At 40.2% G+C, this 72,089-nt stretch overlaps 3 protein-coding genes across 3 annotated transcripts; all 3 read left to right on the top strand.

The window, feature by feature from the left end:
• Positions 1-15,148: 15,148 nt before the first annotated feature.
• snx4 (sorting nexin 4) lies at positions 15,149-23,508 on the top strand. Its single transcript, XM_085764547.1, has 14 exons — positions 15,149-15,313; positions 16,067-16,191; positions 16,725-16,866; positions 17,770-17,919; positions 18,686-18,733; positions 19,001-19,056; positions 19,143-19,215; positions 19,514-19,575; positions 19,810-19,875; positions 20,859-20,948; positions 21,356-21,455; positions 22,124-22,269; positions 23,058-23,172; positions 23,306-23,508. Exons 1-14 carry the CDS (start codon positions 15,221-15,223, stop codon positions 23,351-23,353), a joined length of 1,314 nt encoding a protein of 437 aa, XP_085620673.1. The 5' UTR covers positions 15,149-15,220; the 3' UTR covers positions 23,354-23,508.
• Positions 23,509-26,527: 3,019 nt separating this feature from the next.
• LOC146964898 (uncharacterized) lies at positions 26,528-46,689 on the top strand. Its single transcript, XM_085764260.1, has 11 exons — positions 26,528-26,817; positions 33,990-34,116; positions 34,764-35,199; positions 36,159-36,315; positions 37,378-37,413; positions 39,205-39,291; positions 41,358-41,384; positions 41,761-41,781; positions 43,988-44,104; positions 45,179-45,238; positions 45,332-46,689. The coding sequence occupies exons 1-11, from the start codon at positions 26,754-26,756 to the stop codon at positions 45,358-45,360; spliced, it is 1,161 nt and encodes a 386-aa protein (XP_085620386.1). The 5' UTR covers positions 26,528-26,753; the 3' UTR covers positions 45,361-46,689.
• Positions 46,690-54,832: 8,143 nt separating this feature from the next.
• arsh (arylsulfatase H) lies at positions 54,833-64,131 on the top strand. Its single transcript, XM_085764181.1, has 11 exons — positions 54,833-54,992; positions 55,762-55,917; positions 56,122-56,243; positions 56,371-56,493; positions 57,952-58,154; positions 59,731-59,951; positions 61,025-61,161; positions 61,548-61,685; positions 61,802-61,961; positions 62,619-62,740; positions 63,389-64,131. Exons 1-11 carry the CDS (start codon positions 54,988-54,990, stop codon positions 63,781-63,783), a joined length of 1,782 nt encoding a protein of 593 aa, XP_085620307.1. The 5' UTR covers positions 54,833-54,987; the 3' UTR covers positions 63,784-64,131.
• The last annotated feature ends 7,958 nt before the right edge of the window (positions 64,132-72,089 follow it).

A 72,089-nucleotide genomic window follows, 5' to 3' on the forward strand; every position in this document is an offset into this window, starting at 1 on the left:
TTTTTATTCTTTATTAATTTATATCTCGTAATTGTTCTTAATTTTTCCATAATTGTTTACATTATTATTAATAATTATTTGCACTCAGCACTGTTCTTGTTTGGGCACTTTGGGTTGGCCTGCTGCTGAAAAATGCTTTAGAGCTGCCTGGCCTATAAGTTACCATTGACACATTCTTTCTTATATTTATATTTTATATATCAATTGGTAACATACCCACTAACCCTAAGAGCAGTATATTTGATTATTCTGGTTGCAGAACACATTTGCTGTGGTTTCTTTTGTAGTTGCATTACATTTTGTTCTGCATTCTTCATTGACTGGCCTGTCTGCAACTTTCTGTCAGTCACTTGAAAAAGAAATTGTAAAGCTCAATGGGATCTACTTAGCTAAATACAGATTGATGTATAAATAGAATAGTCCAAACTAAATCTATGAGATTCAAATTGAGCCTATTTAAAGCGTTATATTTAGAACTATGGTTCTTTTGCAAAAATTGTAATAGAACTAAAATCTTCCACTAGGGTTGTTGCACAAACAATATTAATAGAAATCTACATTATAGTCGTTTTCCCATGAGGCTTATAGTAACCAGAGTGGAATAGCTACAACTGAGGAAGGAAATTGAGACATTGGAACAATTTCATTGAACAAACAGCAGGGTTAATTGAGATTGTTATCAAAAGGAAGTGATACTGGCTACTCCCAATAAAACTAAGACCACAATAGCCACAGTGTCTGCTGTGTGAGTAGGTTTTGATAGGTTTTTATACCTCTGTCTCTTTTCAGCATTTAAAAAATACATCCAAGTCTATACAGAAGTAAAACATTGCTGTTGTGTCATTTTGCATGTGCTAGAGATGTGGATCAAAACCGGTTAATCTGCAATGTTGATTCAAATCAGGTACAGTAGTCAAATATAGTGTTACTCATTGTTTTTTTGTTGTTGATAAGCATAATTGTCAAAAACAACATAAATGAAGCAAATTCAGGAACTGTCATTTCTGGTAACAATCCGCCACATGGACTGTCTTGGTTCAATGGCTTCTCCATTTGCAGAAAAAATGTCAAAACAAGTTTGGGAGAGACTGTGGGAAAAATCTGCCAGACACAAATTTTTCTCATTTTGCACATTTCTACACAAAAATGTCCTCATTCATAAATCCTCAGAACACAAATTGTGCAACTATGAATTACAGATATTTTCAGCATGTGAAAGTTAAGTGAAAAAAGAAAAAGAAGAATGAAGTAAATCAAAAGAAATAGAGGGGGATTTAAAAAAGACAAAGAAAGAAGTAGAGTTTATGCCAGTGAAAAAGAGAGCAAAAAAGAAAGAATAGAGATAAAGAAAGTTGGAGAGTGAAAAAAGAAAGAGGTTGAGAAAGAGCAAAAAGAGGGAGATTGATGGCTATGAAGACTGGTACTGATCAGTAGCTCTTTCTGTGATGCGGCTTCCAGCTTCCAGCCCACCGACTGGTCAGCTGCCTAACTCGGAACATGCGTTCCCACAATCCCTCAGCACCACTTCAATCCCACCACACTGGTTCACCACTCTGCGGCTCAAAACAGTGCCTGCTGGCACAGGCAACATATCAATAAATTCATTACACATTTATACTTAAATATTTATACTGCAGCAGTGTGTTTTGAACAGGGATGGTATTTATAGTGTGTGTGTATCTGTTTGTGTGTGTGTCTATGTGTGCTCATATTTATAGCACAGTGTCACATCGTAGCTCTGTGCTGCGGTGAGACAGCTGTCTGGGGTGGGGGTGGGGGGTGTTGGCTTCAGGGCCGGGTGGAGGTGGGGTGGGGGTGAGGGTGTGTATGTGTGTGTGAAATGGGGAGGGGGGGCATAACAGAGAACAAGTGGAAAGACTGAGGGGCAGACATTTAACAGAGATATATAGTAGATGAAGAAAGAGGAAATCCAGAGGAAACACACATAGTGGAGAACAGAAAAGGGTGTCACACAGTAAGAAAATGGGAAAGAAAGAATTAGTGAGAGATTTCAATGAAAAAAAAAAGTATATATCTGATAACAATCCTGCCACTACTACAAAACATTCCCGGAAAGAAAACTCAAATGAAAAAATACAAAAGGGAAAATAAACTTAGAAATTAAATATTCTTTTATTGGCACCACCAGTCCCGCCCATTGACTCACTTGTGCAAAGACAGAGAAATATTTATTCTGTGGAAAACAGAAACTAGGGAAATTACATGGTGTCTTATTGTTCAGCTGTTTATTGAATGAAGACATTCCCATTCACAGGCCCTTTTAGATACTTCAGCATTGTTCGCATGGTTACAATGGTTTTTATAAAGTCCATTCAAAACAGTGGCCAGAGACTACGTGCCACCTAGAACATGGCAAGGAGGGTGAAAAGGACACAGAGACATTGGCAAGGCCTCTTAACATGGAGCTGAGAAATAAGTCAATTAAACCACACTGAGCTATTGTTAGCTTGGGACATTTAGGAACTGTACCGCACCTGTGCTTTTACAACAGAGCCAATCAAAACTCATGTAAGACCCAACATATGGAAGTTGTAACATTAACTTTTTCTTCCTTATGTTAACCAAGGGTACTTTCTTATAGGATGTCTCTGCTAGGGTTTACTTTAAGTACTTTAAACAAACTCTTCATCCGAGTTACATGGAGCAACATGCAACTGACTGATGAATGAATTTACTGATGGGAGATTGTTGCTGGATGTGTTGACTTCTTCACTATACATGCTGCTTGTTTACTCTGTGAGCCAGCTGTAAAGGAGTGGAACATACATGACCTGTATGTGTGTGTGTGTGTGTGTGTGTGTGTGTGTGTGTGTGTGTGTGTGTGTGTGTGTGTGTGTGTGTGTGTGTGTGTGTCCCTCTTACATACAGACGCTATAGTGTTATCCTCTGATTTCCCTAATCCCATGAGCTGAGGCAAGTCAAGGTCATTGATGACCCACAGACCCAAACAGTTATATTTAAGCCGTGTTTCTGGAATGAATATGAAAGGTATGCGTTTGTGTGTGTTCATGTCAGTATAGTACTCGTACATGTACCACTCCCCCTGCCTCTGTTCAAAAACATGTCTGCGGTGCACACATAGAGGCCTCACTGAAAATAACACCCCAGTCAACAACGTCTTCATTTGACTTAATTCACCATCAACAGCCTCATTTTACCTTACCATAATTATACCTCAACCAACCTCCATTCCACAGCAACAACATCTGCATTCCATTTCCATCAAGCATCTCAGCATCAAGATTACATTGTCAATGAACAAAATATCCATCATGGAATTACCACATCTACTTTATTGTAAATTAGATTTTTATCATGCTGACACCTGGAAGTGATGGATGTCTTTGTGTTTTAATGCCACTTTAAATAGCAAGTTTATTGCAGCACAAATATAGCGTGGTTCTAAGAGACGTTGGGAGCCCTGTTTCTCCATGTTTTGTCTGATCAGACAAAGTACAGTCACAGCATTATAATGTGTGGAGCCAAATACAGCAATGGCCAAAAAAGGGAGAAAGAAATTAGCATAGTTGTTGCAGTGAACCTTGAAGCCTCCTGGTTCATGGTCAGTAATGTGAACTTTTAACATTCCCCAGCTTCAATTAAAAAAGAAACATCCAAAACATAGAGCCCAATGCTCTCATCCACTCAGGCCTTATCAACCATAGCTTTCTCTTTCTCTATATCCACTCGTTAAAGGATGTTCTTTTTTTTCCTACTGCTATTAAAGGGAAAATATATTTTTTCCAACTTGCTGAGGGGATATATTTCTCATTCATACCTAATTGAAACCACTTTTGTGGTTTGGAAGTGTATCAACTTTGTTATGCTGCTGTGCTGCCTGTTTTGTTGTAGCTGTTTTGCTGTTTCACCCTGTGTCGACTATCATTCTTTATGCTCTGATGACACAGTCATATGTTCTTTTTTTTAAAGTATATTTTTTGGGGCTTTTTTGCCTTTAATGATAGGAGAGTTGAGAGAGAGACAGGAAATGGGAGGCAGAGAGGGGGGGGATGACACGCAGGATAGGGCCGCTCGGCGCGGGATTCGAACCGGGTTCGCCTGCAGTGAGGACTATAGCCTCAACACATGTACTCTACCAACTGAGCTAAACACCGCCCCAACACAATCATATGTTCTTATAACATCCAATAAACTAAGCTTTGTGTTTTGTTTTTGTTTTATTTTGTTTTTTTAAAAAGGAAATTACCTCCTGCTGTAGCCTAAAATCATAGTATATTTGAATTAGTATTTGAAGTTCGTGTTGTATGTTTATGTCTGTATAACTTAATCAAAATGTCAATAAACATATGTTTAAAAAAAAAAAAAGATTTCGACTTGACAACTCCCTCAAAGGAAATAAGACTTATACCCCGTGATTTTCATGCCTTGTCTTGTGAGTCAATGATGAAGTGCCCTGATCTGTTACAAGATCTGTCTTACAAGAGATGAAAGAAAGTGAAAGGACAGAATAATGCCTCTTGCAGCAGAGCACAAATCATGCCGTAATATACATATAATGCATATAATTAAGTGCACACTTTAATGCACATTTTAGATTTGTGAATGCATTCACTTTTGGCTTAGGTCAGCACACTGACCTGGATGAGAGGGCAGCAGTTTTTAGATGTGTGAGAGAGCAGAGTGAGATGATGTGAGAGTAAGAGAGGTTAAAAGAGAGACAGAAACAAGGAGACAGCAATGGACAGACCGAGAAATTAGGGGCTCTACTGACCAGAAACTGCTCTGACTCAGACAAAGTCAACATCTTTGCTGACATCACTGACCATCAGCTCCATCATTTCAACTTTAAATGCTTTGATGGCCCAAACAACCTTCATTTGTCTAAACCCACAAGGGTTTTACTACTGCCAGTGAGACAGGGGTAGCCCTGTACAGTAGCACTGCAAAAAAAAAAAATCACAGCAGGTTTATGCTACATCAAAACACACAAGGCTTTCAAGTCAAATTATTTCACTGCTCTGAAGAATTCTGGCTACAGAATGTAAATACTGCCCAACTTAAATAATGAGTTTGGTATCTCTGAAGTATGAAAAAATATTTGCCAAATGTGTTTGTTTGTTTTTTCTTGGAGTTACTGCCTACTGGGAAAGTGGTGTCTGAATAGGAAGACTGAAGTGTGAGATGAGAGAGGTAGACAACTGACCACAGGCGTCCTGCAGGCACCAGTCAAATATACACTATGTTAATTAACACTTGTAAAAAGCTGTAGCAAGGCTAACAGTGTGATTCATGGTAGGGTTTCATATTGTGACACCACCTGGGGTCAAATAACAATGAAATAATACATAACTCTGGATGATATCAGGCAGTTCTTTAACAGTTGGTCAGAATAACTTTGAGGATAGTGTTAAATCAGCTAGTATGAGAAAAAGTATTGCAATGATAAAACAAAGTAGTAAATTCAATTGAAATATTCTGAGAATATGGTTATAATGAGCCACAAAAACATTAAAGTGTCTCTGCAGTGGCCACTCTCTGAGTATGGTAGACTGAAGCTGAAGAGAAATAATAAGATATGTGGATAAGAAACAGCTCAGTTTATGGAAAATGACATCTCAATAATGTCTCTACTCGGTAGTGGGCTGTCTGTCCTGTAGAATTAAATCCTAGTAGACTTTAATAATATTCCCTTTTTTAATACAAACACATGTAATACAAGCAGAATGAAGTGGGGTACACGGAGTTTAAGGTTTAAGGTTGTGGTTGTCTGCATGGGGGGAGAGGGGAAAAAGGGGGTGTCGGGGTTTCAAACCAGCAGCCTCTAATCCTGACACGCTGCCTCTGGCAATTATAAGGCCTTCAAACATGGCCGGTGGGAGGAAAAAACATGACCAGGGAGACCAGACTAGCGCCGGGGCGTATTTAGCAACATACAGGCAGACTGTAATTACATGCATGGCCAACAGAGAGATTTAATGACTTTTTCCTCCTTCTACTGATTGACAAGGCAGAAGGGTTGAAGGGTGCGGGGGGGGGGCACGCGTTTCATAATTTTGTTCCAGCAGAAAAAGAACATTTCTGGATTTTCGTTAAAAAGGGTCAATGCAGATGCATTTCCTGTAATATGAGAATGAGTGAGCTGCCAATGAGGACTCAAAGGAGTTTGTCATGAACTGATTAGTGTATAGCTAATTTAACAGCCACAATGTATTTAGTATTATCTCTGTGTTCTATTTGATCTTGGGAGCAACGAGTGAAATTAAGAGGCCGACTCATCTCACAGTCTTTATCTTGCGCCAGCTCCATCCGCAGGTTCAGGTGTCATCATGTGACCTACTTTACATTGGGATGTAGTCGAAACTGATGAATCAACCTTTAACTGACATTACGTAATTACTTTTTTTTGGCGGCTCATTGTCCTGATTGTAGTTGGTATACAGTCACAACTTCTAACCAACTTGCTAACTCTCAGCTCCAGTCGCTAGCATCACATCTTGCTCTCTCTCACTCTCTCCCGGCCGCTGTGCACACAACTTACCTATGTACTAAGTCAATTGTAGCTGCTGTACTCATGCAACAATGTTACAGTATGTCTCAAGCTCCTCAAACTGACCACAGACCTGGCAAAGAGAAAATCATTTAGTGTAATTTGCTTGTTGGCCTGCTACTTTTGCCACTTCACAATAAGCAAGTTTAGTTTACTTGCACATAATGCATTTCATCACTAATGTCAGAGTGATAGAAGCTGAACTTGGAAAGCACAGTTTGAATGAAGCCAATCACAGTTCAGACATCCCAGGATTATCCTCAGAGCCTGTATGCATAGACTTCTGCATTAAGCTGCTGTACTCTGTCCAAACCCAGCCTTATAACCAGATATGCTCACATCCACAAATGACAAAAAAAATAGGTTCAACAACTGCAGGTCAAGCTAACTTGCAGGGACAATAAATTATATGATGAAGGCGGCATCAGGTCTTTTATGAAACACAATGTTGTTCTGAGATCAAATGTGAAAGATGCTGCTTCCACTTAGGCTATCACTTAGTAAATTCTGAATTGATTTTCGGTTTTAACTGGGAAATTACTGCTTGCCTTGGTTGCCATGTCACTGCTGTCAAACATATTTGTGAAATTTCCACAAACTGGAAATTACAGGTTACATACCTGCTTGTTCTTCTTTCTTTTTTTTCTCAAAAACTCAAATATAATGAGAGGGTACCTAATGGAGCTGGTTTTAGGTGTTGCTATTAGTTAGAGTTAGCATTCACTGTTTACTTATAGGGGGTCAAACTTCATTCCTGTATTCCTTCAACGGCTACTGAAGTTAGCATGCCAACCAGCTAGCCCCAACCCACCTCATCACTTTCTGCCGATGGCTTCCTGTCGTCTCGACGTAAGACTGTTATGGTTATGATACTCCTCCTTTTTTTGTAAACACAGTGATGAGCAAAGCTAATGTCAGTCACCATTCAACATCTCCTGCTGTAAGTAAGACACTTGGCATCAGAGAGAACTTTCAAGTAGCCTTTTGACAGTTTTTTTCCCCCCATTTCCCTTGTAATTAGTTCCAAATTGGATAGGCCTTTCTTGGAAATCTACTTGTAATTTACAGCTAAATAAATACCATCTAATCTTTAGAAAATTATGAGGAAAGGTTCCAGGACATTAGCCAGAAAAATAAAGGGTTACCATAGATGTTTGTTTACAAGAAAAAGTTCACAGGGTACATTGAATAAGAAATATAAAAATTGCCTGCATAGAGTGTGTATTTGTATTAGTGCTGTGTTTGTCATTGAACAGTAGAATGGATTGTACTACAATACTGTGTATCATGTTGACGTCAAATAAAGACTTATTTCTAACTGGACAGTGTTTAAGACAAGAATTAAGACTCATAGGTTCCTAATTAAACTGATAAATTAACTACATAAATCATTGATTCTACTGCAATAAAAGGGGCCTAATCTACATATTGTATAACATTTCATATTGGACCATCTCAACCACGTAAGATCTTCAGAAACATGATGTTTTCATATGTTGTTTGTAGATAGCGTGCTGCTGTTGTTTACTCCATTGCGAGTGTCTTACATCATTACAACCACAGCAACATAATAATAGCGTGCACTGCAGACACACACACTAACAGACATGGACACACACACCTCATCCCATCCTTTCATCGCACACCACATTCACACTTCCCGTAAAACCCTGGCTTCTTAAACGATGGGTCGCAACCCATGATGGGTCACAGCCCTACTTCCGGGGGTTGCCACATGATAAAGAGTCCTTATATTGTTTAATGAGCCTGCATCCCAGGCTATATTTCTTCTTTTGGTTTTAAAGGCAGAGGATGTGAGAGAAACTGCTTTGAACATCCCTTTTATTGGTGATAGATCTATCCAACCCCCCATCATTCCTCTATCCATCAAAAAGTTGTAGTCTCCGGCTTTAATTCCTCCCTTCAAACCTCTTTAATCTTCTTCTTCAGAGATATATGACCACAACCCGTTTCCATGGAAACAGCTGCATCATTGTTCATTACACAGTGCCATTACTATACAGGGTACTCCGCAATTTCACAGTTGTTGAAAATGTTTTTTACTTTACTTTTAGTTGAGTTTGTCATGAAACATTTTTTTGGTGAACCAACCACCAGGAATAATATTTCAGTCAGTTCAGTCAAACAGATCGAGAATGAAATGCAACAAACATGTGGCTTTGTGTTGTAGCCTATAGTCTGTCAAACAAGTCATCCTAATACAGCCTACAGGCTGTAAGGAAAAACAATGTAATCCTTATAAAAACTTGACAAATATCATTGCTGTAAGATGAGGATTTTGAAGCTTTTCAACTAAAATATAATATTGTGCTGAATTAAATTGAAATCATATTCTATCTTCTTTTTTTTTCTTCTTTGTTTAAAAAGGCTAATATCTAAGTGGTCCAGTCAATTGGTAATCTTTTATCGGCTTTCCCAGATTAATCAGCATCATCATTTCACTTTCTAAGTATTTAATGCTGCCCAACCTCTGTGTATAATGCTTATCGTTCCTTGGCCAGAGGAACAACCCACCATGTACTGTGAACTAATTAGAATTAGAATGTTTCATTATTCATACATCATAAACATCTGGCAATACTCCTAATCATACATTATTACTTTGCCAACTGTGTATCTATGAATCATTAAGTTGTATGCCATACAAGCATCAATAGAGCATAACAGAGTAGTAATGATGTACACAAAAACATGGCAGACAGAAGTCCCTTATCAGTGAAGCCCACTTTACAAGTACCCTACATTTGTATATTCAGTTTTCAGTGGATATTGTAAAAGAGTCATAAAAATCGCATTAAAAAACTGTAAAACAATGCTTACATTGAATATTTTTTGCACTATCTCCTACTATTTTGCTATCACTAAAACAAATTTGTAACTTGAACAGGATGCCAGGGCTGTGTCCCGGCATGCACATACTCACACACACACATACTTACAGACATCTTGCTCCCAGCAGATGTTTCGTCCACCGCTGCCTTCCCAGAAACCCACAAGTGAGCGTATTTTCCCACCGCAGGGTCGGGGAGCAAAACCACTGAAGAAGACCGCTGCACCCCAACATAAAACAAAACACCAGAGGGAAAAAAATCTACAGAAAAACCTTTCAAAAAGGAAAGGAAGGGAAAAAAGCAAAGAATTTTCTAATCCATCCTTTATTGAGGTGGCTGGTTTTCGGCAGCGCAACCTTTTTTATGTGTGAGAAGCCTGGCCTGTAATTTGGGTAGCCACGGCGACCAGAGGGACTTGTAATAAAACGAGACTCTATTCTGGGATGCTCTGTAATAATGGACGCCACCATCCACTCCTCTTGTTAGAGATGGAAGGATGGATGGAGGGAGAGCAATGGATGGATGGACAGATGGATAGATGGCAGTATCACATATGGACAGGCTGAAAGACAAATGGACAGTGGCTGGTGTGTGAGGACTGAAACTGGACCAACAGAGGAACAGGTCAAATACAGAGCAAAAAACCTGAATCAACAGCCTGATATATTCTTGTTGGACAAATAAAACAACAGAATGAATGGACAGATGAATTGACAAATGATGGTAGATGGCACAATAAGTATCCTATACCTAATTACACCACTTACTCAAGCTCTCATTAACTAATTTATGCCCCATCCCAAACACACTGACCTACTAACACTGATCAATACCTGGCAGGACTTCAGAGTGCCTATTATGTCCCTCAACACTGTTACAAGTCCCTGTGGTTGATTTTCTGCATTCAGACACCTCTCTATAATCTCCGCGCCATGTTAACAGTCAGCCATTATGCCAAGGCCATAATTAGGAAATCACATTGGCATATACATCCTGTCATTAGAAGTGTCTATTGCTATTGCATTGTAATTACATTTTAGTAGGTTGTTATTACACCATTTAGAAGCTGTCCATCTTACCTCAATCTCCTCCTTAATTGGTTATGTTGGTCTGTCCCGCCCCCTGGGTCCGCCCACCTCTTTGACGGAACATTCCAGTGGTCGAAGCATTTTAAGCTGGAGAGTATTACAACTGAGTCTAATATGCCACAGAATGAAAGAAATGAAGGGAAAAATGGGCAGAGTGAGAGAAAGAAATCGGTGAAAGACAGAGCTTTGGAAGGGGAGTAAAAGAAAGGGGGGGGACTCGAGAAGAAATGAAAGAAGGAAAAAAAAGGGTGAAAAACACAGTTTTCTTGTTGCATGACAGATTCCCTCCCAGCCAACCAAGGCTTGTCCTTTAATACCCAGAATCCTTGATGTGGCTTCTCAACGATTGCACATGGGGCAAAGCTGACCACATTGCTGCCACGCTGCTTATTATACTACATTGCTCACACTCTGCGTGTGTGTGTGTGTGTGTGTGCGCGCGTGTGTGTGTGTGAGACTAAGTGCCCATATGCAGCAAATGCGTACACATGCAAGTGTGCACGTGCTTGTTAGAGAGCAGCAGCATCAGTCATGCAGAGAAGTGCTCAGTGAGACTTGCACGTCTTCATTTGTCAACACCCTGGTGATGGATGGTAGAAAGAAAATCGGACACAAATGTAAAAATGTGTAGGAGAAATGGGAAAGAAGAGTCACAGGTGCAAAAAATCAGTCCCAAAGTCCCAGTAGTTACTGTATATGACCTGTTCTGCCCTGTTGATCTCTTACATCTCAGCATGACATATGGAACAATGGGAATTGTGTTGTCTTATAGTTGAATTTATACATACCACAATTTTACAGTCACACTACAAAAGTTGAAGTAGGGTGGTAAGAATGAGGTCAGTACATATAAGGCAAAACTCTTACAATAAATAAAGTGACTTCTGTAACATGTATGTAAAACATTATGACAGTCGCTATAAAAGTTATTTGAACAAATTCATATGAAAAAGATATGAATTGTAAGTAGTCTCACGGCCATGTCAAGCAAGACCATACTATATTTACCATCAATGGGAAAATGGGTGATGACCATTTTCATAATGTGCCAGCTTCATTACAGCATGTTATGCACATACATATTATAGAGGCTCACCCACACAAATACAGGCCCACTGGATGCACTGCCTAAGTTTTCCACCACTGTCAAAAACAAGAATAGATGGATGAAGGAGAGGAAAATGAAGGACGGAGACTGTGACATGGAGCAAAACATGTGTTCCTTTCTACTGACCGCAAGGACTTCCTCTTTATGACCTTCGTGACCAGCCTTATATACAGCATGCACATACACACACAGACAGAAAACACACACACACACACACACACACAGTACAACTTCCAACGAACCAGAAGCCTTGTAAAAAATCACATTTTTGAATGCATCAAAAGCAATTATAAAAATATTACGAATTATATGTTACAAAACATTCATATAGAAAAATTTGACACCAAACAAACACAAGTGACTTCATATGTCGGGATGATTGAGCATAAAGACAATGCATGAATAAAGTTGTTTATTTCTGGCCACTTAGGCATAAAGGCATCAATCAATGACAGTCAAACCTTAAACCAATTAAAATTACAACTGTTTTGTGCATTTTCTTCTTTTTCAACCATTACATTTCAAAATATATCGGGAAGATGATGTACAGCAGCTGTGGAAATACTATATAGTATATTCCACTGAACAGATTCATGTAATGTTTCTAACATAATGTCAAGGGTTGCAGGATATTTTTTTTGTGGACATCATTTTCATTTGATTCAGGAAAAAGGATTATGTATGTATACACTAACAATAGCTGAATTCCATTTAGCTGCTTCACTGTCACACTGTCATAGCTTAGTGGGACACCTGAGGAGGGTTATGGTGTCATTTCTAACACATATGGTATGATGTCAATTAGAACGATCTGTCTCTTTAATCAGGTAGAGTGGTGCATACTGATCCTGATTACAGTAACAGACTGATGCACTACAGGTTAAACTTTCTTTGGTTTTTGCTGCCCTCTGCTGTTCAACAGTCAAACTTCAGACAGATGCATAATTTTTCTCAGACCAATGGACATGGTATAAAGGAAATGAGTGAATCATTTAAACAACACCCTAATAACCAAAAAAATGTGTGAACTAATTGTTTTTCCTAGACAGCAGACCTGAAAAAGATACATTTAAAAGAACGCTCACATATTTTATGATAATTTGCAGTTGTAATGTATTTGCTATATTTGAAATGGACTTTTGACATGCAGTTAATGAGTAACAACAGTTATTTTTCTTGTCCTTTGGGGGCATTTTGGCACAAAAATCATGATTCAGTTTATAATACACTCATACCCATCTGAATTATAGTCACTCTGTAGCTTTAGGTTGGAACTTCCAAATATAGACAAGACAGGAAAAACATGCACACGCGCACACACTGTGCAGAGCTTATTGTAGCGTAGGGTTCAAGAACGTTGGTCAGAGGGCTCTAAAAAGTTGTCAAATGGCTGATTATAGTCAGCCAAGTAGTGCTGGAGGTGTGCACGCATTTGTGTGTGTCTGCGTGCCCCTGTGTGCGGACAGGAAATGGTGGTGGCTGGTTTGAGGTCAGTGGCAGGAAAGAATGGGAGCTATGCTGTTTCTGTGACTACGGCTGGTCACAGTGCAGGCCTTGGGTTTCCTGACACGCTGCAGCCTAAAACCACATCTCACCATCACTCCATCCATCCGTCCATCCCTCCTGCTTCAGTGCCATTAGTCACTTTACTAATAATCCTTATATGAATTCATGAATTCATCTCAACTACATGCTTTTTCTCCTTTTGTACACATTTATTTTGTCTTTCTCTTTTTCATTTATCCCACAACACCCCGGCACCCAATGCATGCCCAGTGGCATCTATATAAAATGCTTCCTTACTAAATGCTGCTCCACCCTTCTCTTTAAACATTAAACGCTGTACAAAAGCGTGACCACAGGAACTAAAAGGCCGTGTTTCTGTGCTGTTTACTAGCCTGAGGCACACCGCATCCCTCTCATTCACATATGGGCCCACAACCATCTACAACCAATGAGAGATGGGCCAAATGATATCACCACATTGAGGGGATATTCATCAGTTATGGCACGCTTTTCAGATTTTTGTTTTCCTGCTCTATGAAGAAAATGCGTGAGACCCTAGATTTATTAGCGTTATTTATTCTTATTTATAGCCCAACACTTTTTCAATAAATCAAAAACCTGCATAATCTCCTTTTTAAGGTGTATCTCAGCATGCTTAAGCATCTATCATGTTCACAATATACAGGCTGGGTAATTTGCTACTTATCCATGGGGAAACCATTTAAACATAACATCCTGCAGCCTTGATCAAATGGTCATGGGCATTTAAGAGTTCTCATTAATTTCCAAAATTGACAAAAACTTAAACACAAGCACTGACTCTAATTAAACAGACACATCCCTTAACCAAACCCTGGAAGCAGTGTTGTTTTTGCTGCAGTAAGGTGTTGTGAAGCTGCACATGATGCCAGAGTAAGGTAATAATAAGGTCTATCACACCAATGATGAGCCCAGCTGGATGGAAAATTTGCTGAGTAAACATCCATTGAAATGCCTCAGGTGTGAACCAGGTTGCAGCACCATTATGTGGGCTAATCATTTGTATTTCTAATATGTGCACATTAACACAAAGGAATTACAGTTCTATTGCCCTTAAATGAGATTAATTAAAACGTTGCTCCATTGCATTCATGATTTTGTCTCCTCTAGCTGCACTGTTGCATTCACATGGTGCTATGTTTTAAATAATTATGGGTCATTATCAATGATACCTAGCTGTTGTGTTGGATGCCTACTATGCGAGTATTTTTATATAATTTGGTTTTATTCATACAGTCTATGTTTCTACCTGCATTAGAAGAAACAGTGACTGTGAACACTAGGTTTAAAAAAACAAAACAAAAAAAAACTTCTTTCTTTCTTTCTTTCTTTCTTTCTTTCTTTCTTTCTTTCTCTCTTATTCTCTTCTCTTCTGTCCGAATATCTCACGCAGGGCCGTAGCCAGGATTTTTGAAATACCGAGGTCATAGTCGTGGTGCGCGGGGGGTGGCGTCAGATTTGGGGCAATTTTATATTAAAAGGCTTCAATCTGGTGCACTTTGACAGATAAAAACTACACACATCATATTATATTAATGCCATTTTTTATGATATTATCATCACTAGTGATCATCCAGAGAAGACCCAACTTCACTGAATTCTGATGAGAACACACCACCTATTACAAACAGTAGACTAGCTCCTCACATTCGTAGCAGCCACAGAGTAGCAAAAATATTATATTATAAAGTTTAATTCCAGCTCGAAAAAAAAAAGTCTGAAATGCAATCTCACGCAAGAAATCAATCACACGCACACACACAGAGACAAAAAATCTAAGCCCACCTTTTTTTGTTTTGTTTTGTTTCTTCTTTTCTCTCTGTCTGCCAATATAATGTCTTGTTTATGCTGTGCTGTTATTTGTTGATCACTTATGTTGCGCCCTTCCTTGCATTAGTATTTGATTATATTCTCACCCTCTATAAAAAAAAGAAGAGTGACCACTGCCAAAGATGCTCCAGAAACCATAGGATCTAAACCAGCAGTCTTTTGCCACTGCGCTGCCCCTTTGCCCTGCTCCGTGACGCGCAGGCGCAGAGCAGGCGAGCCGCTCCGCCAGCTCAGCTGACACCAGCAGCAGCTCAGCAACAGCCACAAGATGATGGCAGACTCTGGAAGTAACGAAGAAGTAGCTGTGATCGGTAACACCGACCTCACTTCGGCTGAATCGGAGAACAACATCATAAACACGGTGACTACTTTTTGTCATTCTCTTTAATTGTTTTGGGGTTTAAAACGCTGTTTGTTTGTTTTTTTTTACTGGTGAAAACTTTTCCAAACAGGCCTGAAGTAATGTTAGCTAGGTGGAGTAGTTAGTCACTTATCCAACAACAGAGTCTTTTCCACTCAGGTTTTCAGTTTGTTGACCACTAACCAGCTCTAAAACTAGATTTATATCTAGCTTTACAATGTGTCGTTAAAGTTACAAACAGGGCTGAAGTTGTTTTTGCTAACGCTGGTCTGAAGCTACTTTGTAAACTTTACCCGTGACGTTAGCTTGCTAGCTAGCAAGTCTGAACGCTAAAGTTTTGTTTACTTTGATTTAGCCTCCTTTCCGCTGGTGTCCTCCGTGTCTGCTCTTGATAACCGTGGTTTCTAATGGGAGGAGGTGTTATCCGATTAGAAAAGCGTTGATTTTTCACCTCTCAGCTGATGGTTTTTATGACTTGTCTAACTTAATCTTGTGACCTGCACACGCCTATCACATCGCTGTGCCATAACGTTACAGAACAACTTCCTGCCCCTCTGTCTGTTTCCATCTCTTTAAAAGCTTCTCGGTCTGTATTGAATAAAATCCTCTGCACACCTGTCTGCTCACCTGCCTCATCTTTTTTTCTGGTGTCCCTTTGTAACATTTGTCACAAGCCTTCATGTTCAAATTTCCCTTTTCTGGTCGCCTCATTTCCTCATCCGTACTCATCATCACTCTTCTTGTACCATGCAGATGGTGGAGAAAGGGACAGCTCTGTTGAGGAAAATGGAGATAAATGTGGCAGAGGCAGAGAAGAGAACGGGGAAGAACACGGTCAATATGCAGGAAACCTACACTGTCTACCTCATAGAAACAAGGTAGGTCTCTGCTCCCGTGCTGCCATTTGATTCTTCATCCTGTTTATGACATGAGAGTTACAGGATATGCAAAATGCCTGAATGGTGGCACAGCAGAGAATCAAGGAGATGGGACCGCTCACACATACAGGTCATCAATATAAGAAGCACACAATGCAGTTGCTTATTTTCTACTATTTTAAATGCAATAAAGCTAAATACTAACTATGCAGTTTGTGGTGCTGCAGCGAATGAGCCCTTTGACTGGACAATATTGTTAACTATGATCAATATAAGCAAGTCAAATGCACAAATAAGTGCAACTTTCATGTTTATGTTCTTATTGCATTTCTGCCATGCATGGCTTGTTTGCGTAAATCTAAATGAATCAAGGTCAAGCAAAATCACTTGCACCATGCTAATGGAATTACTTTTCAGCATTCGAAAATTTCAAACCTTGATGAAAAGTGTTGCTCTTTTGTTGTCTAAATGTTCTTTGAGGAAGAGCAGCAGCTGAAAAAGCCTAACAACACTGTCAAATGCTGTGTCTGCAGGCCAGCTGAAACTGTCCCAGAGGGAGGTACTCCTGCCGCACCTGACACTCTGTGGAGACGCTACAGTGAATTTGAGTTGCTCAGAACTTACCTGCTGGTCACTTACCCCTACATCATCATCCCTCCACTACCAGAGAAAAGGGTGAGTGATACTGTATGCTGATGGATGGAGATGGCGACATGTAATCAGTGAAAAAAGGAGATGAATGACATGTAATATACAGTGTGGAAAATAAGTCTTGAACACGTCAACATTTTTCTCAGTAAATATATTTCCAATTGGACTATTGACATCAAATGTAACCAGATTTCAGTAACAACCCAAATAATGCACACATACAAAGAAATCAAAACATATCCCTATAAATGAAGTCATGTGTAATAAAGTGAAATGACACAGGGAATATGTGTTGAATATTTGAAGAAAAGGAGGTGTAAAAGGGCATGGAAACCAAAGAAAGCAGCTTCTGTCAGTATTTAGAAAGTCATCCTGTCCCCTATTAGTGCAAATTAATATTAGCTGGTTTCGTCCTAATTGATGCCTATTAAAAGGTTTCTCATCACCAAAGTGTCACACAAGAAGCATCTCATTGTGGGTAAAAGCAAAGAGCTCTCTCAAGACCTTAAGTTGAAAAACATACTGACGATGTTGCTTACAGACGTGTTTCTAAACTTCTGAATACACCACTATCTGGACGTGAAAAAAAACCAAACATCATGTCACCATAAACCGGCCATGACCAGGTTCTCCTCACAAGATTTCTGACAGTCAAAAGAATACTCAGAAGAGTTGTCCAAGATCCAAGGACCACTCACTCAGCTTTAGAGAGACCTGAAATTAGTACAATTGTTCAAAAAAAACAATGAGTAATGCACTCAACCACCATAAGCACGCCCCCCATGCAAGACTGTTGATGTGTTCAATACCCCCCTGTATGTAAAGTTGTGATTTACCTTTAGATTTGGAAGCATCTCTCTAGTGGGATATGTTATATGTCCTGATTTTTGATGTATTCTCTGTGCTCTCTCCTTGTGTCTTTTGTAGGCAGAGTTTGTGTGGCATAAGCTGTCTGCAGACAACCTCGACCCAGACTTTGTTGAGCGGCGGAGAGTTGGCCTGGAAAACTTCCTGTTGCGTGTTGCATCACATTCTGTCCTTTCGAATGACGAAATATTCTTCCGGTTTCTTACAGAGGTTAGCGTCCGAGCCCAAATCAGATAACATCTTATAGAAGGCTGCTGCTGTCATACCACAAAGTCTAAGAAGGATAATCTAATAAAAGCGATAGCACCATTGCAAAGCGATGTCAGATATTACATCAGAGAAGTATTTCTGATTGAAAAAGGATTCAAAGCCTTTTTAGCATTTTCAATTATGAATCATGTCACAGTGCCATGGGAAAACAGAGGTTGAATATATTTATGATATATATTTCAAGATTGAGAAGCGTGTCATTTTTGCCACAGAGCAACTGCAGGCACCAATACCAGATCTACTTACTCCCACTTAATGATAATATCCTGTTTATCTGTTCACATTCATCCGTCTGTCTTCTGTCAGGATGACAGACAGCTGAATATTGGTTAGTTTTCCCAAACTAAAAAATCCTCACTTAGACTTGATACATCATGACACTGGATTCATGGATTTTTATTTCACCCTCTGCCTATAATCTGTAGCAACATGTAGTTTTGCTCTTAGCTGGTGCTTTCTTTTTGCAGAATGTAACAGATGATTACTGTCATGTGTCCATCATTTGCGTTGCATTTACTATTGCAAATTGGTAAAATTGTGTGTGTGGGTTTACTGGCCAATATAATCAACCCTCACTAAGCTGAGAGTTGTTATTTATCTGACACAACATGAAGAAATGGAGCCTTGTGCAGTGTTCAGCTATTTATTGTTCAGTTCCCACCACAAATAGAGTCAAGAAATTCATCTGTCAATCATCTGTCCTCAGGAGAAGGGCTGGAGGGAGACGGTTTTGGAGACGGGTTTTCAAGACAAGGTAAGGAGGGTGTATAATTTCAATGCTGTCGTTCTTTTAATGGATATTGTAATTCTTCTCGCTGAACACTTGACTGAGAACACTGTTGGCAACTGAACAAACGCTTACAGTGTCGTACTTGCATATCTGTTTTGAGAGGCAAATCATAGCATCATAGATCCTATCAGAAGCCCCCCATCATAAATTCTTTTGTGTGCTGTATGCAAAATAACTGAAATAATGAATAAACACATTGTAACTTGAATGTGACTTTCTGTTCTCTGCCAGGCTGACTCCAGGCTAAAGTCTTTGAGCGCCATGTTCAGAGTCAAGAACCCTGACAAGTAGGTGTAAACAGACAAAAGCTGGTGAAATACTTCAATTCAGCTTGACGCAGTTTGAGTTATGATCATTCTTCTGTGTTCTTCAGGCGATTCACAGCATTGAAACAGTACAGTGATGAACTGAACACTGTGATCTCTCAGTTACTCAGAGTGCGGGCGGTGAGTTTTGGCACACACACCTACCTATATTTAACTGTCTGCTTAGGTTGGGACAGTGGTTTACTCTTTTTTTTTTTTTTTTTGCATATTGGGTTATATAACCTGTGCTGTCTGCAAATTAGTTTATGACTGCATCAGGCTGCTTTGTGAGTTCATTATCGACTTCAGTGTAAAAACCTAAGAGTAGTTTAAGTCAGTGTTGATGGAAAATGAATCAACTAAGGAGTTTTAATTAGGGAGTCATTATAAGTAGGAAACTGTGTTCACAATGATTGATTTGATTCTCTGTCTTTTTTAGAGAGTAGCAGACAGGCTGTATGGAGTTTACAAGGTCCACGGTAACTACGGCAGAGTCTTCAGGTGAGAATAACATCTGTTGTTACTGCATTCTTTCTACCTAAATACATTTGTACTCTGGTCCCGAAGGGGGTTCTGTATTTAAACAGAATTAAGCATTATAAAGCCACAAGGTAAAATTAGAACACATTCCGTGCACATTCTGTGTCCACATAACTTTTCTTTTAAGAAAAGCTCCTGAGGCTGAACAGACTGAATGAAGAAAATTCACAATGCCCTTAATTGTTGTGTCTCCAGTGAGTGGAGTGCTATAGAAAAGGAGATGGGAGACGGACTACAGAGTGCTGGCCACCACATGGACACGTAAGTTGTGGTCTATAGATACTGTCCAACTGTTGCACCCTCTTTTTTTTAAAGTATATTTTTTGGCTTTTTTGCCTTTTTATTTGATAGTACATAGTGAGATAGACAGGAAAGGGGGAGGCAGAGAGAGGGGGAATGACATGCAGGAAAGGTCTGCCCGACGTGGGATTCGAACCGGGGACGCCTGCGTTGAGGACTGTAGCCTCTACATGGGGCGGCCGCTTTAACCACTGCGCCACGCACTGCCCCAACTGTTGCACCCTCTTCACATACATTTAAATTAGCTCCTAAATGTATTCACCGTAAATTCTCAAAAGAAAAGTAATGTCTCAAATAGACGCTGGTCTCCTATACTAGCCAGGTCTGGCTACAGGTTTGTGCAAATTAATGCTGGTCTCAATTAGAAGTTGGGTCTAGTTCTATTTTTCTGCAAGTTCTTGTAAATGTAAAACCTTTCAAACCTCATGATTGCCCGTTTGAGCAGTTTCTAAGCTGCTTAATTCGTGCTAGAGTTCTCAATCGGCTGGAAATTAAAACGCGACCCAGTCCAACCCGCAGGTGTTAAAGCCCGGATCCGACGTGGCCAAAGAAAGAGCCAGAGCCGGAGCATGCATTTATTTAGAAGAAGTTTGATCAGTGCCGATTGAACTTCTAAATGAATGCTACTCTGGATCCGACTATTTCCTTCTATTCTTACTCTTTTAAACAGTAAGAATAGAACAAGCTGATCGTAGTTTCCCATCTTTGCATTGGATTTGTTCAAAATTAAATAAAAGCCTGTCTTATAGACGTCAGTTCACAGTTGAAGCAAGTAAAAGCCCGGGTTTCTATTGTATGTATTGTACCGGTATGTACATAGTAAGAGAGTAAGAGACAATACATACGTTCTTAATCAAATTTATTTACATTATCGAGACATTCTCACACACACTCTTTTGCACTGGTTCACTTATAAATGTGGTCTTGTGTGTGTGTGTGCACAGGTATGCTGCATCAATAGATGACATACTAGAGGAAGAGGAGCACTATGCAGACCAACTGAAAGAATACCTCTTCTACACTGATGCTGTCAGGTAACTGCTGTGGACAAGAGACACACATACTGTAGCTTTGTTACTGTCATGCCTTCCTGTCTGGATTATCCAACTAATCTGAATGTATTGAGATTTATTTTTGGTTAGAAGAGTTCTTATCATATGTGTATTATACATAAGAATACATCCTGCAAGAGTGTTATTTATTGTTTGTTATGTAGTCAGTTATGTATTCAGTTTGATGGTTGGAAATGTTTTCCATCGATTCTATTGTATTTTCTTTTTTCTATGATCAGATCAGGATGAGCTATGTCTCAAAATATTATTATCATTATTGGTGGTAGTAGTAGTAGTAGTAGTAGTAGTAGTAGTAGTAGTAGTAGTAGTAGAGGGATGTTTTCCATTTAACGGTGTGTTTAAATGTCTACTGTTCTGTGTGTTTTAAGGTCAGTCTGTAGGAAACATGAGTTGATCCAGTATGAGCTGGAGATGGCAGCTCAGGACCTCGCCCATAAGAAACAACAAAAAGAAGAGTTGGTCACTGGGGTAACACATGAATAAAACACACTTGTTAAAGGTGTACAGAAAAGAAAATTGAATTTAAGCCCACTCTGGGTCATAAAATTAATGTAATAACTCATATTTCAGATGATGTAGGCCAAACTTTGTGCAAAATTCTATTTTTGAGTAAATCCGGGATGAAAGTGTGTATTTTTTTTTCCACATTGGATAATGCAGGCACACGGATTATACGTCAGCCTGTACACGATTCATCAGCCACTGATATTGGATCCTTAATCCGTCATTCAAACGTCTGAGACACGCACACACACACGGAGCTCGGTCTCGCCCCAAGCTTTGAATGTCCCGCCCGCTCGATAACGACCAATCAAATTCGTTTTCCTTACTCGGGTAAACTCGTGTTGCAGCTTGTGATAACTCGGCGCGACAAACAGGACAAACGGCCATTTCTGTACACCTTTAATCTCTCACTTTCCTTAACACACCCTGCACTAATACACAGGTGGTCTAAGCACATAATGTCCATGTCAAATCAAGTGTATACATTGTGCAGTATTACACATGCAACATACTTCAATCCAGAGAAAAAGACATTTTTGTGATCCAGTTTGATGAAAACGCCAGTGGACATGTGATACGCACAAATCTGTACTGTGCTGGATTTAAATGTGTGTGTCTGTGTGTGTCTCTAGACGGTTCGAGTCTTTTCCCTGAAGGGGATGACCAGTAAACTATTTGGCCAGGAGAGCCAGGAGCAAAGGGAGAGCAGGTTGGCAGCACTGGAGCAGAGTATACAGGAGGGAGAGGAGGCAGTCAAGGAGAAGAACGTAGAGTGCAAGTAAGTCCAAAACCAATTAATCAATTCTCTCTTTAAAGTCCCACTCCCGCGACCCTTTTTGGTCATTTTAAAACCAGCTCATTAGCTATGCACATTAGCAATGCACCTCTGGAGGGTGGGCGGAGACTGCGCTGCTCTGCACCCGCCCAGCCACCTCCTCGCACCCCACCCCCCGCTCGCTGACAGCTGGACATTGTACAAGCGCGTTTAGCGTAAAACTCCACACTGGGATTCGATCCCAGACTGGAACATAGTCCTTGCTCACGGTGCAAGCTGCTCTACCAGGTGAGCTATACCTGTTTAACCTTAACAGCTACACTGAGCTGTCAAGTCTTTCACCTCTGAGCCAGATGCAGAGCGGGGCGGGAGCTTGTAGCACTAGTGCCCTCCCCTGGAGCTGTGACACGTTAGCTCCAGTCTCCCTGAAACTGCCAGTTTGCGTCTGCCATTGGTTCACAGCAATTTGAAGGCAGAAAAACTCAGAAATGCAATTTTGCACTTCCTTTTCTGCTGATATGTGCTCTAACACAAGAAAAATGCCACAGGAACATGTGAAAAGCACCAAAAACACGATTTTCATGGGAGTGGGTCTTTAAATTTTTCATCTTATAGATTTCTTTCACTGTCTGTCACAGATGTGTGGTACTCTCTTTCTTATGACCTGCTTTATAACTAGATGCCTAGCCTTTGATTTGTAGAATGCATTAACAGTGATAAATCAAATTATTGCCTTTCTGTGAGCCTCCTCCTCCTCCACACACGTTTTTTGTTCACGATTGTGTCGCCAGGGAGTTTGTACGGACAGCCTGGGAAGACATTGAACGTTTCAAGGAGCAGAAGGACAAAGATTTGCGTGAAGCCCTTATCAGCTATGCCATTATGCAGATCAGCATGTGTAAGAAGGTACGAAGTTCAACGTGTTTTTTTTTTATCCTCTGTGCATTGTTGTTTTTTTTTGTGTGTGTGTGGTAGACAATGTAATTGTGATTATCCATCAGTTCTTCTCCTCATTTGTCATTTTCTGTTACTCTTTCAGGGAATCCAGGTGTGGTCCAACGCTAAGGAGTGTTTCAACAAAATGTGAGCCACTTTCCCAGCCAATCACACATTGCACCAAAAAAAAAAAAATCAATCAGACTGTACAAACTGGGAGCATCAGCCAGACACACTGCAGTCTTATGGAAATGGACCATGGGAGCCCACATACTGCTTTCTCTTTGTTTGCTGTGCTAAAATGAAGCAGAGAATAATCCTGCCTCTTTCTCTTTCTCTCTCTCTCTCTCTCTCTCTCTCTCTCTCTCTCTCTCTCTCTCTCTCTCTCTCTCTCTCTCTCTCTCTCTCACACTCACTCACACACACACACACACACACACGCTAACAGATGTTTATTTAGAATAAGGTACCAAGTCAGAGTCATTTAGTGAGACCATTCCTTTTAAATCCAAGTGTCTTAACAGAGCTGGTGTCTTTACATTCTGCTGATGTTACACTGCAGACCACCCAGATTTCAAATTCTCAGCCTTAATTGCACAGTCAACAGCATACCCAACAGGATAATCCTGCACAGAGAATGCTTGATAATTACCTATCTGTTCAGTTTATTTCACTTCCTCTCTAGACTTATTTCCCATTTGAAAATAAAGATTGCACAGCAGAGTGCTGCCTATTATTCAGTCATGAAAAGCTGCACATTTTAGTCGGTAGTTCATTGGGCTCATTTTTAGAATGAGCTAACTTAGATAAATTGAAAAGAAACTGTGGAATGTGCCTTTTCATATTTATTTTTTACAGTTTCTTCGTACAGGCTGGGTTGTCACACTGATTAAACTGGAGTTACATGTCAATCGACAATATTTACAACATCTTGGATACATTGGGGTTTATCTTGCACTTTTATTCTCATTAATAGTCACTGAACCAAAGTGTTTAATTTTGATGATTGGTCAGAAATGTTGTGTCTTTATTATTTTGTATCAACAGTCCCCTGGAGTTATCCTGAAAGACATTGCCAGGGACTCAAAGCCTCAAATAGTAGATGTAATTATTTCAAATTATCATAAAATAAAAATGACAGGTGTAATTTACTGCACAATGCAATAAATCAAAAGCAAGAAAAGATGAACCACACTTCAGAAAGCCACTACACATTCACATTTCTTAAACTACCAAAGTGCCTATGACCAAGTTCCTGTGAGGTTGATATCACAGGTGGACACTGACAATGTTGGGAGTAGTTTTGGGGGATTTTTTTGGGGTCCAAAAACAAGAAGTAATTTTAAAGTTTAGTTAGAAAGGCCTCAGACTTTTTTGATTAGAGTGAGTTTGTTTTTCTCTAAGACTTTTTCAAAGACTGGAAACGCAGCATCCCAACAAACCTCCTCGATCTACCGGGAGTTGTTAAAAGCAACACACTCGGATACAGATCAATAGTTGAGCCTTTTCTTTGCTGTCAATCTTTATAGTCTTAATACGGACCTTGGCTTTGTATAACAGGGGAAGGATGAGAAAAGTTGCAGTTGACCTTCTCTTCCTCACTGCTTTTCCTGATGTTATTGTAGGTCCCTGCAATAAATAATGGACCAGAGTTTCCACAACGTGTTCGGCCAATATTGATGCCCAGTATTGACCAGAATGTGAAAACCTTTAGGTACAGATATATGAGATCCTCACAGTGTGTCTAATGCTTCCTTTAAGGTACCTGTTTGAGGTTGAAACATTGGTGCACAAATGCGAAGTTTTGTTGACATTTTTTCCCATCAGCATGTCCTACCTTTTTCAAAATGAGCTTAATCAACTCAGTGAAATACTGAAATAATCCCAAATTGAGGCTTTATGTGTGTTTTTATAATAAACATGTTAAATGAAATATTGTTTTTATGTTGCTGTATTCACTGTGCCAAGACACTAATAAACATTTGTTTTTTAACTATTATGTTGAGTTTGTATGTCAGGTTATGTACAAGGGAGTCAAAGGTGATAACAAGAACCTCCACATTTACTGGTAATTTCATCTCAATCTGTTTATGGTGGCTACATGACATTTTGTCCGTCATTGCAGCGGATGCTCACTCTCAAGGTCAAAATGCAGTGTGTCAAAATAACACACGGCCTTCATTCTTGTGTTATGATTGTGTTACATTTCCTTAACACCTGTGGTGATAGGTAACTCAAATGGGCGTATACTGTGTTTACACTCCTCACGGTCAGTGACACTGATGCCACTTGCTCCTTTTTGTACATGAATCATGTGAGTGACACAGGCATAGTCTTTTTTTGTTTGTTTTACTAGGTCTGAAATGAATACATCATTCAGTTGTTTCCTTAAATGAATGGATTTGTGTCCAACTCATGAATTATACTTGTGTCAACTTTGTAAAAATGAAGAATTAATATAAAACTGGTTGTCTGAATGCAGTGGTAACTAATTGTGAAAATGGATTTTAAACCTGTGTTGACTGCTGCTCAGACAATTGAATCGATTTCAGACGTAATCCATTAAAAGTTTGAATGAATGGCGCCCCCTGTCGATCCATCCCGGCAAATACGTCCCCAATTTGCGTGAAGGAGAGGAGGAATCGGAGGATAGGAAAGAGGAGTGCTGCTTTCAGATCCACCTACTGGCTGGTTTTGCATTAGGTCATGTGGTTTTCCCAAATAGAAACCTAACATTAATATAACATTAAAACAGACCAAAGCCTCACATCTTACAGTGTACTCCTCTGAAGCTCGGTATTTACAAGTAAATTATAGGCTTATTAGCCTGCAGGGAAGTAGTAGACTGCCTAAATCATAACGATTTTATAACTTTATATGGGCATGTTTTATAGGCTCAGTGATGTTGATAGGGGGGTGATGTTATAGAGTCTGTGAAGCCTCATGATAGGTATGCAATTAAATCGTTTCAGGATTCTCGTTATTAAAATGACAGGGACTAGATTGTCTCCAGTTGAGGACAAATTCAAACCCCGACATATTTTCTACTGCTTCGTCCACAGAAAAAAAAAAAAAAGACAAAATGTGAACAACAAAAAACGGCTGGGATGAAACAATATATTTCTGCGTGATAATGTGTTTTCTCACACCAAGCAGGTTAAACAGAGACGAGTAACGATCTAAATTGTTGATTGGCGGAGGCACTTGGTGAAATGAATGCCTTCACACCATACCCACCCAGCCCTACCGTTTTCCTGCCTGCCTTTATTTGAGGGAAGAGACCCGCCCACCTTAATAAGTGGACCTTCTCTCCTCATATTCAGACAAAAGGAGAGGACGACAGATCCGCGGCGGCGCGCACGAGTCGAGCATCAGAGCACCTTGGAGACGCCACCGGTCTGATCCGACGCGCAAGAACGCACCGGCACACCGACACACACGCCCTCCAGATTCACCTGAAACCCATTCAAAGCCGGTTAATTGTCCAGTTTGGAGCCCGTAGACAGCGAGACTGAGCCCCGGTTCGTTTGCAGCCAGAACACCGTGTTCCCATGATGTCATACCTGTGGATTCTGCTATTAGGAAGCCTGCTGGCTACAGGCGCCAAGGCACAAGGTAATGATTTATTCCCAATTAACTCACCCCAGCCCTTTATATTTGTGCTTTGCATGCACGTTTATCTAGACTGTCCGTGTCTATCTGTCTGTCTGTCTGTCTGTCTGTCTATGTATCTATCTATGTATCTATGTATCTAGACTGTGTATATCTATCTAGACTGTGTATGTCTGTCTCTGTCTGTCTAGTTGTGTGTTGGTCATCAGTCTCCATTTCTGTCTCCACTTTTACATCCCTCCGGTTCTCACCTATCTCTCTCTCATTCTGTCGTTTCTCGCCTCATCCTCTGCCAGTCTTCCACATTACTCATCCTCCTATGAGTCTGAGTGTGTGTGTGCGTGCGTGCGTGTGTGTGTGTGTGTGTGTGTGTTTGTGTGTGCGCGCGTGCGCGTGCGTGCATGCAATTGCCAGTGTCCTTTGCCAGCCTGTCTGCCTTCCTGTTGGCATGCCAATTCAATTCACTTCTGGATGTATTCTGCTTGTTTTAATCTGTTCTGACTGAATGGATTTTAGATAAAGCTCTGAATTCTTTATCCCGCCCAGACATTATCAATGAAAAAGGTGTGCCATGTATGTGGCCATATCTTTTTGGACTTGAGTTTGGGCCCACAGGGGTGTGGTAGTAATTCTCCTCCTCCTTTTCTCTTTTCATCCCTCTTTTCTCTACGGTTTACATATTTGATCCGTGTTGCATTTTGTTTTTCATGATCTTTGTTTCTTTTCTTTTTTTTGTTTTGTTGGCTTTCTCTTCCTTCATTCTCAGCTGGCCCATGGGCCCATGCCGTTCCCAGCAGCTTTCATTTGTTTCAGATTGCTCGAGTGCGCAATAAAACACTGAGACAACTGGACACTGGCACTAATTACAGGGAAAGTAAGGGAGATGCCAGGGATAGATTAAAAAAAAGAAATTGTGCGTGCTAGTGAGAGGTGTACAAGGAAGAAATGAGAGTGAGAGATAGTCAGAGTAACAGCAGGCCACTTAATCATTATGCAAACAAATTCAGTTGAACGTTGGTGCGCTTGGATGGGATCTGGTACAATCTCACCCTACCGGTTTACTTTTTATTGCCAGAGAGGGACAACTCTCTATTTCCCGCACACACAACACACATGCACATTCCCTTCGTTCTCTTTTTCTTTTCCACACACTCTTTTTTTCTAATTCTGAACTTTAAAGCTCACTGGATGTTGGTGCACTGGGGCACAGGAAATCTCAGTGCCTGTGTTTGCACATATGTAAAATGTGTGTGTGTGTATGTTCATGCTCACTGAAAAAGGTATAGGGGTGCTTGGTCAATTACATGTGTCCACCTCATGTACGGTGTGTGTAAGTTAGAGAAGTAAAGGATAGGGAGTGTCCCAGTAACTAGATCCAGCTCCAGCTGTAGACAACACCCAGCAACACAACTAGTTTCAGCGCCTTCCTGTCCTCCAGGGCTCGCAGCATCTGTGTGTGTGTATATGTGTAGATGTGTATATGTGTATGTATGAGAAAGTGTGTGGGTGTGGGTGGGTGTGGGTTTTAATGTACAGAACATGTGGGAGTATGAGAGTGCTTCATTAATGTGAGTGTGTGCATAAGCTACAGAGTGTGTGCGTGTGTGTGTGTGTGTGTGTGTGTGTGTGTGTGTGTGTGTGTGTGTGTGTGTGTGTGTGTGTGTGTGTGTGCGTAAAAGAGGAAGATGAAAGACAAAACAGGGCTGTGTGATGTGTGCCAGGTGTGTGTACAATATGTGTGTGCAGGCTTGTCTCTGTTTACACCTTCAACTGCCAAGACATAAATCGCTCTTATGGTGGATAAGTGAAATACACACGCACACACACACACACACACACACACACACACACACACACACACACACACACACACACACATACACATCCCCTCCCTGGTTCCCATGGGGGCAGTTTTAAGGTGTGCGTGATTGGGGTAAACAACACACTGTGTGTCCCACAAACACACAAAAGAACCATACCTGACTGAACAATGTGGTGTGGAGGTGTTGTTTTACACCTGACACACATGCACAAACCGACTCTAGAGTACAATTACAAGGAAAGGCTTGGTTATTGGTCACACACACACACACACACACACACACACATGCATCTACACGCATTAGGACTTATTCAACAATACTCATGACCAGAAACCAGAAGAGCCAGAAGTTAAAGTTCCTTTCTCTTAAGTAAGGGATAATGTATAGTTCGGAGGTTGTTATGGAGAAATAAACCCCGACAGGTTGTATGGAACCCCGACGCGAAGCGGAGGGGTTTCATACAACCTGAAGGGGTTTATTTCTCCATAACAACCGACCAACTATACATTATCCCGCTTAGAACACGGCCTACAACTAAATCATTCAATAATGTAACACAAAATAATGATAAAAAGAGATTTTATTCATGTAAAATTAGACCGTTGCTCGGGACGCCGCTCTGACCAGCGCAGCACAGAAAAGAGAAACTATGCAGGATATTTACTTTATGTTTCATTTTTACCGTCATTAAACAGCTTCGGACTAATAGTGATGTTAGATAAACGACTTGTAACCTGTTACAAGGAGAGTGGAGGCTCCTAAGTTATTTCCACATCGTGGCTGAAAAGTAAACTTGCATCAGAACTTCTGACCGTGTCACAGCTCCTCTCCTCTCTGTAGCTCCGCGACACAAACGCACCCCATAATCTCTTGTTTATGACAGATAGGACTACACAAAATACACGTAACGTGTATGGTAATCCATCGATCCACTGTTTGATTATCAAAGGCTTCAAATGCACGAACGGGAGGAGGCTCAGCAAAACAGCGGCTGTGACCGGACATGCAGAGTCGGCCGTTGCTATGGAGTCCCTAGCAACGGTCCGCTCAGCGGTGGTCTATCGAGAAATAAACACCGCAGAATATTGGTGATTGACCAATCAGAATCGAGTATTCAAGAGAGCCGTGTTCTAAACACTAATAACATTCCCCAGATTCCAATTCATTTTCACGAGCACTGTTGGACTGTGCATTATGTAACTGAAAGAGAGTGTGCATTTGCTTATTTGTCTTTATGTCATTTCCAAAACACAAGGTGAATATGTCAGACCTGTGAAGGATTTCGTTTTGTTTTTTTCGTAAAAAATTGTTTTCAACACATCAGGTGCCAAGGAAAACTGCTCCACAACATATCGCCCCCTGAATATCAAAACACTGGCACCAGCATAAAGCACCATCCCGGCCCTAAAACTTCCATTAAGTGGGTGAAACCTGATATACATCACATAACACTAAAAATGCGATCTTCTTGCTGTGTTCACTGTCACTGCAGTAACTGACCAACATGATTTAACTTGCTGAGAGTGGTAGGCTACTGATTTCATACTAAATATATGTTAAGAACACATGTCACATAAGTATAATGACATACTACTGTATATGGGTCTTCCACATCCCCCATGGGTTTAATTTTTGCCCTGAACAAATGCAGTTTCTGTTCTGAAGAGATGCTTTTACTGAGCATGTAGATGCATGCACAACACCCACTTGGGGGGGGGCTGCTTTTTTTGTGTATTCCAAGCAATGTCACAATCTCATTTGCTGAACTGAAAAGAACTGAAAAATTAATTGGATTGTATCTCATACAGGGTGTTTTTAATGTTCCAGTAAAAAAAAAAAAAAAAAACTAAATTGTTTTCAATTACAAAAACATTTTCCTGTTCCAGATTAAGGTTTCACAATAAATCAGATAGATACATAATAAAGTTGTCACTAAGCTGCTGAATAAGGTCTTGCATGTGCATGTGTTGTGGTATAGATCCTTGTAGACAACAAAGATCTGTTTGTTAACAGAAGGTCACATTTAACTCACAGAGTACCGATATACAATCAATAAGCAAAGTTTTATTTCTTAGAAATTGTTTGTGTGTGCCCACGGCCTTCTACCCACACATACAATTAGGGTTGAGCATCGCTTGAATTTAACAATTCCGATGGTCTAATCTTTTACATGAGGGAGCTCACCTGTGTTCTTTTAGGATGAAACAGTGTCACCTATTAAAAAAATGAAAAAGTAAATTAATACCTACCCTTGACCTGGACACCAATGTACCTGCATTACCATTTAGAATAATCAAGCACACCACATAAAAACTGGCCTACACACAGCCTCCAGGCTTCTTCTTTCTTGTTTTACTGGTGGTAGATGGACTGCAAACCAAAGACGAAGCGCAAATGAAAATTGTTTAGAAGACGTTTAGGGGAATAGAAATTAAAACTTTTTAACGATTCAGATGTAATTAAAATGTTAGAACTGGTTCCATTCAAAGAAATACGTATGTTGGCATTAGCCAAAAACTGAGAAAAACATGGCAGCAGCTCATGACCTGTGACACGCCTTTTTTCCTTTTTTCTTTTTAGTAAATAAAGAAGCAAGATATGTGTTCATTAATGAACATTAGAGGTTGTGGTTTTTATCACTTTTCAACAGAGCCAGGCTTGCTGCTAAGCTAACTGGCTGCTGGCTGTATCTTCTTGTTTGCTGTACAGACATGTAAGTCATATCAGTTCTCTCATCCAAGAGAGCAAACAAGCATATTGCCCAAGATGTCAAATTATTTCTTTATTAGAATGGTAGTATTTTTGCCTTTTTGCCTAAACTTGTCTATTAGGTCCAGTCACAAACTGTTCTCTCCATCAGATGATTGGGTACATGCTGGAGAGAGAAAGATGTCTCTTCGTCAATACACCAAACCACTTAACTAGTCTTAAAAAAGAACGATGTAGCTCAAAGTTTTACCCTTTCCCACATGTGTGAACTGGTCTGACTTAAGACCAGTTTCCTCTGGGGACCGTTTTTCAGCTTAACACTGCAGATGCTGTACAGTCACATACAATAGCGTGCAGCCATGTCAGAGACACACAGATGACTCATCACCCTCAAGGGAATCCAGTGGCAGAGAAACAGAGGGAGTTTCAGAGAGAGAAAGAGAGGAGAGGAAAGACGGGAGAGAGACTTAAAAGACAAAAAAGAAAGGAAGGGGAGCAGGGGAGGGGGGAGAGAGGGTTGGATGTGCAACCATTTATTTCACTGCTGCCCTAACACAAAACAGGACAGTGCTTACTCAGAGTGTGAGAGTGAAAGTGAACTTGGGCATACACATGGACTTAACGTGTGAGTGAACATGTGGTTATTTGTACATTTGGGCTGGAGGGGAGGAGAAGTTTTTAAGCATGCATTTGTGTGTGTGTGCTGGTAAATGTGGGGGTGGGGTGTTTGTAACAGAGGTTATTAGGGGAGGAAGTGGCAAACTGATAGATGGGAACAGAATGTTCTGTGGGTTGGCAAGAGAATGACAGAGAAGTTACATGAGAGTATCACACCTGACACACTCACGGACATGTGAGCACAATAACATGAAATAAATGTGTCCTCTCCACTGCGAGTGGAAACATGAGCATAATAAAAACACCAACACAAACATAACTCACAATTGAAAATCTGGTTTCTTTTTTTTTAAAACGTTATATCACATCTTTACAGTCTACTGGTATGACACATCACTTGGCATCCAACCTTAATTCCACCGAATCATTACTTTGGATGGCGTGCAATCGTACGTCTTTGATGAGTTCCAAGGAAGGCAATGAGATAGTGAGACCGAAACACCCTGTACATACATGCAGTCACACATGCAGTCTTGCTCATTAAGTCCTGATAGCTGTTTGAACTTGAAAGAAATCACTGTGGGCACTGATTAGTATTTTCTTTGGATGCTCAGGTGGAGCATTGAAAAACACAGAGTGTTTTTGTTGCTGTGTCTGCCTCGCTGAAGTTGATATTTCATAGTATGTATTTAGCCATACTGTTGTACGCTCTTATTTTTTCTTTCTGTTACACAAATGTGCGTGTGTGTGTGTGAAGGAAGCTGTGGTGTCACCAGTTCTCTATGAGAGAATTTATGGCATGATGGAAGCACTTCAAATGTGTTCATACCGCTCTCCCCCAAGGCTCCACTGACAGATACGATCTCACTTGGCAAAGGCAGCAGTCTCTCATTGGAAATTCACCTGGCAATACATACCTGTTTAAAAAGATATGAGAGCACATTAATGAAGAGTGAGCAGCAAAGTTCAGATACTTTTTGATACGTTATTGTTTTCATTTTCTTGGATTGGCAGAATTTTGGCACCCGTGCTGCCATGCTGCGCTTTTCTTTGCCATCAGAAATCTTATTACAGTTTTGCCAGCCTACAGGGCAGCCTCACTCGTACCATAATTTGTAGGAGGCTATATCTTTTAGTTACGGGTTGGTACTTGAGTTTGTAAAGAAAAAAAAAAGGACTGCCCCAGTGAACCAGCATCAGGGTGCTGCTGAAATCAGCAGAGCAAAGGAAGTCAGAGCACAGTTTGCTGTTTCAGCTTCTCACATTCAACAGGGGAATGTCACAGCACTAGCTCAAGCACACACACACACACACACACTGCGGACACCTCGCACACATAATGACAAAGACGTGCTCTTTGTATTTTCTCATTAGCACAGGGTTGCGATGCCAGTGCAGAGGTCGAGACTTCATATGATGTTAAGGCAGGTCAGATGTGATCGATGTGTCTGTCATCCAGTTGTGGCCGGAGAGTTAACATCAGGCACCAATTAGACCAGGGTGTGGCTCTGTGTGTGCGTGTGTGTGATAATAGTCCCGTCACTTTCATGAGAATATGTTGAATGCGCAATATCTCGACAACCATTTAGACAGATGATTTTAATGATTTTAAATGACAACAGATGCATGACAGGCAGTAACACTAATCACCACCAGTCTTTTATTGGTTCTACCTTAGATTTTACATTAGATTTTTGCCTGTTACAGTAGAAGACAGAAAATACTGGACAATACAGTGAATTTCACTGATGTTGTCAAGTTACAGGTCTTCAAATACAGAAGGAAATCTCTTTGAGACACTGAGAAGGATTTGGGGTTTTTCTTCCTTTCAAAATGAAAACAATAGTTGCACAGGCTTCTGTCAGTTGTGTGATGTTCACTGAAGCACCGGGGTGTCAGGATAGCCCTTTTATTTTTTTCCCCCCACTTTTTGAAATTGATATGTCCCAGTAGTGAGCGCTTCACGTGATGTGTGCTCTTTTTTCATTCTTCTGTTACTTTCTTCCTTCACACATCTCTGTGTAGATGATCAAGCCCCAGCAGAGGAGGACGCAGCCGCTCCTGAAGCCCAGGCCCCTGAAGCAGCAGCACCAGAGGACGATGGAGATGTGAAGGCTGACGAGACGGCAGAGGTGAGGAGAGGGAAATATTTGTGGAGTTTTGGGCTTATTGTATGATTCAACACCTTATCTAGAAATTGATTAATGTAAGGGTGGGTTAGTAGTGAAAAGCTGGAAATAGTATGTTACTTTCAAAGTTTGAGATCATGTGTCAACTTTCTTGTCCTTAGCCCTACATGTTTGTAGACCTCACTTCAAACTCTTGCCAAGTCAAGAGTGTTGCTAGAGGGTGTGTGACCATCTAAAATCAGCTTAACAGCAGCTCTAACACTATGCACACATATCTATAAACCCATGGCAGCTCCTAGAACCTCTCTCCAGCTTTGGGCAGTCTGAATTATTCAATATGTCTCTAAGAGTGCTTCTGAGTGTAGCCAGACTGTCATCTAGTCAGGCTCACTGAGGTCTGAAGAAAATCTAATTCTAAATCCTCAGGCAGCCATTTGATAAGCTGAACCATGTCAGCTGGATAAGAAATGTGTGCCTCGTGTTAGTTCTTGGTTGGATATAGAAAGATATAGCATAAGTTTACTGGCTTGAAATGTAATGGCAGCTCTGTGTCTCTAAAACCTCCAGCCACCTGACAGCCTCGACTGTGGAGGTTGGGAAATTTGTTTTCCAGAGAATGCCAATTATGCAAACATAATTTGAAGAGATGCAAATTTTGTGCTGAATACAGGAAGCTAGTGCACCTGAGCCAGCAGAAGCCGAAGAACCGGCAGAGGATGCAGCTCCAGCACCTGAGGATGCAGCTCCAGCACCTGAGGATGCAGCTCCAGCACCCGAGGATGCAGCTCCTGCACCTGAAGATGCAGACCAAGCAGATCCTGCACCTGAGGATGCAGCTCCTGCAACAGAAGATGCAGCTCCTGCAACTGAAGATGCAGCCCCTGCAACTGAAGATGCAGCTCCTGCAACTGAAGATGCAGCCCCTGCAACTGAGGATGCAGCCCCTGCAACTGAAGATGCAGCTCCTGCACCTGAGGATGCAGCCCCAACTGAAGATGCAGCTCCTGCACCTGAGGATGGAGACCAAGCAGCTCCTGCACCTGAAAACGAAGAACAAGCAACTCCTGCAGCAGATACAGAGGCTGAAGCAGCTGCACCAACACAAGGTTGTCAATTGAGCTTCAATATTCACAATGAAAAATCATAATAATAATGTTTATTTAAAATGATTACTCACTTTTTCTATTCAACATTCATCCTAGACTGTTAAGTCCCAAATTATTTTTTATCCACTGTTGCCATGCAACATTTCAATCAGTCACATCTTCACTTTGAGCACAGCCACAGAGGAAAATTTGGGTACAAAGAGCAGTGAGCTGATTTTACTCTTTGTTTTTTCTCCACTTTAATCATACGCACTAGTGCAGCCAAGGATAATATAATTTACACTGAGATGCAACAGTGATAATAGTGTTAAGAACAAATGTCTGTCTAATCTATTGATTCAGCATGAGGCTGAGCGTCAATCTAAGACCTCATACTAGAACATAAATTTGATGAACAAAGCCTCCTTCCAAGTTTTGCATGTGATCCTTGAAACCCCCCATCCCCTCCACTCACATTGTTAATGCGCGAAGGTGAAGGAATACACTTTTTGCTTGGAACCTGCATTGAGCTGTTCATTAAAAAAGGCCATGATAGCTTATAGTGCTATAACTCTCAGGATAAATAGATGATAAACAAAAAAACTAAAAACTAATTGGATAAAGAGATATCTTTCTGTCTCCCACATGTATCCAATCAAAACAAAAAAGTCATCTTATACTCCACTGTTTTGTTTCCTTCTCCTGTCCAGAGCCAGCAGCTGATTCAAAGGAGGAGGAACCTACTGTAAGTGTTGATACAACACCTGCTGGCACTCAGTAACAAATGCAGAACATTATATATACGTTTCATTCAAACCTACTCACAAACACACTGCAGTCTAAGAAACCTCCACATTTCCCATAAAATGAAGCTTAAGTGACACGTAACACAGAAATTATAGAGGAGCTTACAGTATACAATTAGGAAATTATTGTACCCCTTCTACGTGTTCATCTGTTATTTAATGCATTTTCAATAGAGTGCACCCGAAGATGAGGCCACACCAGCAGCAGGGGCAGATGCAGCTGTAGAAGATAAGCAGGAAGAGCCAACCGATCCAGCTGCTGAAGCAGGAGAAACAGAGGGAAATGCAGTACCAGACGTCGGAACAGAAGCAAACGATCTTGTCCCTACAGGTAGGAATCTATAAAAGAAACCCATGTGGTTTGGATCCTAATGTCACTGAATCATACAATACTTTTTCCTCTTAATTACCCTGGTATTTCCCTCTGAGACCGTGGGTTAAAACCAAAGAATTAGTCTTACTTGTAGGTGTGACTATTAGATCAGTCCTGAAATAAAGTTGTTGATTCCACTGTAGATGTAGTTTTGAATTGTTCTGCATTGTACTGGCAGGTTTCTTTTATAATAGTAATGGTAGTCTAAATAATAGACAGACATACGTACATGAATTATAATAAAGTTGATTGCATTGATGAAATAGGTTTTAAAGTTATGATAATTCACCTGCTGTATAGTATATATGTTTATATTTCTGCTTTCTATATCTATATTGCTGGAGATTTGTGCAGCCACTTTTGTTGTCCTGTTGGAGTGAAAACACAAATTCCTTTTGAGCTGGAGAAACCCAATTTCTGCTTTTATAATTGTATTAAAGCTAGAAAATAGCAGACAGGTCTTCTGCAAATGTGCTGCTGTTGATAATAGTGTTTCACCATTTTACAAAGTGGATTGTATATGATTGAATCCCGCCATGACTCGGATTGAATATTCAAAAGTTCAAATTGAAAGTTCCTTATTCCAGTAAATGAATTACAAAATACAAGGAAGTGTAACTCGGTCTCAGCCACACCTGTTGAACAGTTAAGTCCTGTTTTCTTTACGGTTGTCACAATGTTTTGTGTCTTCCTTGTGCGATCACCCAGTTGTGGTCACATAGCCTGCTTTGGCAGGATCTGGCTCTGCTTTCTATCTCCAACAGTTAAGAGACACTCTGCCAATTCATTATCTCTGTTTGGGGACACATAACTGATCTCTAATCTACTTTGGCTTCCCAGTGTTTCAAAGAGGATTCTTTCCATTGTGTTATGATTTGGTTTACTCTGAGAGCTGTTTGGAAAGCAGTGTTGTTGTGAGATTGGTCAGATTGTGTTTGAGATGGGACAGCCAGTCTCAGCACCAACTAACATAGGAGACTCAGTTCTTGAAAGTGATTCTGTCTATGTCTTCTCCAACAGTGAAAGTAGAAGAGGTTATCCCTGAGATTGTTGAAGGTAGGTTTTTCATTTTTGGGTTATTTTTCTCTCCTCAGCCATACAGTTTGAACAATTTTCAGTCAGTATGTATAAACCTCCACCCCTCTGGAGCCAACTCTTGCTTCACCTAAACAAACTAGCATGGCCCACCACAAATAATTGCTTGTACATATGACTCAGAGGTTCTTTTCATCATACAAGAGCACTTCAGGGCAGCATAATTAAAACCAGCTTATTTTAGTAACTATAGCAACAACGAATCCACAAAGAAGCTGACCTGTTGAATTCATGCTTAGAAATGTTAATTCCAACGAAGCAGCATTTTAAAACATTACAACGCAGGAAAAGGGTTGAAAATGACATAATAGCTATAAACGAGGTGTTACTGGAGAGCGCCTTGCCAGACTGGAAAACTGGTGTCCCACAGCACTACCTGCCCTTGAGCAACCCTCTGAGAGTAAACAGATTTGAAGAATGTCAGTTTACAATGTTGTTTTGTTATATTCTTCTCTCAGTAGAACAAGGCGACCTTCAATTTATAACACATTTGATCTACGCTGTCTTCATTTGATCCCTCATAATTTCAATTATCAATCATTGTTTTAAAATGCACATGCCCTGTTTCTATGAGTTATCATGCACTCTTTTGCTGCACCTCCCTATTTTCTGAACAAATTAATGGCAAACAGATGTTCTTTTCTATTTGAAAATACAAATCATTTACAAAGGTTATGAGGTTGGAGTTTGGCCCATACATTTTTACCTCCTAAATTGTGGAGGCATGTGGAGGTATGGTTTAAGAAAAGAAACCTCCCAATGACCTCAGCGCGATTTTATCACAATTAAAACGTCCCCCTCATCTGTCATTGTATTTCCTTCTACATTCTCTCCCTTCTCATCATCATGTCAGCCTGTTCAGTTTAAGGTTGTGTTATTGTTTCTCTTTTCAAGAACAGTATTTTTTTGTCTAGCAGATAATTGGCTTCTGTCTTACTGTTTACAACTAAAAAGCCATAGAGAGTTCAGAAATAGGTTGCTATGGAGGTTATTTTTTCATGTGATAACCAGCAGGGGATCTTTCCCCATGGTGCTGACAATAAGGAAAGTGTTTGGATAGGTGGAGGATAAAAAAGGGGCGGCGGGGAGAAAAGCCGCTCTAAGGTGAGCAGTGCTGTAAAAACAAAAAAGAGGGGAGATAAGAGGAAAAGTAAAGGAGGTTAATGGATCAATAAAATAAGAAAGGCTGCACAGGAGAATCCATCCAGTGCAAAACTTGGCTCAAAAATATTGTTTCATTGCACCCACCCATCTGTGAAAAATTGCATTTTACAGTGTGAGCACAGTATTAGAATTTACTGTCACTATAGGTCACTGGATAATTACGCCTGTGAGGTTCTTTGTACCGTAAATTAGTTCACCGATCCTACGTTGCCCTGCCCAGCCTGGAAACTGCTTTGTGCACACATGAGTCACACATGTTGAATAAGTCACTTGGGTTTTCCCCCCTTGTGAATGCAGAGTCAGGGTAAGGTATCGTTCCTGACAGATAATATCCTTTAATTTAAGTCAACACCCGTTCAGAGGAACAGCATCACACCCTGGGACCTGGTAGTGTTTCAGAGCGCTTATTGAGGGCATTGACCGGAGACACTGAAACAGGGAGAAATTCAAAGCTGATATTATCATTAAACAGTTTAACAGTGGATGATGAATATTGTGTACAGGACATGTTTTTGGCAAACATCTGGGAGTTAGTCCTCTTGGGTGGGACGGTAAAGAATTAATATTGTATTTCTGTCACTAATGCAGACTTCGACTTGAAGAATGCTCTGGCAGGAGATCCCACAACAGACACCCAGGATCCTCCAGGAAAGAGCCGTGCTATGGGAAATGAGGGTTAGTATTTAACAAGTCCAGTGAAAAGAATGCTTTAAAACTGTGGTGATAATTAAAGCAGAAGTAAGCGATTCGGTCGTTTTGGCTAACTTCTTGTCAGCCGATGGAGTTAGCAGTCCCCGCCCTCGTCATGGATCTATTGGTCCTCGCCCCTACGGCACCCCTTGGCTGCACACACAGAGAGGACTGCCCCTTTATGCTGTTCTCTCTCCTCATTGGATAAAGGTTGTAGGATACAAGGAAAGTTTTCTCCTCGGCTTACAGCAGAGCAGAGTGACTGACAGACCCGTGTTTCAGACCAAACACTCTATATAAGTGATTGCCATCAGAAGATATAACTATTTAAGACTTATATTAACACAAATATTCCACTTACTTCTGCTTTAACATGTATCTTGATGTTGCCATGAGTTGTGCAATTGTTGAATTATTGTTCAATTTTGATAGCATTCCTCTTGCAGGTGTGTTTTAATTTGCAGTTAAGGATACTGCTCCAGCATCTTTTCTTGATGTAGGTTGGGCACCAGTCAGACTGCAGGAATGACTCACAGCATCAGAGAGTGTTTTTATAGGGATGGTTGATGTAGATTGCTTCGGTGCCAGCTGCTTTCCAAACCAGTGGCAACATGGAGCGTTCACCCCCATGCAGTAACCCTAACTTTAGGAGCAGGAAAACATCTTACAATATAACCCACATATACCAATATTACAAATGACAGCTATTATGCTGCTGTTTTGAAAATGTTGATTTTATTGTTGTAATCAATAATCAAGGTACAGGATTTGAAAAAGTACACTGTTAGCAATACCGGGGAGTTAGATAGAGATGGGTTAGAATAGATAATTCACTTTTCATAGATACTGCAATCTCACGATATGTTTTGTTTTTATCACACGTTATGCTGTTTGAAACTATGCAGTACAGGGAGATAAGCCTGGTTTATCTCAATGTCTAGGCGCCTTTGAGACATGAAGAAACATCTCAACTTTTCTTTTTTACAAATACATATAAAATCATGATAATCATGTTGGGAAACATGCACACATCCAAAGACAAGATACTTGGTTTGATGCAATTTCACCACATGACTCAGTTAGACCAGTCGCCCTTTTTTGGGGAGTTGCTTTTCCTTTGTCTTCTTATCTGAGAAATGGAGCTAAAGCACAGAGCGGAGGTGGACTAATACATAAAAAGGTATTTATGTGTCCCCACCCCCTTCATTTCCATTTCTGTTGAAACTGGCATCAAGTCTTATTACTTAGAAAACGAACACTGCCTTATGAACAATGGCATCTAATCCCATGGCAGCCAATCTTCATGCGCATGGTGTGCTGGCTGTAGTCTGACATCAAACTACAAAGTATTACCTGCACCAGATGGTTTGTAGCACTTGACACCTGAAAGACTGTGCCTTGTAAATAGTATTTTGAGACTTTTTCCTGCTAGACCTCTATACTGTGTGTGTGCCATTCTAATTTAATGAGCTTTGTTCCCATGACAAGAAACCGACTTTACTTGGTTTACCCCCTGGGTTGAGAAACTTTAATCACTAGCCACCGGGTAATTTGACAGGAGTAAGAGATTTTCCTTAGGCAGTTCCTGTCAGCATTCACCATTTACTCCTTGTCTCAAAGCTGATTCATTATGCCGTCAGAATCATTATAATCTAGTGAAAAGGCACTCTTTTTTAGTGCTGTGTTATTAGTGGCTCAGTCAAGTTGAGGCAGGTAGAGGGCAGCCATGTTGGCACAGGCATAGAGGAAGATAACGTGTTGTTTGCATGTGGAATCAATCAAAGATATTTAATCACTTTGATGTTATAAAAGCATCTCTGTCCGTTTACAGAAGGGACACTTCACCAGGAGTTAAATGTGTGAGGGCTGTGTGTGTTTCCAGACCGGTTAGGACAGAAACTCTACACCTTCAAATACCTCTGAGGGATAAAGTACCACAAAGAGAATAATATTGCTTCTTGCTTTTTTCTTCTGTGCCACCTCTGTCACAATGCTGAACATACATCCATGCTCTTTTAATCATTCTCTGTCTCTCTCTGTTCTCTCCTCAGCACATGTTGCTGGCGCTGCTGCAGATGGTAAGCCCTTTTTTTTGTGGTCAAACCTTGCATACTGCAAAATAATCACATCTTCATTCCGAATCACACAAACCAGAATTGGATTCACCAATACTGTAGCTCTGCAGCAGCATCGCTGATAGTAGAGCTTATGTACCTCTGAAAACTGCTGAAACACACAGGATATTACTGGCATGCCTCTGACAATAAAAACAGGATAGAAGACTCAGGGCAAAATGTTTTATTTCAAACAATGTCTCTCTAGTATAGTCGCACTACATCTGTTGGGAGAAGTTCTTTCACTCTGGTAACTTCATGTTCTGTTTTCGTTTGTTTGAATAGATGGATAGATGTTCCACACTGATAATTGTTTTTGTGTGTTCTCTGTTCTCAACAGCAAACAAACCTGAGGCCCAAGGTGAGTTGTCATTCTTTTTTTTCTTTTTTTTTTTTTTAACTTTGAACACATCCACTACTGCCCACCCATTACCATACTGTCCTGTGTTATGCAATGAACCCTACTGTAGGCAGGTGTGCTGTCACTCTATGACATTTTCAATTCGTTTTAATCCTGAACTTTCTTTTGAACATCAATGAGTATGTTTGCATAATGTTATGAATGACAAGTTCAGGCAAAGGAGTTAAATGGTGATGTCTGTGCCTTCTGGTGAGAAGTGACTAAAAGCTTTGACTCACCAGCGTGGGATATCTATTGATATTCATAACAGGAACATCGGAAAAGTGTGTATGGGTTGGAAATATAGAAAAATTATATTGATTATCACTGCACCTAGACCAGTATTCATGGAGTGGACTGTCTAATTCATCATATAATATTATGACAGGAAGTCAGATTGATTCAACATCATTCCAAAGAAATTGCACTTTGTTCGTATTAACATTAAATCTATAAGTGATGAGGGGCGGTGCGTAGCGCAGTGCGGCCGCCACCGCCCCATGTAGAGGCTACAGTCCTCACCGCAGGCGGCCCCGGTTCTGTGTACTATCAAATAAAGGCAAAATAAAAGCCAAAAAATATACTTAGAAAAAAAAAATATATATATATATATATAAGTGACGAATCATACTGTAATTGTGAACAAGGTCTACTGGTCTATCAGAGGTTTCTTTGACTTCTGACTGACTTCAGCTATGTCGCGTTTAGTAATGTGATAGGGGTTGTGCCTGCTGACCACATAGTTCCCATATAGGTTCCCATAGATTTCTGTTTTCACATTGCATGTTATCTGTCAGCTGTGTCTGTCTGTGCGTGTGTGTTCATGCAGCCTTTTGTGAATGTGCCCGTTCATACATGTCAATGTGTACACCCACCTTTACTTCCTCTTAGTGACTCACGTCATTCTTTTCACTTGATTTCAATGACTCATTACCGTTTTTATTAATATAAATTCACACAAACTCACACGAGACTGATGCCACTCCCTTGTTTTTCTCTTTCACTTTGTTTATCACTTGAATTAAAATGCTCTTTCATTCTTTCTTCTTTACTCACCTGTTACGCCCCAACTGCCCCAAATCTCAGTCTCTGTTGTCACTAAAATGAGAGAAAAGAACTAGCTTTAAGATGAGATGTTAAATTAATTAATATTTATGAAGGACAGTGTAGAGTAAATAATCAATTGGGAATTCCTAAATCCTAAATTGAACAAAAGCAGTTTCAGATTTAATTTAAGCAGCAATTTTTTTTCTTTCTCTTAATCTAGTCTGTACTTTCCCCCATTTGGAGTAAATTCAGAAATAGCCATTAAATAAACAGAATTTGCCCAGGGAGATAAATTACGTGGCTGAACCACAAACATGTAGTGTAACATGTTGGAGATGCTTCCTTACATTTTCCGTTTCATGTACTAAATCTTAATTTTATTATGAGGAACAAAGACTTCTTATACTGTAGGCCTATATGAAGGTTAAAAGTATCTTAATTAAATCTCTTTGCTCTATGATCACTTGTTAATTACACAGGTGAAAGTAGATCATTACGTTTACTCTGGGTACTGTCTATTCAAAATGAGATTTATCAATAACATGCAAGTCACCGTGCCTTTCTCGTAGATCGTCTGTGTTTTCTTTCTGTTCCTTAACACTAGGAAATGTGTTTTCTGTCTGCTATGACAGCATGAGTACCATTCAGATCATTGTTGTCATAGTAACTGGGTCACAGGTACAGACAGATTTATGCTGTCACTGTGAATGCTTTCCTTTAGTGCTTTAAATTATGGGATAGGCGAGAGAAACAGGATCAGGAAATGTCGGAACAAGATGATGCTTCAGTCTATCTATTCAGTGACTCTCGCTCTCATACACTCACACACACTCGACGGAGAGACAGGCATACACACACATCTTTGACTTGCACTGCTGAATTGCCATTCATCATTTCAATTGCAAAATGCACCTCGTGTTGACTCTGAAACCTGCCATCTCCATAGGCAGGTGTTACGCTGAATAACATTCAACACAGTGCAGTCACATATACTGTATATATATAGAATAAAACATGTTCAAACTCATGTATTTAGGATTGAAATGGCAACTGTGTATCATTTGGAGATCTGATGCATTGGTAAACTCTCTTCTTTTTGTGTTTGTTTTGTTTCCTGCAGAAGGTAGCTCCAGCTCTTTAGCAGGCATCCTGGCTACAGTTGGTGTGGCTGTTGTGGGAGCAGTTACTGGATACTTCACCTATCAGAAGAAGAAACTCTGCTTCAAGAATAGACAGGGTGAGTCCTGTCTTTATTACATAAGAGAGTCCTGTCTTCATTAAGAATTAGATTGCAAGCCAAGATTTTGTTTAATGGCTGTGTAGTGCCCGCATTTTAAGACCAGTTAAGCAGAACAGGTTGGCCACACCTTCAGCTCATGTTATTTACAGTAATTCACTTCTGTTAAACCCACATTGCAATAAGATTATTATAAGGCCAGCAGAGGGTTGTAGACAGGAGACTTGGGTCAGGGCAGAAGCTTTTAACCAAGATACGAATAAGTGTAAAATTTCTGAACTTAGCTCAGCACAGGTGCATTTGTGTGTGTGTGTTGTCAGTTTTGGAGGTCAGCAGTCTTTCTTTGAGACATAGCAGACTCAGCTGCTTTATCCCTCAGGAAGTGTTGTCAATTCAACTCAACTCACACACACCCTGCACAGTGATACTGCCAATTCAGCATAGTTTTCATTTACAGTCAACATGAACAACAGACCGTTCACCTTTTCACTGATTTAAGGCAAATGTGAGAATATGATAACAAGTATTATACTTTGAATAAAAATTTCAAAAAGCGTCACTTTTAGAATTTCATCTGTCTTATTCCTCTGTGAATTTCTGAGACAGCTCAGTGCCTATTCTCCCTCAGATGAGATCTAGGGTATGTAATTGGTAATGTCATCACAGCCCAGAGCTGTTTCCCTAACGACACATGGGGAAGTTCTGACTGAAAAGATACAAATAGTTTTGTACGTTAAAGCCAGAAAAAATGAAACAAATTTCCATGGTGGTGATAACAAGCAATTAGAGCCGAGAAATATTAATGTCCCCAGAAACTCCCGCTGGGTGTTCTCATTGTCATACTTAATTTATGGTCAGTGGAGCTGTATAGTTTCACAATTATAGAAGAGGGATAAATCCCTATTTGTCAAATTTGCCAGAGGGGACACTATAAAGTCATCTATGCTAATGAGTAGAAAAAGAAGTTAATTAGCTAAATGCTTGCAAAATTCAAACTGGCATGCAAAGCCTTGTCTGCTTCAGTTTGTCTGTGTGTGTTTTTGAGTATAACTGACTCGCTGTCTCTCTGGTTAGAAGCTGATCCTGAAGCTGCACGGAAAGCTGATGCAGCAGAGGCCCAGTCAGATCCCCAAGGTACGACAGCAACACAAACAATACGTTAACACACATACATTACATGCACATTGTTTTGACCTTTTCCACTTACTCCTTGTTCCCTTGTTGCAGTCCTTAGCACCCTGCTGAACTCATCCTAGACCAGCAATGATCACATGACTGTCTGGACCAACTACAGTCAAGCAAGTGGCAATCTCACTGTTAGACTCTATTCTCCGTAGAGCTAAATTACTGTGAGGCCCGGAGTAGGGCTGTGTGTGTGTCTGTCTCATTGATCTTGTATGTGTGTGTGTGTGTGTGTGTGTGTTTTTCGCAAGAGTGTGTGTGTGTGTGTGTGTGTGTGTGTGTGTATGCGTGTGTGCGTGTGTTTGTGTGTTCATCATTATGTGTGTGCATATATGTGGGGTGGAGTTAGATAGGAAAAAGCAAGTAATATGTGAACCTTAGGGGTTTTATGAATGTTTCAACATAGGACTTTATTGCAATGATTGGTCAAATTTTCTACTTTAAACCAAATCCAAAAACTTTCTTTGTTTTCATAGGAGCCATTAAATAGATTAGATCTCTAAATAAGAATGACCATGAGATGGCTAACTTATAGAACTACCTTTTTTAATGTTATTTGTATGGCTACCTTCTAGTTCTAGTAATTCAGTGTGAATATAAACCAGTGACAAATTTTGATGTTGTAGATGTTTAACTTTGTACTGAATTCTTACAGGTGGAATTTTTATTTCCAAATTCTGTCATTGTTTGAGCCACACATATGATTCTTCTACATCTACAGGCAAACAGTCACTTAAGTAAAACATATTTTTTCATTTTCAACATAGTTATTTGCAGGACTAATGCAGGATAGATGGATAACAAGGGGCTTCAATAACTACAACTGCATTTTCTGGATTCAGTAGAGTAGGATAATTATCATCCTAGAATTCTGGGGATGCTCTTGAATGGTCCAATGTGTGTTTCTGTAAGAGGGCCACTGATGTCACTGTGTGCGTGTGTGTGTGTGTGAGTAGGTGTGTGTGTGTGCGCGCACGTTTGTGCATTTGTGTGTGTTTTTTGACTGGTGATGGGGCTTCATTTTAAATCATGTTGGGTTACTACCACTCCTCCTCAGTCAGTCTAAGAAATTAAAATGAGATCAGTGACATTTCTGATTGATATTTAACTTAACTGATTAATCCTCAAAAATCCAAATACAGACATTTGTATATTTTACCAATATTTCACCCCTCAATAAAAACGCTTTCTAAACCTACTGAGGAGAACTGAAGTGGAGTCTAGTCCAACCATGTTTCTGTCAATGGACGAATGTTCATCTGACATGAACAAATTCAAGAGGTCATGTAGTAATGTATTAGACATTGTTCTGATGTAGTACGTGTCAGTCTAGTTGTGATGCAGTAATTTCTTCTCTATAGTGCCTTTCACTGGCACAGCCTGGCTTGACCAATTCGCAGACACACAGAAGAGAGCTGGAGCATTTAAGAAATATTATTTTATAAAAAATAGAAAGGAAATCGAGGAATGTATGGCACTTTGGTGGTTGAAAGTCTTTTCTTTGAACTGCTTGTGGTAGTGAAACTGTTACATTATTCTACATTATTGTAACAGTTGCTACATGTCTGTTCACAGTGGGCCAGTTTGCTGTTTTATTTCCGGTACTGTTTTTGATTGATATGGCATCTCATCTTTATTAATTTAAGCAGTGAGACCCTCGTCGTCGTGTGTCTCTGTAATTGAGCAAGCCAGTTGCTGCCACAGTGTTTTTGTATCATTCATAGTTCCACATTACAAACACCATTCACCTGTGATTTTTTTAATACTGTATGAATTTAACATTTAGCAGTGGTGCCTCAGAGCTGACACAGATAATCTTCAGTCAACTTGCTTGCTGTGGTATTTTGTGATTATCATTGTGAAATGCCGAAGCAGAGCTAAAGCATTTGTTAGTTAAAAAAAAAAAAAGCCCAACAGTTTTTCTTTCTTTTTTCTTTTCTTCTGTTTTTGGTTTTTGCCACTGTAGCACAAAATTATTAACTTCTGAATGTCTTTTGTTGCCTTGCAGTTTTGTACTTGCTCTGCTCCCTTTAAGCATAGGGTTATAGAGGTTGCATAGTGCTGCAGTTCATGTAAAGTGTGTTACTTGTAAAGCACCATATAGCTGCAATACAGGACAGAGACTGTTGCTAACAGCCTTGCCTCAAGCTGAGAAATAATAATAATAATCTGTGATGTCACATATCGATTAATTCTACTGTATGAACTGTGGACTGGATGCGAGGTCAAAGCTATGTTTGAATTGCCTTCTTATCCTGTAATCTGTGATAGACCGAGTTTCTCGTGACTCTCTGTAGAAGCGGATAGTGTGTCTGAAATCTCTTACCACATTTCCTACATTGGCATGGAGTGATAATGCACAAAATACCCACTAAATAATTACAAGCTTTCAGAAATAGCCACCGCTGCCTTTCAAAACAAGATCCTCCTTTCAACGCAGTTCTTGCCTCCTTTGTGCGATTTGGTGAGTGCAAAACGAATCAGCAGAAGCACTCAGCTGTCCTGCAGTGCACAATCACACACCTCACTGGGACTGATTTCATGTAAAGGGGACTGAAACAACAATAAATCTCTTAAAATGGAATAAGGACTGCTTACTGTATGTTTTGAGCCTTACAGTCCATTTTACATTTAGTGCCAAGCAGTCAGATTCCTTGTAAACACAAACTAATGGAGCGTAGCATCCAAACCCGAATGTAAAGGGAATCGTCAGCTTATTGAGGCCTGAAGTGCACTTCCCAGTTAATGCTAGGGCATCAGTAACAGTGCTGACCAGTCCTGCCTTACTCTTCAATATCCCAACAAAGGACAATGTCATCATGAGAGAGAAGCGCTTTCCTATCCTGTATACATCTTGATCCATTTAACATATTTAGACAATTCATTTTTGATTTAGACTACAGTGTAAGACTCTTCCTTTTTATTTAAATATTCTGTTTTTATTTTTTTGTAGGAACTGTCTTCTTAATTTTTGTCATCTGGCACTTGTGTTGTTCTTCTGGAATTGTGTAAATAATGTTTGAGGAGTCAATAAAACATTTTCGTGGGAGTTGGTGTGTTATTCCCCTGCCAAGTATATTTGCGTGTGTGTGCATGACTTAAACATTTTGTACTGCTTTTCATTGATAGGTAAAACACCTTTATGTTAAATTGTCTCTCTATGTGACTTTTCTTGAGTCCCTGCAAGGTGCTGCAAACTCAGTAACATGCACACACCATGAGACATGACCTGAAATGCTTGATATGTGAGATATTTAAAGGAGGGAACTCATGCACAGAGTTTGGAGCGTTGTGAATGATTGATGGTGACAGGTACATTAACATACACCTGAGGCTGTCTGAAATTATGTGAGAACCTGGGTCGTTTTTCTTACTAAATAAATACACGCATAGTTTCTGAATGTGTGAAAATATTCATTTCATACCCATCAGTCATTACGCCCACACCAACAGCAGTGTAATTAAACCCAGCTCTGTGAGCAGTTATGCAGACCTGGTATTGATTCAGTAATAAAGATGATTTGATTCTAAATAAATCAGATCAAATTATCTTTCACATAAACAATAAAAACTAAGCTGTGTTGGTGTCTGCGGGTTAACTGACTCATAAAAATGCCTGATCCAGTCAGAGAATTCACAGAACTAAAAGCACATATACCTCAGTGTAGAAGAACTCTGGTCTGGTCCCTAAATGCCAAGTTATTGATTTACTGTAAAATAACATCCGAATGTTACACTGTAAAAAAGAAAAAGTTGAGAAAACTTAAAATATCAAGGCAACATGATGCAAGAGATTTTTGAGTTTTCTCAACTTTTGCCAGCTGTTGTTGACTTAACTAAGGTTTTTAAGTTTTGCCAAGAGTTCTGCCAACTTGGATCTTTTTGTTCACTTTATGAGGATAATACTGTGAGACTAATAAAGAATTTCTTGCTTGAATGCGATGTATTTCTACCTTCACCAAACACAGATTTTTGTGTTGAATTAACAAACTTTCTACTTTCTTTAAATATAGATATTCTTGTTGTATAAATACACAATTATTCCTTCAATGGCATATATTCCTTGATTCACCTAACACAAATATTCTTGTTGAATAAATATTATTTTTGCTATAATTTTACATTCAAAACTGCTCAATAGATGGATAATTAATAATACACACTACAACTGAATGTTGTCAAGAATTTTTTTTATTCAGTATACCAGTGAAAAACAGTAAAACCATCATTAATGCATTTGTAAAAAAAAAAAAAAAAACATACATACTGTTCTATTAGTCTAATAACATTTGGAGTGAATCTTCCTCCATGCTGAGAATTTGAAATCGACACTGAACTGCAATGTAAATTATGATTATTTCCCCCCCATATGGTTGGCGGCTTCTGACTTTACATGTGAACAGCCATTCTAGCCATTTGGTTACTTTTTTTTTTGCATATACACATCCAACAGTTGAAACACTATATGCACCCCTTGGCAACTGCCAAATGATTATATATTTCAGAGGTCAAAGAGATTAACTTGTTTGTTGCAGATTATGAAACGTGCATACTGTTCTATAGTCTAGTAACATTTGGGGTGAATCTTCCTCAATGCTGAGTATTTTAAATCAATGCTAGTCTTACTGAACACGTATATAATGTTTACCCTCCACCCCCCCTCATGGTTGGCGGCTTCTGAATTTACACGTCAACACTGAATTACTTTGTGCCATTTGACTATTTGTTGCATATCTGACTTAACATGTGAACAGCCATTTTTTTTTGCATATACACATTCAAGCTTTACTTAAACAATAATGAATTTAACAGTTGAAACACTAGACACCTTTTGGCAACTGCTGAATTATTATATAATCCAGAGGTGAAGCCGATTACCTTTGTTTTACATGAGTGTAACAACAATGCACTTAAACTTCAATAACAGTCACAGTACAAGCTTCACTTTCAGTGACCTTGTGCGCTGTGAGCATTGAGAGCCACAGAGCGAAAAAAAAAGATGGTTTGAATTGCCTCAAAGGAGTACCTCATCTGTTTTGGATAATCAATGTTGAGGGCATACAGCAGGCCGAAGAGGTATGCCATGGCAGCAGAGAGGTCTGGAATATTATGAAGCACAATGTCCCCTTCCAACACAACCGCCTGGTCTCACACAGTGTTGTCGGCTTCATCATGTAGCACAGTGAGGATGGCAACAGATGCACCTTGCACCACTGGTGCCAAAATGTTAGTGTCCTGAGGAAGGAGAACAGGTACATTATTAACAGCTTAGAAAAGGTAAGACAGTAGAAAGAGCATTTTCTGAAAAAAAAAAAAAAATATGTGTGAGTTCTGAAAAGGTTAATGCTAAAGCTGAAAAGTATAACTTGTAAGCAGAGATGATTGGCTTCATAACGGCTAAAAGAAGTTGAAATGTTAAAAAAAAAAGGCAGAAGAACATGGGCGGCTATAAACTGAAATCTGACAGCCAATAGACACAGTCGGCAAGCAAAGAAACGTCACTTCCGGTTAGGGCCGTGGGGGAAAACAAACCGTTTTCCCCATACACACTCATGCAAAAAGGCGGCATTTTAAACCTTTGTCAAACGCTTGTTCGCCGTCCTGTCTTAGTTTTAATCACATGTATATGCTGACAAAGAGCTATATATTAGAAAACTCATCACGATCTGGGTCGATTGCTGTCCGTACATCTTAAAATATAAAGTTTTCACAGCCATAGCCTACACCGAGTCAGCAGGGTCGGCAACCTTCACTTCCGGTCAGAGCGTTACACGTTTGGAGAAGATGAGCGAAGTTCCGATATAAAAGTTCAGGTTGTGGTTTTTGAATTTATTTGCGGTGCAAAATAATACACAATAACTCAGGCAGTGTCTACGAGTGTCTAGAGCCGGCCGGCGGCGACTAAGAGAGCGTCAGAGCCGTGGGGGAAGACAAATATGACTGACTGTGAAATACCTAATATTTTTAAATGTACGGACAACAATCGACCCAGATCGTGATGAGTTTCTAAAAATATAGCTCTCTGTCAGCATATACATGTGATTAAAACTAAGACAGGACGGCGAAAAAGCCTTTGACAAAGGTTTAAAATGCCGCGTTTTTGCATGAGTGTGTATGGGGGACACGGTTTGTTTTCCCCCACAGCCCTAACCGGAAGTGACGTTTCCTTGCTTGCCGACTGTGTCTATGAAAACTGCTAAAGCCAAGAATAGATTTAGTAGTTTAAGGAGGGTGATTTACATGAAGTAAACAAGTTGGTGTAAAGGAAGTAGTGAAGCTGTGCAAAGAGCCCATTGTAACAATGGTTCTGCTTTTAAAACAAACAAAAATGACAGCCAAAAAAAGCCTTACTCTTAGAGGATCATCTTTCAAATTTTGTCTCCCAGCTTTCAGCATTCAAATTAATGATTTGTTTAAGAAAGATTAAAAAAAAAAAAACATTCAGACTAAATACATTTATACTGATGAAATTAATTATTTAGTACCACGCTATACTAACTTGCCATTTAACTTGTGGAGGTATTAACCAGAAAAAATAAATCTCTTTCTTTAATCAATGAAACCCCCCCTTGTGATGAAACACCACCCAAAATGACCAAATGTTCCCCCGGGGGTTAAAGCAAAAAAAAATCTTTTGACTGAAATTGTTTTTGCATGACCTGAATTATTTGTCTTTCCTGCAGTTACTTTTACTTACCAAGCACTTAAGGAAAAATGTGGTTGCATCTTCGCGGAGGTAGATAGGCAGGCCTCTCAGTGCTGCTGTTTTCCAGTGGGACACAATGTCGGATGTCTAAAAGTGGAAAACATAAGTAGTTCAATTAGTATAGCACTGTAATGTTGTCATTCCTAATAAGTATATTCATGCTCTTCTAAAACTGACAGGCAAAAGAGCAGTTCACTGACCTGATCATCAAGTTGATCAAGGAGGTCCTCCATCTCCTGACCAAAAGCTCCTTTCTTAGACCTGTAGATTTTCAGCAGGCCAGGCCCAAACACAGTTGGTGTGTGTGCAAGGCCAGTGTGCACCTTGACCATGGCGAAGGCGAAGATGTTTTAAGAGGGTCGCTTGACTGGAGCTGGAGAATTTACAAAGCCGGCACTGCATGGAATCCACCACTGAAACACAAGAGACACAAATAGCATGAAAAGCATTTTCACAACAGCCTTTGTAATTTAAGATAAAATACTGATATGAAAAACTTAAAACTTAGTCTGATAATAATTATTGCAACAACACCAAGCTGTACTGGCCTGAAAGCCAACTGCAACAGCCATTATATAAATAAAACAACCATTAACACAGAAGGAATTGCTTGTTGCAGGAGCTAAATAGCCTACATCAACAAGCCAAAAATAGAGACAAGAAAAAAGTCTATTGGTAATTGTCTTTCATTTATGAATATAATCTGTAAATTAATTTTAAAATGTAAATTATAACTAGGCCTATGACAAGCAACAAAAATTCAAACATTTGTTTTTAAAAACACCAACCATAACCATGTTATAACTTCATAAAATAAAACATTTAAAATGAGGCATTCTGATCGGTACATTGTACATTGATGTAAATGTGGTGATTTCTGTACAGCGCTGCTCCTCTCCTCCTTCACACAGCTTTACTCTTCATTCAAACTAACGTTAATGCAGCTGCCCAATTGTTAGATTACACCAGTGAGACCAACATATATACTATCTCCTAAAAAAGAATCAAACAACCCGGCGACAAACCTCTAAAAACCTGCAGATGAGTTAATTAACGACCGTTACCACCCCGGCAGAACTACGTAGTTCGGCCGGCCAACGGAGCTCTCCAGGCGGCTTGCTGCCTCTGCGAGGTCCCCCACCTCGGGGGGCTTGCCACTCCGTGGAGGTTCTCAACTTCGGAGCAAACTTCTAAACAGCCGTCATTTGGACAAACTAACCGCACAGCGGGGATCTAAACCCTTACTTTCTCGCATGAAAAATTATTAAAACTTTAAAAAAGTGACGAAATAACAGCGCTACAGCAGAAAATAAAACAACAAGTAATGGCGGCGGCGCGGAAGTCGGAGTGGTGTGTGTGTGTGTTTTTTTTTTCTGTGAGAGAGGTGGCCTATGAAAGCGGGCTCCGGTCGCGATAAACGAACACCATCAACCGTCGGCCGGCAGAGCTACGTAGTTCGGCCGGCCAACGGAGCTCTCCAGGCGGCTTTCTGCCTCTGTGAGGTCCCCCACCCCGGGGGGCTTGCCACTCGGTGGAGGTTCACTTGGAGCAAACTTCTAAACAGCCGTCATTTGGACAAACTAACCGCACAATGGGGATCTAAACCCTTACTTTCTCGCATGAAAAATTATTAAAACTTTAAAAAGTGACGAAATAACAGCGCTACAGCAGAAAATAAAACAACAAGTAATGGCGGCGGCGCGGAGAGGTGTGTTTTTTTTCTGTGAGAGAGACGAGGCGCATGCGAAAAAGTTACCAACAACAACAGACAATGACCCTACAGTAAAAACAAAGTCAGTCATGCACTAATTCAGCGTGATGGAAGTAAAAACACGTTTAGCTTACCTGCTAGAGCGAAAGTTTGGCCAGCTCCCACCACACGGTTTCTGCTCCACAAAATGTCGGACGGGCACACCATCAGCAAAGCTGTTAAAACCGGTTCAAACTGGTCCAGGCTTGTGCGCATGCGCAAAAGAGCAAATGACTGAGTTGGCCCAACTCAACTCAAAAATCTGCTCATAGATTTACAATTTCTTGTTGAGCTGACTTAAAAATAGTAGTTAAGTCAACAATGGGAGAAATTTGCTGGGCAGACAAGAGTTTATAGATTACTTATTGCAAAGCCATATTTCTGAGTCAGTTTAATTTCAAAATTGTAATGAGATCAACAATTGCTAGTTATCATTTTTACAGTGTAGGCTATTGTTTATTTCTTTGTTTCAAGGCCTAAACATCATCAAGGTCAACTTATTATTTCTGAGAATGAGGAACCCCCACAGAGGTAAATCTGACATGTCAAAACAAGGAAGAAGAAGAAACAGTTACTGCAATACAATCGGTTTTTCTGGTTCTTTGTATTTTCATCAACGGTTTTACCCGTCGGATCTCTAAAAATGATCCAAATTACCCAGCATAAGAGGGAAAAATCATCACTTTGTGATTAAACTTCCCACAAACAACTTGTGGTGGAGGATTGACTTTGCATTGTCTGTAAAAGGCCCATAAGACATAAAGGTTCAGTGGTTTGAACTCTTGTGATGAGCAATACATCATCATTTATGATTGATGATGTGAAATTTTGATCTGCATTGGGCGGTGATGACATCCACTGGAGGAAATTATTGTCATTTTCCTTTACAGTGTGGTAGAGAAGAAACAAAGCTGCAATCCAGTGTGGGCACCTCGAGATGTATAAAACTGTGCTCAAGAAGATTATATGACAAACACTGCTGAAAACTATTCTTTCAACTGAGTCCAAGACCATTTAACAAAGCACAGTGGACATAGTATGGATGGGATAATCTGTAACAGATGGATAGACTCCTCCTCACACACTAATGTTTTACATTGCGCACTTCATCCATTCGTTAAGGTAAAAGTGTCTGTGCGCTCATAAGCTAAAGGTCGACTGTGGTGAGGGAGGCGGGCTCAGCAGCGGCTCCAGCAGAGTGGATGTGTCACAGAAAACTTTTATGAATCGGTGCACTGTGCAGTAATGAGGTGAGTCCACACAATTTGCCTTTGCTATATTAAAACAGCACATGCAATGCCCTCTATAATAACCACGGTCAATTCTTCTAAATTAACAATTAATTAAGACGTGAAACTAAACGGTTTTCCTCAATGCACACTCTGCTCACCCTTGGCACCTTCCTGCACCACGTAGCCTACAGTAGGTCTACAGCCTTTGCTTTTTAAACGCACAGAAGTGCAAAGTGTGGCCGTGGCTGACATCAGTCAGTCACCGTGACGTGTAGCAGAGAGAGATCAATCATTCCCGTTGCGAGAGACCAAGGTTCACAAGGTTCATGCTCCAGTGTTTGATGATCTGGACTCAGCGTGCAGTTATGCCACAGGGTTAATCAAACTGGTTTTGTGCTCCCGTTTACTCGTGAGGAGGAGGAGGAAAAGGAAATGACAACAGGGAGGGTGCAGCCTACTTGGAGAAATGAATGAGCTGAAATGGCTCTGCCTGAAGAAGCAAGCTTCAGCAAAACAGTGTTTTAAAGCAGCATCAGCAGCTTATACTTATTTAAAAAATAATCACTAATGAAATGTATTAACTTATTTGTTGTTATTTGAATTAATGGTTTCATTGTTTGGCAAATACAATGGCAGGAAAATGTATTTGATATCTTGTTTGAACAATAAAAAAAGTAGAAAACAAATTTAGAGAGTTTAATAAATAAAACAATAAATGTTAATCAATGCATTTACAAATCATGCCATTAAAAAAAAAATTCTAATATTTTTTAATGTTTTTTTTTAGGTCCCCTCTGGTGGCACCTCTTCTTCTCTCCCTGCTCCTGGCAGCAGGAAGTGAGGTCACGGGGGAGGAAGTGGACCGGAAGCCGAACTTTGTCCTGATGATGATTGACGACTTGGGCATAGGTGATGTGGGTTGCTACGGTAATGACACCATCAGGTAATTCTGAACAAATGCACCACAGGTCTTGTGTGTGTGTGTGTGTGTGTGTGTGTGTGTTTCTCCCTCTTGCTCAGGCCTCATTGCCTCCAGTTTCTGACATTGATTTTTTATCATTAACATCTTCATCCATCCCTTCCTGTCTATCACGCCAGATGTTGTTCAGTATCATTCAGATGTGCCACACCTGCTCTGTTCCTGCAGGACTCCCAACATAGACAAACTGGCTTCTGAAGGGGTGAAGCTCACTCAGCACATCGCAGCTGCTCCTCTCTGCACTCCAAGCCGGGCTGCGTTTATGACAGGGCGTTATGCAATACGCTCAGGTAACAGATACTCAAAAACTTGTTCAGCCAGTGTGAATAGAGGCATGTTTGCACCGTTGAGCGTGTCAAACATAGCGTGATTTATATTTGTTCATTCATTTTATTCTTTCATGTGTGTCCTGATCAGGAATGGGCAGCATAGGCCGTGTGCAGGTGTTGCTCTTCCTCGGCGGTTCAGGGGGGCTTCCTGCAAGCGAGACCACCTTCGCTAAGAGGCTGCAGCAACAAGGATACACTACTGGCCTAGTGGGTGAGATAACATAGCATTGACTTTCCAGTCCTTAATATAGAATTTCCCCCGGCCCTTTCCCAGCACCCACAGAAAAGACAGTTGGCCACATTTCACACAGCCTGGTGGATATGTAGAATATAGAGTCTGGGTGTGTCTGCTCTTGAAGTCTTCTCTTTGTGTGTGTTAGACTGGAGGAAAAAGACGTTATTGTACATAATGAGGCAATTTGAAATGCAGTTAGGGACATCATATTCACATGAAACACATATTGGTTTGCATTTTGCATAAAAGAAGGTAATACATTTCATTACAATTCATGTGATAGAATATTAGTGACCCTGTAATTCTCAATTCATATGACATTGCTAAAGAAATTCATGAAGGTCTTTCTATTTCTGGCTTGTCTTTGCCTCCTTGAAAGAGCCCAGTATTTCTAGCTGGAGGCTTTGGCAGAACAAAAATATGACTAAATTGTGTGTGTTGGTTTCTGAGGGGAAATATTATTGGATTTAATGGACTGAAAATGTAGTATAATTTAAACGATGCCAGCTTCTCGCAGCATGCACAGCTAAAAGAGGACATTGCACACAGGCGTACAGTAATGACAACACTGATAAAATAAAATAAAAAACAGTGGGAGGCAAAGAAACCTTTTACACTAGTTATAGTTTAGGCTTTTCAAAACTGCTACAAAAGTGTCTTAATATTTTTCATGTCCAGATAATCTTTTCTGCAGTTTGTATAAACTGCTGAAAAGATATCTTCACATGAATGTTTTTCTTTTTTTTTCTGTCTATTTGAAACAACATGAAACTGAGATTCTGAATGGATGACTCAGAGTCAGGTACATGCCACTCATGATACACGTGCCTCAATGACTTCTTGGCTGTTGTGTTTGAGCCTGCAGCTGATTCGTTCTGATGTAAAAGGTATCACCCTGACCTTTAGTGAGAATACCCGGCTGGAGGCGATGCAAACCTGTCACATCTGTGGCAGGGCTGGTCTGATGGGTCTCCACCCTGACCCCACATCTGCAGCTGTGTCTCGTTCTGTGTTTCAGTGTGTTGAAACTTATTTATTCTTTAGCTTTGTCACGATAGTATTATGATTATCTTTCATTTAATTTCTTTATTTATTGAATTGGGACAGTGCACATTCATCAACACTGACGCATTAAGCATCAGTGTAAATGTGCCGGACTTAGCACAACTGCTAAATTTCAGCCGCAGTCCCAAGGCAGGTTTCTAGAAAACATAAACACAGAAGACTTTGAAACCTTGTGACGACAAATCATACAATGGACAATTACAAAACAGAACACAGACAGACAATATCAAGGCAAAACAGACGCAGCAATAGTAATACAGTAATTCTAAGTAAGTAAACAGTTTTCATTGCAAAAATCTGACCTGTATTCCTACTCCTGTCTCTTGTCTTTGTTCCTGTGTCTGTCTTTCTGTGTCACTGTCCCTGCAGGTAAATGGCACCTGGGTGTGAACTGTGAACACAGAGGAGATCACTGTCATCACCCAAACCAGCATGGCTTCAGCTACTTCTATGGCCTGCCATTTACACTGTTCAACGACTGTGTGCCTGGACATGGGAGTGATGTCCTGGCAGACCTCCAGCACACACTCCAAAACATGGCCATCCTTCTCGGAGTGGGTCTGTTCTCTCTGGTGAGGCGGATTTTGAATCATTTCAGTTTTTATTTTCCTTTTCTTGGAAATGATCACACAACGGTGGATTGGACAAAAGACGTTTAGATAATGCAGGAAAAAGATGACTCGTCTGGAGAACAAAAGAAAAGGAAAAAAAAGAGGAAGATAACAAACAAATACATCTGGGTTGCCAGACAACAAGGTTGAAATCGGAAAACAAAGAGTTGCTGTGCTGTTCGCCCTAAAGCAAATGAACTAATATGTAATCACTTAGACATGAGCCACGGGGTTTGAAAAAAGACTGGGAACAGAAGCTCCAATTGTGAAACTCACAGTCACGTCAGCCAGAAACCTGTTTTAGGGGAAAGCAAAATAATGTCGAAAGTGAAATTTGGTGAGGACCTGGCGATGGGAACTCAGACAAATGGAAAACAGCTGTGCCGCAGGTAGAGCAAGCAGGACAACTTGAAACAGGCATTTGTTCTAAAGGGGAAAAATAAGGAGGAGGAAATAAAGAACTAGAACAATTTAGTTCAGCCTGCAGGGAGACATGAGTCTATAAAACTATTTTCTGACCTAAATTTAAATACTGCCCTGTATGTATGAACAAGGACACAATGTACTATGTTCCATTAGGTGAAAATGAGCAACTACTTTGGTAATGGTTTGTGATATCATCTAGTGGCAACTTCATGAAATTACAGACAAACAGAATCCAAGTGCCATGTTACACCACATGTCTGGTGCAATACAGTGAAGCAGCCCTGCAATAAATGATACCATCTGTGATGCTAAGGTGACATGTATAAGGGCATAGGGGTTGAGACATTGCCACAGAGGTTTTGATTTGACTGTACTGATTTTCTTTAGGTTTTTAGTGTGTATGTGTGTGTGTGTTAGTGTTGTGTTGTTTACATTAGAATTTATAGGGTTAGGGTCGAGAGCTTACAAGTACACTGCATTGTACAGAAATAGAACATCATTGAAAACGTTTTGGATTAGACGCCAGTTAATCACAGGGCTGACATATAGAGACAAATCTATCGATCACGCTCACAGTCACACCTATGGTGGTGTGTCATCAATTAACCTAACGTGCATGTCTTTGCACTGTGGTAAAAAGCTCAACGTACCTGAAGAGGACCAACATAGACACAACGTGAGCATAGAGAGAGCCAGAGCCTTCTCACGGCCCACCATGACGTCCACAATGAAGACGACAAAATCTAAATGTCAGTTGGTTTTATTGAGGGAGTTATATGGCCCTAAGCTTTACCCTGGATATTTTACAATTGCAATTTACAATCGGCAATGGATTGTTCATTAACATACACCTCAACAGCACTATTTACTGTTCTAGTTGTATTTCTTACTTTTTGTATATCATGTATATTTCTACATAGATCTATGCACTTCTTTCTTTTTTCAGCATTTTAAGTATAGTAATAACTTCACTGAATGCAAATTGTGTATACAGCTATACAATTACCGTGCAGATGACGTGCGTCAGAGGAAGTTATGTGTTAATATGTGGTTACATGTCGTGATGATGTATGACAGCGTTTTCGTGTGTGCATGTGCTGCTTAATTCCAGGTATGTGTCCGTGTGTGTGGCCTCCTTGATGTCAGCCTGTGGCTCCTGGTCACGCTCTTCTCTCTCAGTATCCTAGCAACAGCCGTGTGGTATGTGCCCTTTAAACTCCTGCCCACCTGGAATTGTATCATTATGAGGAACCAAGACGTGATTGAGCAGCCAATGACAATGCAGACACTGTCCCAGAGGTTGCTGGGAGAAGCACAACATTTCATAAGGAGGTAGGAATGCACCAGCAAAATAACACACATGTCACTTTAAAATAAAATCATTCATGGTAAGAAAATGGATTTTCAGGAAAGTGTCTCAAAGACTAAAGCTAGAGTTATTGCATCATAACACTATTTCTTGATACTTTCATCCTGTTTGTGACACTCAGCCCAGAGCCTTTTGTTTCTACTGAAGATGAAAATCATCCAAAAAATAAATAAAATGCAGTTTCCTAAAACACCTGGGCCCGTATTCACAAAGATTCAGAGAGCTCCTAACTCAGCCTAAAAATTCTTAGCAAGGAATCTTAGCTTAAGAATGAATTAGGAAGTTCCTGAGAGCAACGCTGAGCAAGGAGGGGACAGAAACTTTTATCTTAGTGGGGAGGTGTGGTTGACCCCGTTGCTAGGGATGATGACTCATTCTTTTTAAATCTCTGATTGGTTGTTAGAAAAAAGGAGGGTGAAAAACAAATTCACTGACAGTGAAATTCACCGATCACAGAACTTATGGCTATTACTGTATGGCATGTAGTAATCGTGAAAATGATTTTATATTATGAACAACTTAACAAAGTTCAATAAATGTCGATAATTATTAGATATTTATTTGCTTATGTTTAATCGTCATGCTGGTCATTTCACATAACGATTTGAGAGGGAAATCCAGCGTAAGCCATGAGGCAGACTGGAACACATTGTGTAGAAAATGAATGCTTCTTAAAAGTCCTCCTCCTTCCTCTTAACAGTTTGTCACCTTACGAGCTCTTTTAAGGGCTAAGATGCTTTGTGAATAACCTTTATCTTTACATGGTCCTAGTCTTAACTTTAAGGTGAAATTCTAAGAAGATAGCGAGTTGTTTATTATTATTGTTTATTTTACCAGGTCAGTGAACTTTGGATTGACTAAAAGAAATCTAATCTCCATGTTTACTCCCCTAAAGCTGTGTGTCAATACATGGCTCACTGATTAAACACGATGTACTATAGGAAAAATACAGTTTCACTCTGACCTTTACTATACATGAAATATTCTAAATGGTTCATATTTATGAGAGCTTCTCTTTTTCTGTCTTCCTCCACAGGAACGTTGATCGTCCATTCCTCCTCTTCTTCTCACTGGCCCATGTCCACACACCACTTTTCAAAACCCCTGCCTTTGATGGCAAAAGTCGCCATGGACGCTATGGTGACAATGTAGAGGAAATGGACTGGATCATTGGTGAGTAAAGCAGATGGGTTCATGCTATTATGCATTGTTAAACATTACACAGTGTGGGCTGTAATGGTAGTTCGAGGGCAGTTGGCCATCAACACGACACGGTAGCGTCACCGTGGCACCTGTGTTTCTCTTTCTGATGAACACGCCTCTCCTCATACAGTGATTTAGATAATCTGCCTAAATTGTTGCCTTGTTGTTTACACCCTGTCTGATTGTGTGTCTTTCCCCATATTATTTCACTGTAGCAATGTTGCCATTGCAGGAAAAATAGTTAGAGGTTGTAATATACCAGAATTACAACAGGTTCCTGTGTTTATAGAGTCTAAACTCCCTCACATGATGGATTACCTCAACAATCGTCTCTAATGCTATGTTGTGTTTTCAAGGTAAGGTGACTGAGACTGTGGACTCCCTCGGTCTCGCCAACAACACTCTGATGTACTTTACATCAGATCACGGTGGACACCTAGAGGATGCTGTCCCGACAATCGGCCAGAGAGGGGGCTGGAATAGCATCTATAAAGGTAGATGATATCCTAAACTGTTTTTATTTAAAGACGGTCGCTGTAATCTTTTATGTGTCTATAGCAAACACTCAGATGTTTTCCTGTTGATGGTATAAAAATTTTCTCATCTATAGGTGGGAAAGCCATGGGTGGCTGGGAGGGTGGGATAAGAGTTCCTGGTATTTTCCGCTGGCCCGGCAGACTGGCAGCTGGGAGAGTAGTAGATGAACCCACCAGCCTAATGGACCTCTACCCTACCCTTAAGTATTTAGCCAAGGACACCGAACCAGACAGGTACAGAGCGGCTGATACGTGTGCTTTCATTGTATTGTGTCTTTCACTGCGTCTCATTTGTTTCCCCAGGTTTTTTTTTTCTTGGAAGGGCTAAAAAGCTTCTGTGCAGTGATAAATGCAGTGGTGCACCAAGTCGTAATACAGAGTTACATAAACAGGGGAGAAAGGATCATGCAATTACTCCAAACCAGAACATAATAATTTAAGTATTCTGCATGATTATAATGTGGATCCAAAAGTACCTCATTACCTGTAAACAACCTTGTCTTTTGTTTTGGAGAAGGCTGCCATGTGGGCATTAATTTAGCAAGCCTTGTAGGTGGCGTAAGAAAGGTCAGAGACAATATGGTACATTCAAAATTTATATCTTGAAAAAAATAAAATATTTATGTTACATATATTTGGATTTCTCAAAATGGAAATATTTATTTGAACATTAATACCTGCTGCCACATGTCTTTTGACCCTCTGTGTAACCGTGAAGATTGAAATTTATAACGTGAAATGTTTCATTAGAGAGCTAAAAATAAATAGTCTGGAACCTTCTCTGTATGCAGTGCTGTTGTTTAAGTCTGTGCCTTGATTTTAAATTACACTGCATCTCATCAGATCAGTTCTCTCTGAACTGTAACTCCATTTATTGTATCTTTCTTGCAGACACTTAGATGGTTATAACCTCATGCCACTTTTGGAGGGGAAAGTAGAACGATCAGAGCATGAATTCATGTTCCACTACTGCGGCATCCACCTGAACGCAGTTCGCTGGCACCCACCTGGCAGTAAGTTACCGCCAACTGTTGATGATATTTTCCAGGTCACAAAGCAGGCAAAAGGTTTTGAATGACAAAGGTTCAGATTTTACTCTGATCTGACTTTACTAAAATAGAAAACAAACTGTACCTTCAGCTTAGAAAACAAACTGCATTATTTGATTCTTCACCAAAACTTCACATATTAAAATACATTTATTTAAAGAAAATATAAACCTTTTAACTACTGTAGTTCACTAGAATTTGAATGTAGCTGATAAATCTGATACTAAAAATAATCATTGTTCAGATTTTAGTGGTTCTGTTACCAGTTCATCTTATCAGTCCAGTTCTGGTTCTTGATTTTATTTGGCATGAAGATCAGCCATTATCTTCAGCAGATTTAGCCAAATATAAAAAAAATATGTTGTACTTTATGTGAGAAAAGCAGAGAGGAGATTATCATGCAAAATTACAGAATTACATCAGGGCTGCAACTTCCTTCTTCTAGCTTAGTGCTGTAAAAAAATACAGCCGTGTTAAACTGCCTTCCACTCTTGGCACTTAAGAGCCACATTCAATTCAGAACCATTTCTCTCTGTCCAGTTATGCTGAAAATGAGGACAGGGTTTGTTTATGTCCTTAATGCATGTGTTACCTGGGTGTGTTTTCTTCCAGGTGACTCTGTCTTCAAGGTGCACTTTTTTACTCCAAACTTTTCTCCCCCTGGAGCTGGTGGTTGCTACGACACTAAGGTCTGTCTCTGTCACGGAGAACATGTGACACGTCACAATCCACCGCTGATATACGACATCTTCCACGACCCATCAGAGTCGCATCCACTAACCCCAGATACTGAGCCAAAATTTGCTGAGATTCTTGAGCAGACTGCCAAAGCAGTGGAGTTGCATCAAACTACCCTCAGAAATAAACAGGTGTCTGACGATACAGATGCACCCGGCGTCCAGAGCCAAATGACTTGGGACAAGATTCTGTGGAGACCCTGGCTTCAGCCCTGCTGTGGGACCTTTCCATTCTGTGGCTGCAAAGAAGATGCCCCGCATAATATTTAAGGGAAAAATACAACATGTGACTAAAAAAAATTAGCTTTTTCAAAAAATAATATATTACTGTAGATTTTATGGCTCAGGGGACATTCAGGTGCTTTCATCATTCCTAGAACATTTCAAAGAAGTGAATATAAGAGCTGTCCTACCATGCTGGCTGTACAATGCAATTCATAAAAATTGAAAATTTAGTACTATTTCAATGAGTCAAAAGTTAAGTGAAGATTAATGTACTGACTAATTAAGAGATTAATGTACTCTTCTTATGGTCAGGGCATTATTACACGTCAACACATGTAAAAGGGAAATCGATTGTTTACATCTGAGAATCATTAAATGAAGGATCTGATCAGCTGATGGTCTTATTTCTTATTTTATACTATGTGAGTGTTTGGAGTATATGGTACAGTAATGTTACCTGGCTTTGGAGTTGTCAAGCTTATAGCAAGCTAATTGTAAAGTAACTAATTCACTTTGGAAGAACAGAGAGTCAGGGAAGGTAAAACTCAAAACTAAAAGCAATTTATAGGCTGAGCCATTAGGGGGCAGAATTATACCATGTTTGAAAAGATGGAATAATGTGTGTGGGGAGCGGGGAGCGGGGAGCGGGGGGGCGGGGGTTCACTGAAGGCTATTGCAGTATGTGACATTAGTTTTACATAAAATCAGTCCTGTGCATATTGTCAACCCCAAACACAGAAAATATCCGCAAACTAATGTATGTGGATACACAGCAGTAGCATTTAGGCATTGCTCTAATGCTGTATTGTTTTCATAGTTGTTAGCTGAGTAAGAAGTTCCGCCCTTTGTGCATTTTTATTTTTTTATTTCTTTAGTTCTAGTTATAACTTCACTGTAGCCATCTTTTTTGGCTATTTCTTCCTTTTGCGCCTCATTAGTCACTCCTTTTTTCTTTTTTTTTTACATTGTCCTTCTTTTCTTTTCTTTTTTCAGTATCTACAAAATTCTCACCTGTTACTTTGCCATCCATCTCTGTCATCTTGGTGGGATGATGATGCTTTCTGATCTCACTAAAGGATTTTTTTTTCACTAACTCCCACTCAAGAAGATCCAAGCGGCCGGTCAGCTGCAGAGAAGCACTGCTCAAGGACACACAGGCAGGCTGGACATTGACGTTGGTCAGCAGGGTGTCCTACTGTGGCCACAAGGACATTCTGTGGTTCTACATATTTTTCTATAGTGAAAGACTTGGAAGACTGTGGGAACTTCAACATCATCCATGTCATTCATTATTAAAATCACCACCATCATCATCATCAACACGTACACTGTCTCCCTCCAGCAGTGACTGGCTGTCAAAACATCAAAGTTTACTACAATTGCAGGCTATAATTGCTCTCCATCCTTCCTCCTCTCTGTTTCCTCATCCTCCATTTCCTCAAACTGTTTCTTCATCTCCTCTTCCTTATTGTCTTGTCCTCCCCTCTTCCTCGCCTTCCCCTTCCAGAGGCTCTACTCGCATCTGCATGTGAGGAGGGAAATTTCATCATCATCATCATCATCATCATCTCTGTAATCTGCCATCACAGTCATAGTATTTACTTCTCTCCCTCCAGCAGAGACCCGTACATCAAACACTCAGCAAGTTCATTACAGTAGCCACTCCATTATATCTCTAACAGTAAATCATGCAGTCAACCCTACATAACGGCATTTGGCTGGACATCAGAGTTAATGATGGCTGGTGGGATAGAATGGTACTGGCTGTACATCATGTCTCACTTGCACGTAACCATGTGCACACATTACCGCATAGAAACATACATGTGTGCAAGCGAAAAAAGCACACACATGATTTTGTACACACATGCACATCATATATCATGTTGTTTTGAACAGATCAGTGGTTTTCTGTAAAGGTCAATGTTTCGGGAGACGCCATAAAGCATTTTTAGAGCCCTCTGTTTGACACACAATAAACACACACACAGCCTGCATGGCAGCTTAAACTCATTGGAAATGGCACTGCTGCATTGAGCATGTTGCACACACAAACAATTAATTGAACACTAGGGTTGTTTGGATGATACTAAGAATAGAGTTTAGTATACATCAGAGAACATTTTCAAAATGAACCAACTGTGGCAGAATGTCTTTGTTGTGGCATATCTGTTTTTCATCTTTGCAATTAACTTTCACTGCCTTTTAAATTCACTGTCAATGTCAAATCTAGAAAACGTGTTCAACATTTTGAAGTTTGAATTATAAGAACTCTGTCTGATACCGACTGTCTAAATGTCAAACTCAAAACACACACCACAATTGTTCTATCAGCACATTCCCGGCTGTATTTGAAGGACAGCGTTGTAACCTTCTGATAAACCATTAAGGGAAAAGTCTGACATTTTAAACACATTTAAACATTTTATTTTTCTTATTTGATTTGTGAGTTACGTGAAGGGATAATCCTCTCATTTCTGTGCATTAGCTCGTGGGCTATGTCCATCCTAACCCTAACCTTAAAGGGATAGTAGCATTTTTTTAAAGTGGGATTGTATGATAGTAGCATTTTTTTAAAGTGGGGTTGTATGATCTACAAATAGCCCTTAAGTACTTTAATTGCAGTAGAAGACTCTCTGCAATCCTCCCGTTAGCAACGCCAGCCCATAGCCCTGCCCAGAGATTTACAACATACAGTGTTGTGAATGGACCCAAAGAAACGGCCTGTTTTCGCGGCCTAAAAGAGGTTTTACCTGAAAAAAAAAATACACAGTTCCATTGTTCGCTATAATATAATTTTTTCCAGCCCTTCAAAGTGCAGGAAAAAGGCAGTTTTTATTTGGACCTAACCAACTCACGTATCCCTCCGGCCCAGGGTTAGCGCCCGCCGATCAGCAGTTGGTTAGGTCCAAATAAAAACTGCGTTTTTCCTGCACTTTGAGGGGCTGGAAAAAATTATATTATAGCGAACAATGGAACTGTGTATTTTTTTTTTCAGGTAAAACCTCTTTTAGGCCGCGAAAATACCGTTGGCTTTTTCTTTGGGTCCATTCACAACACTGTATGTTGTAAATCTCTGGGCAGGGCTATGGGCTGGCGTTGCTAACGGGAGAAGTGCAGAGAGTCTTCTACTGCAATTAAAGTACTTAGGGGCTATTTGTAGATCATACAACCCCACTTTTTAAAAAAATGCTACTATCCCTTTAACCTTAACCCTTTGTCTGCTGTGTCAACTGGGAGGCACTTAGCTTTAGCTTAGCATTAGAAGGAAGCAGGGAACCACTAGTCTGGCTGTGTGTATTGTCAGATAATACTCACACTATAAAGATACAGAACATGTAAACAGCTATAGGCCTAAACACTGAATCTTGGGACCTTACCTTGCTGTTTAAACTAGGCTAATTATCTCACAGGTCCAGCAGGTCCATCAGCTGAATTATGCACCATTAAATTAATGGTGTGTCTCTCCAAACTTTCCAACAAGAATATGTGTATCTCCTGAACGGTTGAGGCAACCAATTATCTTTCAGTGGCTTCCTGTAAATTCCCAAAACCCAATTTCTGACCATAAACGATGCACATCCACATAATGAGTTTGAGTTGACCACTAAACGAAAAAATATATTCCCAACAGGCTCTCCACCTATTTCTGTGCCCATATTCTATTGTGAAAAATCTCAGTGAGTAGGTCTATGGCCTAGCTGTTTGTTGGCTGTGAAGCCATGGGAAGAAATGAAAAAGAAAATCTATTTATATACATGAGAATCAGGGCAGAGTCTCTGTGGCTCGTCAGTAGCCATATTACTGTTCTGTTCGGCTGAGGTTTTGTTAAAACCACAACTGACCTCTGTGGTAAAGCTGTCACATACCATTACGATCTACAGCCCATGCCCAATGCAGCATGCACTCTTTGCCCCCTTATCACAGTTCATGCCTTTTATTATATCCTTAGAATTAAAACTAACATGATCTGCAGTCGTTGGAACGGCTCAGGGCTGCCTGGCCAAGGACCTAAATAAAATATACACAGCACTACTTTAAAAAGTTTTAAAATTAATAAGAAATCAGGGGGAAAGTTTCTGCAGAGGACAATCTAACTGCTACCAAATTCTCCAACTTTCCAGACGACCCTGTCCAAGAAAAAGACCAATATTGTTCCATCAGTCAGTGTTGACCATGTATTTGCCCACCTATCTTTTTCTCTGTCTGGGTAAGTACTTATTTAGAGAAAAGAGAAAACAGAAGAAAATCACTGTGGTTTGTCAGTTGCCTGCTACTCTGCTCTGTTTTGTTCAGATGTGGCTTCACCTACCACAATAGATTTCTGTGGCAAAGCAGCAATTACACACCATTACAATGCTATTACATTAGGAAGCATAAGAATGCACGTGATGGGGAGTCTGTGTAAGGTTTATCAATGAATGAGGATTTTTACAGAGTAAGGCAGAGGTGTTTACGCTTCTATTCCAGCAGATTGGATTCGTGTGCATATGGTACACAATATGCAATATTACTATGTGTGTATTTGCATAGGTAGCTGATACATGTTTATAATCATAAATGTCAGTGCAGCAGAGGCAAATTTTTGAGGATTAGTTTTGCTATGTGTGTTTTTTTTTTCAGCAGCACTGGGCAGAAATGTTACCTTGTGAGAAAACCTCCAGGAGGTGAGATGCTGTCTCTGCTGGGGAACTTTCACTACACACACACACATGAACACTGCACTGCACACTGACTAGCTGACTCTAAGCCTCTCAATCTCTGCATGTCTGTGCTCTGCACTTGTATCTAAATGTAGATCTTTTTCTGATCCCAGAGGGAGATCAGAGGGGGGGTGGTACTGTACCAAACCATGATAGGATTTTGTGGATGTGTGTCTTTACTTTGGTACAGTGTCTGTGGTTTGAGTATGTGTCATGCTGCGTGCCATATGGTCAAAATTACCACTCACAGTGGACAAAGGCTCCAAGCAGAGAACAGGAATTGAACAGAGATGCCGGCACTTATAAACACACACATATACTTCTTTGTACACCATAAAACTTCACACACACATTTTCTCATAAATGTAGACCTATTGGTGACATACAAACACTTTCAGCCATTAATTTTCTCATGTACACGCACACACACACAAACACTCATAGTCACCATCACAAAACCCCTGCAAGCTTTGACTTTCAGCCCCTTTGGTGACAGGAAATGTTTAGGAAGGTGGGGTTTGATGAGGAACAGATAGCTAAATAACTAGGCTAATGGGACAATTGCAGCCGTGTGTACGCGCACACACACATGCATGCACATGCTGTGCTTAACCTCTCTTCCTGTCCTTATGCCTCTTAAACTGACAGACTTTGGCTGCAACACTTTCATCTGTTTTGTAGTTGAGCACTCAGCAACAGCTCAGAGGCTGTTTGGTGCAGAGACATGCTTTGACTTGGGGGCAAATAAAAAGAACAACTATACAGCAAAATGGTGCATGTGTGTAATTTGGGGGAATTACAGGTTTCAAAGCAAGACCTACTCCCACATCTGACACCTCAACCCACCCAGACACACACAAACGCATACATACAGCATCAGTCTGTTTTTACTCTGACTGCAGATGTCACAGCTATGCCGCTGACTGTGTGTGATGGGCTTGCTGAAAACTATGTGTCTGGCCTGCATACGCTCATTCAATTTACTTAGTGGCCATAAAACCACTGAATAGGATGCAATGGTTTTAATATTTGCATTTTATTGTCCTAGACTTCCTTTGTTGAGACAAGTCATCAGGTTTAGTCTGACATAAATTAGGTCGAAAAATACCACATGACTGGTTGGACTCCCAGTACCATCATGTTCTTATTTTTACCCACCCAAGTTTGGTTTGGATATGATTCAAAAACTCTTCTTTCACTTTCTAGCTACAATTAGCTCTTCTGTTCTTTGTTTTATAAAATGGGAGCAAACAAAAACCCATGTGTCTTCTCCATGCTAAAAGACTGAAAATGTGGCACATCAATAGGAGTGAGATTAGATTATTGACCAATTACACCACCTTGGGAATTTCACCCCATGAAATGTGTACTGTAATAATCTTCAATGAGTGACACTGATTATTATTAAAGAAATTTGGTTAACACTTACAGCTTAAAAACCCACTTAAGGAAGACAAGATGAATTTGAATTATCAAAACTGAACAAAGAGGAGACACTATAGCTACAGGGATAAAAGCAAACATTAGCATTTCAAAGTTATCAAAACTAAGAATCTTGTAGATGTTATATTTAGGGTAGTAAATAAATTCATTACTGCAAAAATGCACGTATTTTAATAATGTATCAACAGGGAGAACATGCCACCCAACAGGCCAACAGATTTAGATCGACATGACAGGAAACGTATACATTTTTGTTTCTGACTAAATGTGTAATTTAAACTATACTATCTAACTGCAAGTGAAACCAGTTTGAAGCATTTCTAACCTATGACCAGTTATTCTCTCTATAACTCATTGTGACAGGGTCTAGGCTGGTGAGGAGCAGAGGGAATAGGACCAAGGGCAGGAATGAATAATGGAAAAATGGTGCAATGGTCAGTGAAGGAGGGAGGGGTGATGTGTGATGGAATGAACGATAGTGGGATTAGAGGAGGGAGAATAGAGGCATAGAAACAAGAGAAGTGCTTGAGGTGTGACCAACAAGATACAGACTGCCTGATGACAAATTGAACAAAAACTTTTTTTTTCCTCTCACAGAAGGGTTAAAGGAGAGAGAGGGAGCAGAAGAAAGGAAAAGACAGAGCAAATGTATTCCAGAAGAAGAAAGAGACAGGTCTTTATCATACTGTTTCATGTGGGAGATAGATTGGAGAAAGACATGGGCAGGTAGTGGAACTGAGAAAAACACTCATAAGAAATCGAAGGAAAAAAGTCTGAAGTAGGGGTGAGACAAAGAAAATAATTGCGACACACTGATCAAAACCTTAAGGAGCGAGCTTGAGGAGGAGTGGAAAATGGGAACTGCCATGGCAGCAGGGAGAAGAAGGTAATCAAACAGAGAGAGAAAAGTGGAGAGAAACTTTAATTATCGTCTCCCACAAAAAAAATGAACAATGAAGACAGAGAAACACACAGGGATGCTAGAAGTACAGATGAATATAAAATGTAAGATGTCAAATAAAAAAAACGTACTGTATATGGACACCATCGGCTGACAAACGGTTCTGGCTGTTTTAATGACTTACGTAAAAGTCCAGTGTGTAATATGGGGTAAAACTGTGAAGCACCCTTTTCAATTTTACAATACCCCCTGCATGTGCATGGCAAGGTACACAAATTCATCTTATTTATTTGCTATTTTGCTGTGAAAGAAATTGTCCAACTTGCACAAAGCCCTGACCTTGACCTTATCAAAACCTTTGGGATTAATTGAAGCCCCAACTCCAATCTAGCCCAGCATCAGCACCCAACCTCACTAATGCTCTTGTGGCCGAGTGAGAGCAAATCCCTGCAGACAGGTTCCAAAAATGGAAAGGCTTCCTGGAGGAGTGGGAGCTGTTATAACAGTTGGTACAGCAAATGCTTTCAGAATTAGATGCTCACACACACACACACACACATACAAACTGTAGGGAAGTATTGATTGGATATGTATTTACTTTGTCATATAGTGCACATGTGTAGGTCAGTCCGTCCAGGGGTAATAAAAGGTCAGAGAGGAAGGATGGACGTTTGGAGAAGGATGTTTCATCTTGAAGGGGCAAAAGAAATGACACAAAAGGCTGAAGAAGCAAGGGGGTGAGGCACTGTTTTTGAGAGATGGCTGAAGACTGATAGAAGTATTTGTCCTCTGTGGAGAGATGAGAAGAGGAGGGCAAGATGAACTGAGGGATGAGATTGAGAGAGGCAGTGTAAAGGAGAGAAGAGAAGGGACATGGAGGGAGATGGATAGGGGTTCAGGGGGCATAATAATGACAAAATGACAAGAGGATGATCGAAGCATGGGTCATGTTTACCCACAGGAGAGAGAGAGTGAGAGAGATGGCGTGGAGGCGGAGAGGCGACAGCAGACTGAAGGGTCACTCTGTTTACGGGGGAGAAGGAGAGATTGAGGGATATTGATGTGAGGAGGGAGGAGAGAGATGAAGAGAGACAGCTTGGGATGGAGAGAAGGCCTCCGGCGCTGAAAAGAGAAAGGGATGATGAAGCAAAGGAGGGACAGAAATGATGCGCCTGAGAGGAGGGGAAAACAGTCAGAGGGAAGAGATGAAGGGAGGAGAAGAAATAGAGAGAAGCTAAAATCCTGTGAGAGTGGAGTCCACTGTGCGGAGGCGGTTCTTTGATGTTTGGCAAAGACCACAAACA

The sequence above is a fragment of the Trachurus japonicus genome, chromosome 21, assembly GCF_045865225.1.
Source record: "Trachurus japonicus isolate A0001 chromosome 21, Traja_1.0".
NCBI classification, from domain to species: domain Eukaryota; kingdom Metazoa; phylum Chordata; class Actinopteri; order Carangiformes; family Carangidae; genus Trachurus; species Trachurus japonicus.

Coding starts and splice junctions, on each gene's coding strand:
- snx4 (XM_085764547.1), top strand. CDS start 15,221: ATGATGGCAGACTCTGGAAGTAACGAAGAAGTAGCTGTGATCGGTAAC. Junction 15,314..16,066: donor AGAACAACATCATAAACACG/GTGACTACTTTT, acceptor TGTACCATGCAG/ATGGTGGAGAAAGGGACAGC. Junction 19,216..19,513: donor AGTTACTCAGAGTGCGGGCG/GTGAGTTTTGGC, acceptor TGTCTTTTTTAG/AGAGTAGCAGACAGGCTGTA.
- LOC146964898 (XM_085764260.1), top strand. CDS start 26,754: ATGATGTCATACCTGTGGATTCTGCTATTAGGAAGCCTGCTGGCTACA. Junction 41,782..43,987: donor AAACAAACCTGAGGCCCAAG/GTGAGTTGTCAT, acceptor TGTTTCCTGCAG/AAGGTAGCTCCAGCTCTTTA. Junction 45,239..45,331: donor GGCCCAGTCAGATCCCCAAG/GTACGACAGCAA, acceptor CCCTTGTTGCAG/TCCTTAGCACCCTGCTGAAC.
- arsh (XM_085764181.1), top strand. Junction 61,162..61,547: donor GGAAATGGACTGGATCATTG/GTGAGTAAAGCA, acceptor TGTGTTTTCAAG/GTAAGGTGACTGAGACTGTG. Junction 62,741..63,388: donor TCGCTGGCACCCACCTGGCA/GTAAGTTACCGC, acceptor GTTTTCTTCCAG/GTGACTCTGTCTTCAAGGTG.